Raw genomic sequence first — 72,089 nt, 5'->3', positions numbered from 1 at the left:
CACTGCACTAGGAAGCCTACGAGTATTTTATTTATTTAATAATTAACATAAACGAATTTTAATAAAATTATAAAATAAAATTACCGTCACAAAAAATTGTGCGTTGTATCTGGTCGCGCGGCAGAAGATGTTACACCTGTTCCGCGGTACACGCAGGGTGTCTAGCAACGCGGCGTACGCTGCTACCTGGATTCTGTTCAAATGCTCCCAAAATGAGATTCTTCTGTTGTTCGCGTAAGACGCGCGCGGTTCGAAAATCTGCGCGCGTATACGTGCACTGCACCTCGAGAATTTTTGCCTGCTATGCCGTAGAAAATTAATGTCAACGTAATTTCGATATGTGTACCGCATTTTGCTACTAAAAAATTGAGATAATCGATTGTGCTACTTTGGCAACGAAGTGTCCTGTAAATCTGTCGAATTTTGACTTACCGACAGATATTAGAACGTTATCTATGTTTAACAAAAGGCACTTTTTTACCGAAGCAGCACAGCCACTTATCTCGATTTTCAATTGTTTTTTCGTAAGGCACATGTGCTTCGACGAGCGAAGAAGCGATTGTGCGTGCACACTGTAAACAGTAGCAAAATGCGGTTTACGACTCGAGATTACGTCGATATGTTAATTTGCTACGGCATAGCGGGCGAAAATTCACGTGGTGCAGTGCGCGTATACGCGCGCAGATTTCCAAACCGTGCGCGTCCTACGCAAACGACGATATTGAGATGCGTCGCTCGTGCACGAGAGACAGGATTCGTGGCCCCGATAAGAAGAAACGTCGAAATTGGCGTTCGGCGGAACCTGAACCGGGAGAATCGTATTTTGCGATCTTTTGAGAACAATCCGAGTAACAGCGTACGCCGGGTTGCTAGAGCCCTGCATGTATCGCGGAACTTGGTGCACCGCGTTATAAGAGAAGATGGGTTGCACCCGTTTCATTACCGACGGGTGCAACAGCTTCTCCCGCGCGACCAGATACAACGTGCAATTTTTTGTAAAAGTAATTTTATTTTATAATTTTGTTAAAGTTATGTTTATGCTTAATTATTAAATAAATAAAATACTCGTAGGCTTCCTAGCACAGTGTCGACGGAACAATAATTTTTCAAGCCAGATTCTGTGGACAGAGGAAGCATTATTTACTTCCAATGGAGTATTTAATTCTCGGAATTTTTTATTATGGCATCACGAGAATCCACAAGCCGTTCGACCATGTGGATTTCAATATCGTTGGAAGTTGAACGTTTGGGCGGACGTAATAAGAAGCAAAGTGGTAAGTAATATTATTATTACATAAAAGTTTGTAAAAATTTTAATTTTTTTAACTTTTCAGATAGGTCCATATTTTCTGCCTGCGCGGTTAAATGGGGCGGAGTATTCCAAATTTTTGGAAGAAAAGTTAACCGGACTTCTAGAAAATCTTCCTCTAGAAGTACGGCAAACTCTAATCTTCCAACATGACGGTGCTCCTCCCCATTTCGCTCGATGTACGCGAAATATTTTGAATAACATATTTCCGAATAGATGGATGGGCCGAGGGGGGCCGATACATTGGCCGGCACGTTCCCCAGACTTAAATGTCTCGGACTTTTTTGTCTGGGGATACGTCAAAGCTCAAGTTGAGCACGTACGTGAGAGTACCATGAAGAAAGTTCGCGATGAAATCATAGCGGCCTTCTGTACAATCACGCCTGACATGGCGCACCGTGCGACGCAACAAATTGTTTGGAGAACCGAACTGTGCCTACAAGCACAAGAACGGCACTTCAAACAATTGTTGCGTTGAACGTTACGCCAAGTGGAGTAGGCCTATTGGGGACACCACGTTAAAAAAAACGCGCCAAGCTACACACCTCCGGGTGGTGAGAAAACGGTAGCATTTATATTACAGTAAGAGCGCGCGGTATTACGCGGTATATTAATTAATTTAATGTTGGGAACGGCGAGAAACGCAAAAATATTTAAATATTGTGACACGCCGCAGCTCTTTTATTCGAAATAGTTTTTGTTTGTCTTATCACGCGTTGTCGCCTTTCTTTGATTTTGATCCGTACCGGTTTATTAGGCGAGCCGATCGTAACCGCCTGTCTCGCCCCGCGCGCTTTCACTTTTCTTACCGATGATAGCGAACGCAAGGATTGGGGACTACCGATAGATAGAGCGTCTCCGCGCGGCGTGGGGGGCAGTAAGTTCCGCCCAAAAGACGTAATTTTCAATAATTATTATCTCGCTTAATATTGCTCGGAATAAAAAATGATAAAGGACTTTTCGTCTTAAAATGACAAGATTAACTTAGTTCCAAAGTTTGTCTACACGACTTTGGGACACCCTGTATAATTTTACGTTGCGTGTAATTAATTTTCGTAATAATTTTTTGACAAATAAATAATGTTTTGAGAAAGACGATTTAAAATTTCGTTTTCTGTCTTGAGAAAGATAATTTAAAATTTCGTTTTCTGTCTTGAGAATGACAATTTAAAATGTCGTTTTTTGTCTTGAGAAAGACAATTTAAAATTCCGTTTTCTGTCTTGAGAAAGACAATTTAAAATGTCGTTTTTTGTCTTGAGAAAGACAATTTAAAATTCCGTTTTCTGTCTTGAGAAAGACAATTTGAGCGGGATAGAGCATGAGAACGCCTCCCACCAAATTTTCCCCCGTCCTCTCGCTTCTCTCGGCGCTCCACGGCTCACGTACGCGCTCCGCGGTGTGGCCTGACGCACACCACGCTAGCTCACGCACGTTAGCTGCCGTCGCCGCAGTGCATCAGGCCATTATTGCCGGTCCTGACAGACGCGATCTGCGATTTCGATATTAACAATGCCGCATGATTTTGCCCGTTCGCCGTAGTTGTTCAGATATACAGGGTGTCCCAGATCAGTGGACAAAGCCAAATGATAGGTAGATCTAATCGAATTAAGAGAAAAAGTCCTTTACCATTTTGAAAAGTTCTGAATAGTTTCCGATGTTGTAACCCGACGCGTCATCGCAGGTGATTGACACACCGCGGGCGTCAATTTTTACGAAGACTCAGCAGATTGTCAAACTGTTGGAATCTGCTGAGCTTACGGTACAGTCTCGTCACCATTTACGACACCGCGCATTATCAGCAGGAGGCAGTAGAGCACTCGGCCACTTCCTTCTGCAATATCGCTGACAAGATATAAGTAAATAATATAAAATGCACGAGCTCCAAAGCTCGTGCAAGTCAGTGAATTACGAGATAACGACCCGTAGCTCTACGCAACAAGAAGTACTTTATACGCGACACGAGAAGAGAATAAAGATAACACGACTTTTATAAAATAAAAGAAATCTTTATTTAACAAAACCACCCATCGCCGAACAACGGTCCCGGAGGACGGATACCAATCACCGTTCCGGTGCAACACCAAAAAAAAAAAAAATTATGTACGCGTAAGAGCGACAAGAAAGCATGGGCTGAGTGAGCGCGCGATAGACAGCGGCGAGTATATCTTAAAGGCGATAGGCGGAGTCAGCGCGCGGCGAGCGAGACGAAGCGACAACGCGCGATGTCGCTTTATTTCGCTTGCGAGTCGTCGCATCGCCTCGCTCCCTACGCGCTAGTTTTGCCCATTCTCTTTAAGAAATACTCGCTGCTGTCTATTGCGCTTTTACTCAGCCCACGCTTCCATGTCGCTCTTACGCGTACATAAATTAATTTTTTTCTTGGAAACTATTTAGAATTTTTCAAAATGGTAAAGGACTTTTCGTCTTAATTCGATTAGATCTATCTATCATTTTCGGCTTTGTCTACTAATCTGGGACATTCTGTATACAGGGTGATTCAGAACAACTATAGTGTCCGTGAAGGAACATGTTGTTCAGATAATTTTGAGATTATTTTTTTTCTTCGAAAAATTTTTCCGAGGCTTTGTTTTCGAGTTATAAAATTTAATAATTAACTACTCACCGGACCGGCTACACATGGTAAGCAGGGACGGCGTAACTCAGACTCAGACGTGGAGAACCCGCGACGAAACCGCGACTCAGCTGACCTGTTACGCACGCTACACAAAATATTACAATTATCCTTTAATTAAGCATTTGTTAATTAATTAATAATAATTTCTTTCCATCAACATAAGAAATCTAATAATTCTCACTTGTAACGTCATTCGGTTTTTCTTCATTATTTATTTATTAAATAATAAAGAAAGCTAGAATGACGTTGCAAGTGAGAATTATTTGATTCTTTATGTAAATAAAAAGCAAGAAATGTATTAAAAAATTAACAGATTGTCGATGCACAAAAGACGTACGCACGCACACACACACACGCACACACACACGTTCGGGAACGATCGTCAAATTGAGATGTTATCGCGGCCGGATTTGTTGACGTGCAAACACGTTTCAACTTGTTTAAGCAAGTTTAAACTTATTTCTGCCCGTCTTAAAATTTTGTAAAAGTTAATTCGCGTGAACGAAAAGATGTTCGTCGAATAAATTATTCAGTTGCCCTGAGAAGGGCAAATTGTTCGATTGCCCTGAAAAAGACAGATTTTTTTCTTTAATTTTTTTAGATTTTTTTTTTATTTTTTTAGATTATTTTTTGTAATCTTTTTAAACTTTTAAAATACTTTTTAAAATATTTATTCTACCAAATTAATTGTAGAACGTTAACATTTTAATCATTTAAATAATTCTGAAAAAGATGTTCCTCGAATAAATTATGTGGTTGCCCTGAAAATGGCAGATTATTTTATTGCCCTGAAAAGGGCAGATAATCTCTGGTTTAGAGAAAGTGCTCGAAATGTTCGCCGTCCATCGAGATGCACGCTCTCATTCGCCTTAATAAATTTTCTTCGGTTCTTTGTAACATTTCTTCGTCGACGGACCAAATTGCATAATGCAACTTCTCGTACAATTCTTCCTCATTTTTTGGTAGCTGTCTGTAAATCAGACTTTTGCAGTGGCCCCATAAAAAAAAATCTAATGGAGTTCATCATTGGAATCAAAACCTCCGCGTAACGTACCCCCCGCGAAACGCGACATGATTTGCGCTTGGAGACGCAGTGGGGGGCGTCGGCCCCCGCAAAATTTGCATAAATATCGAGAGACAATGAGACTGTCAATCAATCCTTTCTGACTGATTTCGAGCATAGAAGCGGAAAAGATGGCTGCATACACGAATCAAGAATATTACGACATGTTTATGGTACTCGGCGAGTGCCATGGGCAATATTATGTTGCTGCAAAGAGATACGCAGAATTGTATCTGTATAAAAAATAAGTTCTAAATGTATAAAGCTCCCTTTCGCGAAACTTGTTTAAAACAATCGGTATTAATTCAATTAAGTTGGGACCTTTCTCTAAACACTGATTTAAGGAAGGCTCCCCCGCGCTATGTGCTGAAGCATCAAATACCGGCCTTATCTTCGTTGTGCCGTACGCTTTCACTACTGGACGATGAGGCAAATAGTGACTTAATTCAATATTATTTTCATCATCGAGTACCCTCTCGATTACTCCATCAGTCAACCATTGTTTAAATATCTTATCGTATTCGTCAAAAAGCTTTTGATTGTCTAATTTTACAAGACATTTATTTAATCTATTACGCGCGATCTCATAATTATTAGAAATAGGTGCATGATCATTTATCCACGGTAGCTTCACTTCATACCGTCCTTCGTCATTTATTTTAGTTGTTTCTAAAAGAAATTTACGCGTTTGCTCCTCTCTCAATGTTTGGCTAGCTTTTCCGATAGGATCCGAAATACCAATCACATCTAAACTCCACATATCCGTTATATTTGCCTCATGTACCATCAAAGTCGTGACCATTGACGCCGTGTCACTCCGACGCGATTCGCTTGGTAATTTGCCCATCACTGTCCATCCCAATCTTGTTTCAAACGCCGTTAAACCATTCTTTAAACTATATTTTCTACCGGTCAACAACTTTCCTGCTATATCCGCCCCGATCAGCACGTCGATCTCATTACTATTACCCCGAATATCTGATAAACAAATATTCTTTTTACGCAACTCGTCAATATGTTGGTCGTCTCTGATGCAAGGAATTGTATTACAAATAGTGTCTTGATCCATTACGTCAAAATTACACATGTATGTACGATCTATGTCTGTTAACCTTATTTTGAATACATCGTGCGTTTTACTTTCAGATTTGATTTCCCCAAACAATGAGTGCGACATCTTTTGTTTATTGAGTGACGTATAACCTAATTCTTTAGCTAGATCGGCGCGAATATAGGACCTTTGCGACGCTGTATCTATCACGGCTCTCACTACCCGCTCGCGCGACTGGGAGAATACTATTACTCGAAGTGTCTGCAAATACACCTTGTGTTCGCAAAACGTAGTTAAATTATTATCTACTTTATCATCTACCGTCGGCTTTACGTTTTCTTTATTTTCTTTCGCGTCATTCTTATGTACGACTTTGTCCGTTAGGTGAAAACACATAATCAAAGCGTGACGTCTCGCACACCAATCACACTTCACATTCATTCTACATTTATGTGAAACATGCCCTTGTTTTAAACAATTGAAACAAGCCCTCTCTTTCTTAAGTACATTTTTGCGTTCTTCTAAGGTTAACTTACGCGCGCTATCGCATACTATATTATCGTGACGCATATTACAAAAAACGCAATCTGTCTTTGTCTCTTTCGCGGTAAACAGAACACTCGCGCTGGCTTCTTCTTTGACGTCTTCTGGTTTGCTTTTCGCTTTCTTAATCTTGTTCGGCTCTGACAACAATGCAAAACCCGTAAGCGTCATGTCTGTCCTTTTCTCGTTCTCGACCTCCCGTTGCAAAAATCCAAGCAGATTGCTCAAACGGTCCGAAGTCTCTGGCTGCTCCTCTGCCCTCTGCCCGCTACGTTGCCAAGCTCGTAACGTCTCCTCCGGCAGCGACGACTCCACCAGCGGGTACAACATGGCGGCATATTTATGTGTCATCACGCCAAACGTTTCCAATGCTCGTATGTAACATTCGAGCTTATCATAAAGACTGTTCAATGCTAGCCTCTTGCCCCCTTTCAGAGCATTCTGCAACACCAAGCTCAGCAATTGCCTTACGTAATATTCCACCACGAGGTCGTCTCGGCCGAAACGATTCTTGAGACACGTCATCGTCTTTTCGTAATTCTCTCCCGTGGAGGGAAAGCTCCTTACCACCTCGTCGGCTCGGGACCCGGCCACCATAGCCTGGCGCAGATACTGGAATTTGTCCTCTCTGGTGATGGTCGTATCTTCATGTATTTTCTTAAACTGGCTCCAGAAAGGCAACCAATCCTTCACCATGCCGCCGAACTTTGGCAATTCCAGTCGAGGTAACTTCGCCGTTGTCTTGGCGCTAACCACTGGTGCGGGCCGTGCCACTTCCTCGGCGTTTGCCAAAATTCCCGCCATTTGCAGTTTTGCCGCAAGAAAATGGGTCTTATACCAATCGTCTTCTTCCATTTCCTTGTCCATGGCATCTTCATCCACGTCGGTTGCAAACAGTAGATTATTATGCGTGTCGTGCACTTTGTCTAGCTCTGCCATCTTGACTTCGAGTAATTGGAATGCTACCACCTTTTCTTCTCGCGAGGCGTCTTCTTCCCATCTCGCCGAAAGCGCGTGAAGGGAAGAAGATTGCATATGACTTAATTTCACGTAGTCACTCATAAACTCGATGTACGCTTGTCTAAAGCACGTATCGCGCGCGAGACTCTTTTCCAAGCAGTACAGTTGTCTCTCCGCAATGCCCCGTGAATTTCCCAGCTTCGACAACGCGCCCAATTTCACTAGAAGCCTTACGACGTATCATCCGTCGTCATCTACCGCCAAAGTTATGAAAAACTGTTTCACGCATACACTCTCGTCTACAGTGCCACGCACGGCACATGACTTTTTCTATCTCTCAGAATCACTCCAAGCTCTCATGGAGCTCCGCGTTGGTCCCGTCAAGTCGGCCACGCGCCGTCCAAACACACGGCGCAAAGTCCGCGCGCAAAGAATAGCATCAAAATTATACACGAAATGTCGCCCGTCCTCCCGATATCGCGCGTATGAATTAACGCCGACCTCGGTCGCTGCCGAGGGATTTCTGTGTGCGCCTGCGAACGTGATTTCCTGAAGTCCGAATTAATTACGTCAATAAAGCACACAAAATACACACGGGTTGATCGACCGCGCTCGAACTCGCCTCGAAAGCCTCATTAAAAGACAGACTGTCGGAATGTTACGGAGGTATTATCGCCGACCTTGAAGGTCCTGGATGGCCTCGCGACGGTAGGGCCTGGCTTGATCGAACACACGGTCGTCTCCCCGAGAAGCGACGGCGCTATTCCTAGCCATTCGCTTGTTGTGGCCACTTACGCACAGCTTCTTTGTTACTCTTCAACCAATACATTTTATACATTTTAATTTTTTTTCTCAATAACTGTTGAGAATTTTGCAAAATGGTACAGAACTTTTCTACTTGTCTCGATTAATTCTATCTATCCTTCCAGTACCTTTCGTTATGTCTGGGGCACCCTGTATAGGTACATTTCGCGGACCTTTACTCTGCTTACAATCTCTGTTATCCTACTATTACAAAACTTGCTACTGAGAAAGAAAAAGAAAGAGAAAGAGAGAGAGAGATGTGCCGCAATCATTTACGTCTTCTTCCTCATTCTCACCTAAGGACCTCCTTCTCCGGCGCATTTTGCATTCTTATTTCTTTCTTCTAATTCATACTCTCATTCAGCTTTCCTCTACAAAACACCTTTTATATATTATAAACATTTTAAATAAAAAAATTGTTTATTTTAATACACATTATGTTAATTAAAGAACACTTTACAATTTTATGTTAAGAATAAATTTAAGCGTTTTTTCTTAAACTATATTACCACGTGTTTGTATTTTTTATAAAAACTTATACCAAAACTAGAGTTAGGAACAGCTGGTTTTATTTCCCTTATTATACAATAATATAAGATACAATGTGTACCAAATTTAGTGAAACACTATGGAACAACCAAATATTTCCATAATTTTCTAAAACGTTTGCGTGTAATTTTTGTAGCATACGACATTCGTTAATTTTGTACACCGTATAATGCTACCATCGATGCGCGCGCCATGTGATGAAAGTCAGTGTTAATAGAGGAAAAATAGAGTTAGTTACAGTAAGAACGAATAAAGACTAACGTACTGCGTTTAAGACAAGAATTTATATTCAGTTAATTTCCCTACAATTCAGATGTGGGATCTAAAAACAAAGAATATCGAAAAGAAAAGTGACGCTTCGTGCTGCAACGAGTCATGACGCTTAGTGCTGCGACAATTAATGAGTTAAAATATTTGTCCGGCCAACAAATTTCGAGGTTAGATTGGCGGACAAGAAACGTTCACGTACGTATCGGTTAGAGATTATTCGTAAATGCGTCGGTATGGATCCGAATAAGTTAAAAGTCATGCAATTAAAAGACATACTCAAGAGGCATAATTTGGCGACAAGTGGTCGTAAAGATAAACTGATTCGACGTATGCAAGAATGTGACCCCTCGGGAGGTTGGGTGAACAAAGCATCGAGAGTTAAAGAGAGTACTAAAGAAGAATTGAGCTCGGAAGAAGAAGAGAACTGCATTGTAATCCATGAGACGTCAACTGTATACGAGAATGCCGAGGAGGAACCACGTGTGGAAAAAGATGAGGCTGGCATGGTACTACCAACGGTGGAAAATAATGGCGATACAATTGCAAATTAAGAGACCGGCAGGATATACAACACGCCTCGAAATTCAATAAGAAATCTCAATCAACGGGAGATGGATCTTCTGCGGAGAGAAAGAGATATTATGGAGCGGGAAATAAACTTGTTAAGAAGAGAAAATAATATGCTGAAATCCACATCTTCATCAAGTGTGTCGTCAAATTCATCTCGTTTATCTATTAATATTAGAAATATCGGTGAGCTGTTGCCCGAATACAATGGATCAGGAGCTGATTTTATCAGATGGAAAAATCAAGTGCTCTTATTAAAAAATACATACGGTTTGGACGAGAATGCAGTCAGGATTCTTATTGGATCTAAATTGAAAGGAAAGGCCTTCGATTGGTATCATTCAAGTGAAGATCATCTCAGTTTAAATGTAAATAGTTTGTTAACTTCTATGACATCCATGTTTGATCAACGTCCTGCTAAACTTGAATTAAGAAAAGAATTTGAGGCACGAGAATGGCAAAAAAATGAAACTTTTGATGATTATGTATATAATAAACTTATCTTGGGCAATCGTGTTCCCATGGATAGTGATGAATTGGTTGACTACCTTATTGAAGGTATCCCATCATATACAGAACCAGGCACGTATGCAACGCTTTGTATCGGTGGAGGATTTGTTACGAGGATTCAAGAAGATAAGTTTAGAACCGAACAAGAAATACTTTTTAGCATCAAAGATGATAAATTTTAAATCATCAAATGAATCAACAACTAACAAAATGATTCAAATAAAAAGCAAAGCAGATCAGGGAACGAAAACTGTATCAAGAGGAGTTGTAAAGTGTTATGAATGCAATCAAGTAGGCCATTATGCTCGGGACTGCCCATCGAAGAAGCGAACCAGCCAAAACGCTACTTATCAAGCAAAAGATAAGCATAATAGTAAGCAAATTAGCCATGTCAATACGGCGCCTGTTGTGGACGACAGCCATACATCTCAGACAGCAAACGATCAGACAGCGGATGAAGTGTGTACTCCTGATACTGACGGTGAAAAAGACACGTCTATCTACTTTATGGAAACGGACCTGAAGCTTCAAGATAAATTCCAGCGTCAAATTGAATTGTGTATAACGAAGAAACCACTAGCATCGGTGGCACGGCTTGATTCGGGGTGTCCAGTGAATTTCATCAAAGAACAACTGGTCTGCAAAATAGAATGGCAACCGGCTACTCCGGAATGGCAGCGATACTACGGCATCAATAAATCAAGAGTCCCGGTGTTAGGAGTGATAAAGTTGTGTACTGTAATGGACAGCGATTCGCATATATTAGAATTTGGCATAGTATCGGATAGTGTAATGTCTGTAAATGTGTTATTGGGACGCAATGCTCTAAATGAATTCGGATACAGGTTATCGAAAAGTCCTAAGTTTGATAAAGCTTCGTTAGAAATAATGAGTATAGAGTTAGATGACGAATCTGTAATAAATAAACTTAATATTAATCCGAATACCACAGTTACAGACAGATCATCATTTTATAAGTTGTTTACAGAATATTATGTTAATCCAGCTCGCCCAGATTTTCCGGAAGTAAAAATTGAAGCTCGTATTGCAATAAAAACTAATCAACCGGTTCAATTCGGTCCGCGGAGACTCTCATATTGCGATAAAAAAGCGATTAGCAAAATAATTGATAGTTTGATAAATAGAGAAATTATAAGAAAAAGTTCATCCGAGTATGCATCTCCCATAGTGTTAACGCGCAAGAAAAATGGAGAAATTCGAATGTGTGTAGATTTTAGGGAGCTGAACAAGAACATGGCTCGTGACAACTTTCCGTTACACCTTATTGAAGATCAATTGAAAAGATTGAGAGGAAAAAAATACTTTAGTGTAATGGATTTAAAAGACGGATTTTATCATGTTGCTATGGCCAAAGATTCAATTAAATTTACTTCTTTTGTAACTCCAATGGGACAGTTCGAATATTTAGTCATGCCGTTTGGCTTAAAGATAGGGCCTCCATGTTTTCAGCGTTTTATTTGTGAAGTATTTGCGGAATTGTTAAAAACAGAATGTGTTATTATTTATATGGATGACATTTTAGTGGCCGCGGAAAGTTTGTCAGAGCACTTGCGAATATTACGAGCCGTTTTTAGTATACTGGTGCGAAATAAACTTGAAATGCGTATCGATAAGTGTTTATTTTTATATAATAAAATTGATTATTTAGGATATCGTGTAACAACCGAAGGACTAAACCCGACCGCTAACGGTATTTCAGCGATTCAGAGCTTTCCGGAACCTCAAAATATTAAAGCAGTTCACAGTTTCATTGGGCTAGCTTCATATTTCCGAAAATTCATACCTGGCTTTTTAGTTATTGCTAAACCTTTGTATCAGCTATTAAAGAAAGATGCAGTTTTTGAGTTTAATGATCGTGAAAGAAATGCAATTAAAATTTTGAAGGCCAAACTTGTAGATGCTCCTGTTCTCGCTATTTATAATCCAAAGGCATATACAGAACTCCACTGTGACGCCAGCTCAATTGAGTTCGGAGCCGCCCTCTTGCAAAGACAGTCCAATGGTGCACTGCATCCCGTTTTTTATTTTACTAAACGTACTACTGAGCCTGAGTCAAGGTATCACAGTTTCGAGCTCGAAACTCTCGCGATTGTAAATGCCCTGCGTAGATTCAGGATTTATTTGCAGGGTATACCGTTTATCATTATATCAGATTGCAATGCGGTTACTCAGACACTTGAAAAGCGAGACATTAATGCATGAATAGCCCGATGGAGCATTGAAATGCAAAGCTTTAACTTTAAAATAAAGCATAGGCCTGGTACTCAAATGCGTCATGTAGATGCTTTAAGTCGCTCTTTCGAAATGCTTGTTGTAGAGGACAATCCATTTGAGTGGAATTTAACTGTTGTCAAAGTCGAGATGCTCGAATTCATGAAATCTTTAAGAAGTTAGAAAAATCGGATGATTCACATTACGAATTAAGGAATGGGTTGATATACAAGAAACACGGAGGCAACTTGCTCTTTTTAGTGCCTGAACAAGTGGAACAGCAAGTTCTTTTTCACTATCATAATGAACGGGGACATGTTGGAATATATAAAATGGTTAAAGCCTGTTGCACCGCAGCCGGTGTACGGGGTCCGTCCTTCGGGATCCGATGGGAAAGGGCGATAAAGTTTAAATAAAGAAATACACTTCGTTTTTATTTGATTCTGCGTTATAATTCCTTCGCTTTCCTCAATTTTTCCTTGGTTGGTTCGGTGCGCGTTCCGGCGTTGTCACGCGTCTTCGGCTCCGCGAGGTCTCCTCTTTCACGGCACGCGACCGAACTTGAATCACTACGCGGTATCGTTCTACTACACAGACTCTGACGTGACTGCCCGCCCGTGACGGTCCGCGGTTATTTAATAGTGACGCTGGGCCTTGGCGTCATCGGGTTGCAATGCCGAACTTCGGTTGTTCGGCAAATGCAACCTTAGCGATTTCGGCAATAAGTTCTCGCAATTGTTTCTCTCTTTTATTTCTTATTATTTAATTGTTTAAAGAGGTTTGCTGATATCGCATCCTCCGATGTTATTTTATTACGAGATCTTATGCCGAAATGCTTTGCGTCATGTTCCGTGTTGTAACGGGATTCGGGTTACAACAAGCCATTCAGAATACATATTGGTTTCCTAATATACGCGCTAAGTGTGAATCACACGTACGTCAGTGTTTGAAATGCTTCTTTTTTACGCCACTATCCTGTAAAATAGAAGGACGGCTGCATCCGATTGACAAGGGTAACCTTCCCTTTAACACAATATATGTGGATCATTTCGGTCCGGTCGACCCACGCGTGTCTGTTAAGAAGCACATTTTTCTTGTAATAGATGCGTTCACCAAATATATTCGTTTATATCCCGTTAAAACTACTAGCGCTAAAGAAACTATTAGATGTTTAATCGACTACTTTCAAAACTATAGTATTCCTAAGATTATTATATCAGATAGAGGAAGTTCATATACTTCAACCAAATTCAAAGATTTTTTAGAATCGCGTGATATACAACATGTCAAAATAGCCACTGGATCTTCACAAGCAAATGGACAGGTGGAGAGAATAAATAGAATTATTGCGCCAATGCTTGCTAAGCTCTCAGATCCAACAGACGGTAAACCATGGTATCGAATGCTTGCTCAAGTCGAACATGCTTATAATAATACAGTGCATCGTTCTACCGGAAAAACTCCTTCAGAGTTATTATTCGGAATCAATCAACGCGGTACGGTTGACGATAAACTTAAAACATTAGCCCGTCATGAATTTGAGCAGCCTGTACGTGATTTACCTGGTATTCGAAGCGAAGCGTCTCAACAAATTGTTAAAAATCAAATCGATCAGAAGCAACATTATGATGCTAAACGAAAAAATCCACGTATTTATAAGATAGGAGATCTGGTCATGGTCCGTAATTTTGATAGTACTCTCGGCGCCCCTCGAAAGTTGATTCCTTATTTTAAAGAGCCTTATGAGATAATTAAAATTCTTCGAAACGACTATTATATAGTTGCTGACCCTAAGGGCCTCCAAAATACCCAGCGTCCTTACCACGGTACCTGGCAATCATCAAACTTGCGTCCATGGTTAAATGAGCACCCCTGACTTCATTTCGTAATTTTAGAATTATTCTCGTTACTAAGTTTTGTTTAAGAATTTATTTAACAAATAAGTATTAATACTCTTTAGTTTGTATAGATTCATGATTGTTTATTTTCTTTGTTGTATTCCATCTACCGGCCTAACTCCTTAATTAGTTAATCATCAAAGATACTGTTTATTTATTTTATAATTTATTTTTTGTTATCTTATTCCGTACTGTTCGAGGGCAAACCTCTTTGTCAGAAATGGCCGATTGTAGCATACGACATTCGTTAATTTTGTACACCGTATAATGCTACCATCGATGCGCGCGCCATCTGATGAAAGTCAGTGTTAATAGAGGAAAAATAGAGTTAGTTACAGTAAGAACGAATAAAGACTAACGTACTGCGTTTAAGGCAAGAATTTATATTCAGTTAATTTCCCTACATTTTTTATTATTTTTACTTTGAAATATTGTTACAGTATTAATTTATAGATTATTATTATTTTGTGTAATATACAATAATATTCTACTTATTTTTAAATGTACACACCATTTCGTAGAAAAAAATCTTTTTTTTTTAATTCTCTATGAATTTGTGCAAATATACTGTTTTATCTGTCTTGTGACTTCCACGTGTTGCTCGTGCCTCACTTTTCAAAATCACTTTTCAACTGAATTATATACTGCTAAATGTGCAAAAAATTGACATCTTTTAAGTATACCATTACATCATTCAAACATCAGTTTAACCAACCCTAAGGTTTAAAACTCTCCAAAAATTTGGTTTGTTCCAAAAACTTTTTTGGTTTTCGGCCACTTTTTCGAAATTTGGCTGCACTATGCGTCGCTTGGTTAGCAGGTTGGACTTCCTCGCCCCGCGCGTCGCATGATCAACGTTTCTCTCTCTCAGTACAGCGTCCAGTTTAGGATTACCTTTCCCGTCGCTGACCTCGCCGCAAATTCTGCTCCTGTATCTGCACCTTTCTCATTGTCCTATAGATTAGAATTTGTATTCATTCTCTACTTATATTCTTAAGTTTTATTTATTATTGTTATTAACATTAAGTTTTAAAAACGCAGTTTATTACTTTGGAAATGGAAAATTATTATCAGCAAGCGCCAGAATATGAAAAACAAATTTTTCAACAATATATCGACAAATGCAAGCCATTTTATGGTATAACAAATTTATCTTAATAATTAAAATTATACTAATTAGTAACGAACTAATTATTATAGGTAGCATTTTATGTTGGTTGGCAATGACGGGAATCAGCGTTATATTGACACCTGTATTTTCATCACAGTCATTTCCGAGTGAGGTGGAGTATCCGTTTGATGTGCACCGTCAACCATTGAAAACTATAATTTATGCGCATCATGTGTTAATTGCTTATCAATGTGTGATACAAGTTAGCACCAATACATTTCCTGCTCTTTTACTTTGGTTTATAGCGGCTAGATTTGATATTTTATCTGTTCGGTTTCGTAAAATGACAAACATGAAAGAATTGAAAAAATATACCCGCGAACATATTTCATTGCTCAGGTATACATATAATATATATTTTTCTTTATCACAAACAATAATTAAAAGATATAATTATTACGTTAAATTAATTATATTTGTTTTAATAAATAAAATTTTATAGATATGCAAAAGAAGTAACACATGCAATTCGTTATGTGGCATTATTGTGTGTGACTTTTAGTACTGGTGCTGTGATATTCGGGTATCTTACTTTTATAAGTGTAAGTATGATATGCTTACCTCTATGTAAAATTTTAAAATAGAATATAATTTTTATTTTTACATGCAAAGTACAATTACAAACTTCTGCTTTACTTAGAATCATTTATCTTTTGTTACAGTTGCGTCGCAGCAAATTGTTTGTGCATTCTTAAAAGAGAGAGCGAGAGCGAGAGCGAGAGAGAGAGAGAGAGAGAGAGAGAGAGAGAGAGAGAGAGAGAGAGAGAGAGAGAGAGAGAGAGAGAGAGAGAGAGAGAGAGAGAGAGAGAGAGAGAGAGAGAGAGAGAGAGAGAGAGAGAGAGAGAGAGAGAGAGAGAGAGAGAGAGAGAGAGCGAGAGAGAGAGCGAGAGAGAGAGAGAGAGAGAGAGAGAGAGGGGGAAGGGAGAGGGGGGAAGGGAGGGGAGAGGGAGGGAGAGAAGAAAAGAGAGAGAGAGAAAATTATTCTTGCACTTGTATATTTATTTATTTATTTATCCACATCCGTTTCCTGGACTTCCGCTTCCGATTCATTTTCCTTTTTTTTTTGATTTTTTTATTAATACTTATTTCTTCTTAACCTCTCATCTTTCTTATCTCTCTTAATATCTTTAACTACGTTTGTTCTTTATCTCTCTCTCAGCACTTTATTTACCATTTCTTGTTATCTTCTTTACTCCTCCAGTTCAAGCATGTTTCCTATACATGTTTTCACGTTTCAGTGAAATTGGAGGTTTCTGAAGGGAAGCCGCGTTGAGAGACAGTGTTATGTCGACGTTTTGCAAACATTGCAGTTTGCCTCAAGGCAAAAGCTCCGATACCGAGCTTACTTGTTACTAAATTGTCCTTATACAGGATGTCTCCAATCAATGTATTATCTTGGGTGTTGGTAGAAATTGTACAGACAAATAGAAATGTACTAATCCCGAGCCCCTATCATCAAAAGACTTAGGTATAACCGACGAGGTTCTGCACGCGCGATGCAAAACCGCCGAATTTGTAGAAGTTTGCCGATCAGATCATCGAAGAATTTCCAATCAACCGCAAAAATTTTTGAACGTTACGGTTGCCACTCACAATTCAGCTGATTGCTAGTTTTTAACTTAGTAACAGTTAGATATATTAACGACGGCCCAAATGTCGCTCTCCAGCAGAACGCATTTGTATTACTCAAGGTACGCATTTTCCGTGTTTGTAATATCACGTAAAACACTTATTCTGTATGAAAGAAATGCGACAATAAAGAAGACACAAATAACTCTATAAATTTTACTTTATTTAAATTCTCCACCAACTTCATCGTCGGTTTGGAAAACGAATACCAAGCTCTTGCCACGGTGCTACAAAAGTCCTACATCATGTTGTAAAACTTTCAACCGTTACAGAGAAAAAAATTAAAGTTTTTAAATGTAAAAGCGACCAAAAAGTTGTGTGCTAAGTGAACGCGCGATAGACTTCAAGAAGTGTTAGTTAAGGAGTATTAGCAACGTTTTTGGAAGTTCAATCTTAAATTTGTTTAAAATACAATATTTTGTAGTGAATTAATTGTAAATAAATTATAAATAAAATACTTGTAGGGTTCTTGATACAGTGTTGGCGAACTCTATTATTTCATTAACAAATTTTATGACGCAACGAAGCTTTGTTTACGCCAAACAGCGTATTTATTAAAAAAAAACATTTTATTATGGACTCTGAAAATCCGCATGGCGTTTATCCGGGCGCTTTTCAGTTTTGTTTGAAAATAATTATATGAGCAGAAGTAATAAAAAATACAATCGTATTTTTTATGCGTAAAGACTTATTTAACATGTAATAAAAAAAATGTGTAATATTTATATTAAAAAAAAAGAAGGATGGAAAGGTGTTATATCAAGAAAAACACTGACGCACGGACTTTGATGTTTTTTTCGCCGTCGAGTCCCACAAGCAATTAAACTCTTACAATCCGGTGACTCCTTTTATTTATTGTGATCGCCCGAACATTGATCCCGAACCGAACCGCGAGTAGGTCGATGCCCTAGTATCGCTTACGTTTTTGTTGTCAATCGTTTCAAAAGACAAGAGAACGCATCTTATATGAAAATAATAAAATATATAATTTTAGCGAAGTTGCTAACCGTTAGAATTCGATTCCTACATATTTTTATTGGTAATTTTCAAATTGGGTCGTATTTTCTACCTACTCAACTTAATGGAAAAATTTATGCCAATTTTCTCCGAAACCAACTGTCGCTTCTTTTAGAAGACCTGCCGTATCGATTGCGACAGATTATAATCTTCCAGCAGGCCAGTGCTCCGCCACACTTTTTGCATCGCGCGCGAGACGTGTAAACAATAATTTCGCGAATAAATGGATGGGACGTTCAGTCACATTGCCAGTATGTTTTCCGAATCTGAACATGCTGGATAATTTTGTTTGGAGCTATATTAAAACCCAGATAGAAAATATATAATTGTACAGTGCACGAGATTCGTAATTTAATTGTAGCGGCCTTCAATACGATCACGCTTGACATGGCGCAAAGAGCAATGCAGCAAACTGTTTGAAGAGCCAAACTTTGCTTACAAACACAAGGGCGGCGCTTCGAACAATTTTTGTATTAAACTTTTACAGTGGATTAATGTTACCGGGAATACTACATTTAAAAAAACGCACCAAGTTATTTACCTTAATTAAGGTGGTGTGAAAACGATAACGTTTTTGTATCATAAAATTATATAATGATTACACAACTCGGAAGCTTGTCTTGTTCACAAATCGTAGCCTCACTTTGCTCGCGCGTTATCGCCTCGTCTCGCTCGCCGTGAGTTAACTCCGCCCATTCCCTTTACAATATTCTTCAGAGTTATCGCGCACTTATTCAACACGCAACTTTCTTGTCACTCTTACGCCTAAATATTTTAATTTTTTCTCAATAACGATTGAGAATTTTGCAAAATGGTGTATGACATTTCTGTTTGTCTCTATCATACCTACCTACCCCTAAAATATTTATACATTAATCGAAGATACCCTGTATATCTTTTTTTTTTCCTCCATGGTGAAGGGAGAGAAACTGTGTGTTTTGTCGACTAATTATGTTAATTGATCAACTGGTCAATTAAAGTCAGCTTAAAACGGAGAGACATTTCCGAACACATGTTTATATAAAAAAATTGTCTTATTTTACCTTGTAGAATATGCCCTGAATTTTTTACATCAATTCTGGAACACCATGTATAGTCTGCATAGATAATTTTATATTAACAATAGTATATAATTTTCTTATTTATTGTTTATGAAAAAAAATTGCTCGAAGTACTGGAACATTTGTTTCTTATATAATGCAATGTGTTATATTATGTATATTACATTATATTAATTCTTATAATTCAATATTATTTTTATATTACAGTATTATTATGTTATTTTTATGTTACTCTTTTTTAGTTACATTTTTATGTTATTATAATAAACGTTATATTCTTATATTTTCTTAATTTATGTGTAACAGCGTCAACCATGGTCAGTAAAATGGACATTTCTCATGATAGCTTTTTGTGGTTTCGTGGAACTTTATATGTATGCTTGGCCAGCTGACAATGTATTGAGCATGGTTAGTAAGTAATATAATACAAAATATGTAAATTTTAACTTCAACTATAGTTTTCACAAATTTTTGTTAGAGTACTGACATAGCTTCAGCGGCCTACGAATCATTGTGGTACAACGATGTAAACGATTTAAATACACAAAAGATTTTGGTATATGTCATACTAAGAAGTCAGCATCCAGTCACTGTATCAGTTCCATGTGCATTGCCAAATTTATCTATGAAGTATTATGCATCAGTAAGAATTTTTATTATTTTTTTTTCTGAAACTATTAATTAAATTTATTTTAGATATAATTACTATTTTACATTAAAATATTTAATATTTTGTCAGTATATATCGACAGTTTTTTCTTATATGGCATTTGTACGTATCATAATGGAGCAAGAATAGAAAGAAGATTAGCCTTAAAAAAAAAACATACAGATTATATTTTTTTGAAACATTTGTTACGTAGAACTGCACATTATAATTATATGATTACATAATAATGAAATTAAATAAAACACAGAAATAATATTATGATTTATAAATAACCTATAAAATTAATTATGTTTGCTTATAATGTTTCGTCCAGACCATAAATAATGACAAAGAGTGGATAGGTCTGGGTAAACTAACTATTATATGTCAAAGCTCGCGTTAAAAATCGTGCACTTGAAATTCCAATTACACTAAAAAAGCTCGGATAAGAGTCAATGTTTTGGGGACACATTATAACGTTTTATTTTAGCTTTGCGAACGGTGATCTCTAATTTTGAAAAAGCAATGCGTTATCGCTTATTGTATTTCGCGCCTCTTCCTCCAGATCAGCATGTAGTAACCTCGCATTATACCGATGTTGCCACATTTTTCAACATAAAAGAAAATGCGCGCGCATGTCCCCCTGCGTCGCGCGTTATCATGTCATTCTTTTTCGTTGTGCCGATCAAGCCACATGTAGGTGAAAATTTTCGACGTCCAAGATAGGAAAAAAGAGAAGCAGATCTTCTGATCGCGAAAATAAAGAGTTGTGGAAGCGTATTAAACGTCTGAAGAAAAAATTATCTCACCGCATAACGGAAAATACAGATAGTCGAAGTAAGTATTTTTTGCAGGTTAGGTGGTCGAAGCACGGAATCCATTGAATGCCATTACGGGGATCCTCATACGTCTTGGCTTGGTCTGCAACCAATAGCCAAAAAGAAAAAAAAGAATTCATAGATACAATACGGTCTGCAACCGTATATCGTATGCTACTATACACCCAAAAGTCTTTTGTATTAGTTAGTTTCTCTGCCAGTTCCCAATAAGAATACAAAGTAAAACGGCCTATTTTTCTCAGGTCTTCTCCGTAAACGCCAAATCGAAATATCTCAGTCATGTGAGAGTCTGTATTCATCACAGGAGAGTAATGATGATCTCCCACCTGCGCCGGTGCAACAATCTCTGCCAGATAAGTTGCCGAATAAAGATATAAATACAGAAACACTTGCAGTTGCAGAGAATCATCCTCAGGAAGACACACAATTATCAGAAGATGTCCTTCAAGTAATGGGTGAACGTGTGGCACCTGAGAGGATCCCTGCGTACCCAATTCATAAAGATTTAGTGCTCAGAATCGAGGATATTTTAAAAAATGGTCTGCCAGAGGAGGAAAGAAAACAAATAATTAAAAAATTTCCTCCTCCAAGTAATTGCTTATCCATAGATCCCCCTAAACTTAACCTTGAAATTAAAGCAAGCGTGAGGAGGCTATAGTCAACAGAGATTCTCGGATAGTCCAAAAGCAAGAAAGAGTAGCAGCAGCAATAGCAAGCTCAGTCAGTCTATTATCCACATTGTTAAAGCTAGACCTACAGGAAAAACTGTCTATGGTAGAGAAGTTAAGTAACATTATTAGAATCCTAGCGGATTTACAGCATAAGAAATCAACGACCAGAAGGACTTTAATAATAAAAAACATTAACCAATCCCAAAAAGAAACACTAACCTTGTATTTGCCAGACGAATGGTTATTCGGTTTCAAACTAGATGAAAAAATTAAATCTACAAAGACTTTGGAATTATACCAAAAAAATCTCAAACCGTCAAAATTTAATACATCTTTAGAACCTTCAAAAAACTGGAAGGGCCCGCTTCGACGCCAATACCCGTCACAGAACAAATACAAGTACTCCCACAAGACGTCGAGCAGGCAGAAATCGGGGAAGTCTCAAGAACAAAAACATCGAACCCCGTCAAGGAAGCCAACGTATCACAAGAAGTAGAGGTAAACGTGTTAGCCGGAAGGCTAAAATGTTTCCAAAAGAATTGGGTACATATTACCTCGGACAAAACTATTCTGAGTTGGCTAGACGGTTACAAGATTTCGTTTCATTCTACGGTAAAGCAAAGAAAAGTACCAAAAGAATCAAATTGGTCTCCTAAGGATCAATCTTTAATCTCAAAGAATTTAACTCAATTAGAGGAAAAAGGTGTCATTACGTAAAAAACCAACATGATCAGTTTATCTCAAAAATTTTCTTAGCGGAAAAACCGGACGGTTCTCACCGAGTCATTTTAAATCTAAAAAAATTGAATGAATTTGTAGTCACGAATCACTTTAAACTCGAAGATCAAAAGACAGTGCGTGATCTTCTGATACCAAATTGGTTCTTAGCGTCTATAGACTTAAAAGACGCTTACTATCTCGTCCCGATTAACGAATCACACAGGAAATATTTGAGATTTAAATTCCAAAACGTATTGTTTCAATTTAACTGCTTACCGTTCGAGCTTTGCTCTGCCCCTTATGCTTTTACTAAGCTCATGAAGCCAGTGATATCGCACCTACGTAGTCAAGGTTTCCTTTCAGTAAACTATTTGGACAATTTTATGCTATTTGGAGATTCATTTGAGACGTGTAATGATAATGTTCATGAAACCTCTAAACTATTAATTATGTTAGGTTTTATTATTAATGAACAGAAAAGCAGATTAATCCTATCACAGAATTTAAAATTTTTGGGCTTAATGTTTAACTCTCAAAATATGTCAGTATCTGTACCACACAAAAAACATTTCAAAATTAAATCCAAAATAGGAAAATTTATGTCTCAAATCTTGTAAAATTCAAGAGTTCTCATCTTTTATAGGCTCGCTAGAATCGTGTTGTCTAACATTGAAATATGGGCGTGTTCACATGAGATCATCTGAGAGAAAACGTTTTCTAGCTCTCATGAAAAGTAAAGATGACTATGAAGCTATTATGTCGTTAAAAGATTATTTACAAATAGATTTAATTTGGTGGTACGTGAATATTGACAGAGCATTTAACTTTATCCATAATTTTAAATCGAAAATCGAAATATATACTGATGCATCCCTTTCGGGTTGGGGCGCAGTATGTAATAATATAAGTACTCATGGTTCATGGAACATTGAAGAAAAAAATCTTCATATTAATTATCTAGAGTTGTTGGCTGTATTTTTTGGTCTCAAATGTTTCGCCAAAGATCTTTGTAGTTGCGACATTTTACTACGTGTAGACAACACTGCAGCTATAGCTTACGTGAATAAAAAAAACAATATACGATTTCAAAAATTGAATGATTTAGCGCGACAAATTTGGGATTGGCGCGAGGAGAGACAGTTATGGATTTTTGCCTCTTATATAAAATCTGAAAACAATATTGAAGCGGATATAGAGTCACAACGTTTAGAACCAGACACAGAATTCTCCTTATCAGGAAAGGCTTTTAATAAAATCAATCGCGAATTAGGCTCACCGGAAATAGATCTTTTTGCGATAAGAACTAATGCTAAATATATGAAATACATAGCATGGAAAAGAGATCCAGATGCGTGGGCAATAGATGCCTTTACAGTCAGTTGGAAAGAATTCTTCTTCTATGCCTATTCGCCTTTCTCCCTTATTCTTCGCATTTTAAAAAAGATAAGACAAGAAAAATCAAAAGGTATACTGGTAGTTCCGCACTGGCTAACTCAGGCATGGTTTCCAGCCTATATGAAATCGCTTATTTCTGATCCACTTTTTATTAAACCAAACTTACATTGTCTGTCGACACCAAGTAACCAACTTCATCCGTTGTGCGACAGGATTACTCTGGTAGCAGGAATTGTATCAGAAATGCCCTGATAAAAAGACATGTCCCTGCAGAATCAACGGATATCATGATTGCATCTCTAAGCGACTCATCCATAAGACAATATGACAGCAGTTTGCGAAAATGGTGAATATACAATGCGAGTAAAAAATGAGACCCTTTCAATTTGAACATAGAAATGTTGCTGAGTTTCCTCACAAGAGAGTACAAAAATGGAGCGGCCTACTCTTCACTGAACACAACACGATCAGCAATAGCGCTGATTTTAGGACCGGAAGTTGGAGAACATTCCAGACTTAAAAGATTTTTTTAAGGGTATTTCCAGGCTGTGTCCTCCTTGCCCAAAATACAAAGTTACCTGGGATCCAGAATTGGTTCTAACTCTTTTAAGAAAATGGGGTCCTACCAAAAAACCTTTCTCTAGAAAGATTGTCTTACAAGTTGGTCACGCTGTTAGCATTAATAACAGCTCAACGGATGCAATCACTTACGCTAATTGATATTAGAAACATTGTTCAAAGAAATAATACCTTATTAAGATTCCAGACAGAATAAAAACTTCTGCTCTAAACAGAGTGCAACCCACTCTTGTCATTCCAGAGTTTATAAGCGAGAAGATTCTTTGTCCTGTGTCAGTTTTACAGCACTATTTAGAAGAGACAAAAGAATTAAGAGGTACAGAAAATAGACTGTTCATTTCTTTTAGAAAACCGCACAAAGCAATATCCAAACAGACCATAAGTAGATGGATTAAATACGTACTATACTGCAGTGGCATAGACACTTCTTATTTTTCTGCATATAGAACGAGACATGCTTCTACCTCCCTAGCAAGTAGAGAAGATATCAATATTGACTCAATTTTAAAAGCTGCTGGTTGGACACAAAGATCTAACACTTTTGCAAGGTTTTACAAAAGAGATACTATAGGCGATAAGACGACCTTTGCACAAGCAATTTTAAGCAAACAAAGCAGATAATTAAAATTTTTATAATCTTCTTTTTTATAGCTATACCACTGTGTTAATAATTTCGTCTTAAAAAAATAAATAATTAAATAATAATAATAGTAATATTAAATAAATAATTAGAAACAGGATCCACTTCATAGTTTATTATGGAACAAAACTTCTTCAACCCAACAGTATGACTCTTTAAACAACTACATGCTGATCTGGAGGAAGAGGCGCGAAATGCAATTTATGGATTGAACGAACTTACCCGTAAGTGAAGTTCGATCCAGATTGTATGAGCGTCTCTTCCGAAAAGATCAGTCGCTCTCAAAAAGAAAAAAAATATATATATTTATACATATATAATAATAATTTATCCCATCGTCAAAATGTTGATTTTCGACTACCCTGCGTACTGTTGGATATTCTCTTTGAATGAATGACATGATGGCGCGCGACGCAGAGAGACATGCGCGCGCATTTTCTTTTATGTTGAAAATTGTGGCAACATCGGTATAACGCGAGGTTCCTACATGCTGATCTAGAGGAAGAGGCGCAAAATACAATCTGGATCGAACTTCACTTATGGGTAAGTTCGTTCAATCCATAAATTATCGGGAATAAAAGAATTTCTTAAGAAATAAAAATGATAATATATTTATAAATTTAGTTTCTGTTTGGACAAATCAGAATATAATATACAGAGTGTTTCAGCTCATGTGTAAAATCCTATACAGATAAGTAGGTCTTGGGGAGATAAGTAAAAAAGTTTTTTAACGTTTTAAAAAATTCTTAATAACTATTGTTTTTCTTATCTCCCCAAGACCTACCTATCTGTATAGGATTTTACACATGGGCTGAGATACCCTGTATAATAGTAATAAAAACCTCTCTTAGCATATATGCGAATTTACAATTGTGTGATTTTATGGAGCAGGTATTGTGCAGAAGTTTTTAAATTTACGCTATAAATGGCGGAGAGAAATCCCACAATTCGGAGAATACGATTCTTATGCTCTTTCGATTTAAGCCGAAAATCTCAAACCTCCGCACAAATCTAACTGCACTTTAACGCAAATGTATTAACGTAAAATACTATACACTAATCGCAAGATAACGCAAATAAATAAACGCGAAATACTAATTACTAATCGCAAATACGTCACACCCAGCACGATGTCTGCACGATTGCACACACAATGTTCCACACAAAAATTTGCCGCTAAACCGCCGCACCTATGAGTAAGACTATTGCGGCGGGTGACGCTTACGTAGCCTTCGACTGATTCGACGTGATCCCACGAAAATGACGACTCCTAATCCGTCGTCGGGTACTGTCCCTCGGCGACTGCGATCTTCAACCGTTGTCTGGTACAAACGGTATAATCGGGTGGCACGTGATCAGCCCGTGCCGGCCGTATGCGTTCTGCTTTTCCCAGTTGTGTTCTGCTTCCCGCCGTTATACCCGGACCAAGAGGAAACATTTTATTAGCATGGAGAGCTTCTTCGAAAAAGGAGATTTACGGGATCTTGTGCCACGAAGCACGATGGGAACGTAATAACTTACGGTCCTCGGTATCTATCGAACGGTAAAACACTCGAGAGAAAACGTCTTCTGGATGGATGGCCACGGCACTTCTTGTTCTCCACTTCCTTACGCCCGATCACTCTAAGCCTCAAGATAGTCCTTGCTGTTCACACTTTTACAACTCACGCTCTCACGACTCACACTCTCACAACAATGCACACGAGTGAAACGCAGCTTGGTACGCTGGTTGAGTTCTGAATCGCGCTGACCCGAAATATTACGTCACCCGATCGGTGTGCGGAATGTTACAACGTGTCGGTACATATGGGAAATCACTGATGAGTCGATAACGGTGTTGCATGCACGTTTCCGCCGCTGAGACTGCGCGGTATAAAAATTCCACAAGTCACAATAAAAAAAAATTGAGGAAAGTACGATTCAAGGACCATGAATAGAAGGGCGTGTTCGGGATGAAAAACGAAAAGAGTTTCTTCGTTTTCACTGAGGCTGTAATGATCTTTAAAAGAAGAAAGAAGAAAAGTTTAGTTACGCTGTGATTCTTGAGAAGAGTGCGGGTAGGAGGCTGTGATTTTATGCAGAAATGCAAAAAAAGACCAAACTAGTTTGAACGAGTGGCGGAGTATGAGAAGGAGAAAATTTACAATTGTTGTTGAAACAGGAAGGGCAAGAATTATTGGATATTTCAATAATTAATGAGTAGAATGACCGTACAGAAAAAAAAATCAAAGATTCGGGAAAGAAGTGATATGTTGTACGGGTAGTTGTTTGCAGTGGTTGGTCAATTGAATAACAAATATCACAATTTTTGCTATTGTAAATAGGTGCATGCAGGCACTTTGTTCCGGCGAACAACGACCAATCTGTCGGACCGACCATAGTCCGGCAAGAACAGGAGCGCGGTGCGCTTCAAACTTCTTTTAAGCACTCCAGTAATATAAACAGTGCCGCGAAATCACTGTACCACATACGACTAAGTCCTCGTGACGGACTTAGCCGAATAACGACGAATAGCGCCGAGTACAGAGCCCGCGTTGGATCTGTTGCCGTCGCGCAAGCCGCAGCAAGCGCTGCGGTGCTGACCTCCGTTATCCTGGGCATCCATGGGCTAGTACCTGTCTCCGATCTACCAGGTCCGACTCCGGTTCTCCGTTCGGTAAGATCCAGAAAAATCCAAAAGCCGCTTCAGTATAACAGTCGAGAGTTCTCGGCCTCTACTAAGAAGTTCTTAGTCGCAACTTGCCTTTTTTTCGCCAACTCTCACCACCGGGTACCATTAAAAGCTAAGGTAAGACGTGTGTGGCGAGGGCACGAGCCTCGCTACTAAAGGGCGACCACCGGCCCTGGACGGCACAAAGCCGTCTCCGAAAAATTCCGCGGGCGAACACCGACCCGAGTGGCGCTAGGTGCGCCCAAGATATTTTATCGGGCGATCACCGGCCCAACGATGGCGCGTGCCGCCGAGTTAAGAGTGGGATTTTTCACTCTTATTTCGGCGGCTATATAAGCCGAGCTCGCAGCTAAGCGAGAAGGTACTCGGATCAAGGTTGTCCGGATCTGATCTTCGACCTGAACACATCCTCCAGATCCTCAGGATTCAGGCGCTTCCAAAGCTTCTCTTATACTCTTCGACTCAGATGCTCCCGAGTCGAACTCAGGCGCTCCTGGTAAGTGCGCCACTGCCTTGAGTGCTCCCAAGGCAGAACATAACTTCAGGTTCTTGGGGATTTCGGGCGCTTCCGAAGCTCTGCCATCACCGCGACCGGATACCGCCGGCACACTCAAAGACTCCGGACCACCGAGATTCCCTAAACGGGCGCTCTTGTCTAAGTCCAGGATCTATCGTACGGCAGTCAGTGGTCGACACCGCCGCGATCGGGCGCTCCCAACAGCTGCTCCCCGGGTTGCCCCGGATGACCTCGGCTTCCCCGACGGGCGCTCCCGTCGGTTCAAGCTCTACGGAACGACGATCATACCTTGTCGCCTCGGCCACCGATAATCAGTCGGGCGCTCCCGACTGCCTCTTTAACACACTCAGTTGACCGCACCCTTTTTCCACGATCTCTGGTGTTGTTACTGCGTTTTCCTTCGAACGACCTGACCTGCGCGGCCCCTTTCGCGTACCGGTTCGTGTCCACACAAACCCTGGTGCCGGTAAGCCGAACTCCGGTAATTTTGCGATAACGGAAAATCGCTAACGTTACACGTGCTTCGTCTCCACCAATGGTTTTTGTTCAATCGATAACCACAGAGCTCTCAGCTGCTCGCCGGTTTTTCTTGAGTATGAAGTAACCCTCGGGATGAAGCGTACTCCGCCTCCGCCGAGAGTTCTCGGCGATAACCCGCACGTGCTCACGAATTCCCTGTAAACATTCTACGGGTGCATCATGTTGTAACCTGATCTCAGCAACAGGGAGTCATTGGACTTTGGGCGTATGCCGGGTTAACAACCGATGCCCAGCAGATCATCAGATTTTCGGAAATCTGCTGAGGAGTTAGCGCCTTGCATTTTTAATAAAGCAATGACCGAAAACGATCATTTATTAGAAGTACCGAGAAACCGTTGATTGTTGCATTTTCACCGTAGCAACAGTCGCGTATATAACCCGCGACCGGTCGACGTCCGCGGGTTAGTCGCAAGATCGAAAATAACGTGTCACGCTGCCCGTTACACGCCCGACTTAAACTAAGTGTGCAATAAAAGAAAAACTTTGACGATTAAATCTTCATCTTTATTTGAGACTTCCGTACACTTCCGCGAGTTTAACCTACAGTCCAGGAGAACGGACTCTTTGCACCGACCGCGGTGCAACAATTATATCGCCGCGACCGAATTAAAACTCCGTCGACGCGCTGAATAACTCTCGCATGCCGTCCTGAAGCGTACCAAACATCGCGCCGCGCACGAGTACCCCGCGTACCGTCACCGCGCTCGGAAAAACCAGTAAATACGAGCGATATGAAACTCGTGGCGGAAGCGGCTTGCGAGAAAACCACGCCGTTTTCTGTAAATATGCATTGTAAATAGAGATCCATAATAAACGCATTGTATATATTATCTAATTCATCGTCAATTGTTTCTTGTAACTCCTTCCGACACCTCGACCGGACTCCGCTTACGCAATACGCTGCCGCCCACCGCGACGGCACGCTGGACCGTGTCCGGCTGTACTAACAATAAGAACTGTGACGTGGCGGCTTTGGCTGCTTCGTCGCAGCTCCCCGCGGCCGTCACAAAACGCAATGGCGCTGGACGAGCCGCAATAGCGTAGAAAGCGGAAAGGGGTCGCGGGAATCTCCGAAGGGTTCTTATTTGGTTTTGAGGCGGTAATTAACGATCGCGTTGCTGGATTCTGTTGCTATCGTATGTTATCAGGATTACCGACTGTCCTTGCCGCGGGAGGAGCGAGAGGAGCGGACCATAGGCGAAGGCGCGAACTTCCGCAAGAGAGGGTGACCGGATACGGGCCTGGAATTGGAGGCCACCCATCCCGAGAGCCGTGGAGAAGGCTTGTCGCCTACACATTTCAACGCCAAAAACAACCTGCGGGGGAATTGTTGCGACAACGGACTATCCGAAACCCGCGCCAACCGGCTAGTACCGATAGGGCTCTGTGAGGGCAGCGGCTTCTGCGGGAAATCGGCAACGTAGCGCGGAAAAATCCGCGAGGCGCAAGAGTGGGGATACGTCGGGCCTCGTGCCGAAAATTCGCGCGGTCCTCGCTCTCTTCCGTGTAGACCGGCGTTATAGACGGACGATAAGCGAGAACTAGCGAGCGATAGCAAGAGTGAGTCGAGACGACAGGGGCGAGCGAGAGCGAGAGAGAGAGTGCGAGAGAGAGCGAGGACGACTTAAGGGTCAGGACGTGCTTATTCGGTGAGATCTTCCACCCGCATTGCGGAATTATTATATTGTACAGCCCTCTGCCTCCCGGGGAGACCGACGCAGATTTAGACGATACCCGGCCACGTAAAACGGGCACGCGGGCCCGTTAGATTATTTTGGTGGACCCTTGTCGCGAGGCAAGGACGTAACGTTAGAGAGTGGCAGCCGACGGGCGTCTAAAGGCCGGTGGTTGGAACCCGCGGGACACACCGGGACGGTTTGTTTGCGCTGGTTAATTCGATTATTTGTGAAGCTGTCGTACATCGCGTCCGCACGGAGAGCCTTCGGCAGCGGCCGAGGTCGGGAAAGAAATCACACGATCTCGTTTGCGACGGGCGATCTTTTGCGTACATTCTTTTGTGTTGTGGTGCCCCGCAGAGACACGCCGCGTGCACGGGAGACGCGTGGTCGGCACCAAAACAGTCAGGGCCGACGCGGGATAATTACGAAAACGCGAGCTCTAAATGAATTAATTGTTAGCGATTTTGTATGATTCATTCGACGACTCGATCAGTGTAATACCGCGGCACTCGATCGCGTCTATCTTCTTACTTTCATTATTCGATTTCATTCTTTTTTTTTATTATTTTTTTTTGTAATAAACGGCGTGTTTGTTCACTGGATTTTTGAGGTGTCGCGTAACATTTACTTTGTGTCGTAGTTTCCGTCTGTCCGAAAATTCCGCCTGTGATACCCCGCCACTCTCCGTTTGGATGAGTTAGCCCCCGCGCGTGACGGCAGTTTGAGTTTACCGTGAATTATTAAGAAGATAAAGAATTCGTGAATAGAATCGGCAAAGGCTGGGCCCGTGCCTGACGCCCAAAACTATTTCGTTATCGGATTACGCCGTCCCGCACCGGGATACGGCTGAGGTACTGCGACCCCTTCTCCCTCCCTACCCCTCGTGTCACAACGGTGCACGGATTTTCCGTCCGTGCACGGCCGTCTCTTTTTGTTCGCGACTCTCCTCCGCGAGGAGGAGAGAAAATATCGTGACAGAACACAGGATATTACGTTATTACATGGCAGTGGCAGTTTAAATTTGATATCGTCAACAAAGTGAGCTAATGGGCTTGGGTTTAATAGTTGTGTTACAAAAATTAATTTGGTCGTATTTATTAAAATTGACTGAACATTAAAAGGTACGGTAGGTGCTTCACGTCAAGTACAGGTGCAGTGTACTACCGAGCGTCTTTTATGCGAAACAACGTATTGAGAAATCTGTATATCTTCAGATCTCAATAACGACTGAACCAATCGCTTTCTAAATAGCTTTATCATATAGATTAGAGCCAAATTATGTAAAAAAAGTGTTTTTATTTTTCCGTTGCGTTGTCTACAAACGAAGATATCGTGATGTTAAAGTTTTTAATAAGAGTAAAAACAGATTAAGGGTAAACAAGAGTGACAGTAACAGCCTCTGGCGGTTGGTCATGAAGTACAAAATCGTTTTTTCTATTTTACGGCCAAAATACTGGATAAATGTTAATAAATTAACGATATTTGTGATTAAGAGGATTAATTACAGGGTGCTACAGAGCGATTTTTTAAAATTTACGTCGAAATAAAATTTTTAATAAAAGTGGAGAGAGGTGCATCTAGTAGAGAGCACAGGTGCAGTCAGCCGCAGTAGTAATTGATTTTGTTGCACCACAGCCGGTGCACAGGGTCCGTCCTTCGGGATCCGCGGGAAAAGGAGATAAGAGTTTACTTTTTTAAATATATAATCGTTTTAATTGAATTATTGTTACAATTTCTTTCAATCCTCCTGTCTTCTTTTTCGCTACCTTCAATGCGCGTTCCGGCGTTATCACGCAACCTCGGTTCCGCGAGGTCTCTTCTTTCACGGCACGCGACCGAACTCGAATTACTGCGCGGTATCGCTTTATTTCCCGACATGGACTTTTCCTTCTTGATTCAGACGTAACTGCCCGCCGGTGACGATCCGCGGTTATTTAATAATGACGCTGGGCCTTAACGTCATCAGGTTGCAATGCCGAAACTCGGTTGTTCGGAGCTCTATTAAGCTAGCAGAGCCATATTATCAGAACTCAAAGATTAATATATCATAATTTTTTGCTATTTTTTTGCTTTTTTTTGTTCCATATAAGAATTTTTTTGCTGCAACTTTAAAAAAATAACGCGTGGCTGAGTAGCTTAATATTAAGTTATTCAGCCACTCTTGACAACAACATATTTACACTATCAGAACACAAAAATTAATACATTTTATTTTTTTGCTATTTATTTGCCTTTCTTTGTTTTTAGTAAAAATTTTTTATTTTATTTTTTTTTTTTTAATTTTTTTAAGGCTGCAAATTTTGACAATACTTATGATTATAGTTTCAAAATCCTTTTGGAATTATTTGCTATTAAGATATTAAGGTCTTGAATTTTTTTCTTACGAATAAGTCGGTCAAAAAAGTAATATTTTATAAGAATAATAAAAGTAATATTTTGTAAAATTTTAATTATTTGACACTTTTATCCTATTTTGACCGATTTATTCGTAAGAAAAAAATTCAAGACCTTGCTATCTTAATAGCAAATAATTCCAAAAGGATTTTGATACTATAATCATAAGTATTGTCAAAATTTACAGCCTTAAAAAAATAAAAAAAAAATAAAATAAAATAAAAAATGTTTACTAAGAACAAAGAAAGACAAATAAATAGCAAAAAAATAAAATGTATTAATTTTTGTGTTCTGATAGTGTAAATATGTTGTTGTCAAGAGTGGCTGGATAACTTAAGGGAGTATTCTAGTGTAGAATTTTGAAAAAATCAAAAATTTTTTTTTTTTGATATTTCGAATATGTAGACATTCAAGAATATGCCATTAAAAAAAGGATTTTTCAAAATTCCTATTATTTAATAAGTTATAGCTGTTTTTGTGACGTTGCATCGGTTCCGGTCTTATTTGCATTAGTGAACAAAAGACGGTAAGCGTTCCCGGATCGTTACGGATTAATAACTCTCTTAAAATCTTTATTGTATAGTATTTCTCTGAAATTTATATTTAATTGAAAGCCATAGAAACGAGTTTTGCTGGAATATTCTCCTTTTAGTTTTATTTGAAGTTAGTTTTGAACCAACCTTCGTACTGAGTGGACGTGCTAAACCTTGACAACGTGTTCAAAATTTTTCAAGTGAAAATTATTTCGTAAATTGTGAATTGTGAATTTATTTATAGTGTCATGGATAAGAAATTTTCAAAATTTAGTTCTTCACGGCCATGCAGATCAAAAAAGAGAAAATTTTCCGGTAATCAATTTACTGCAGAAACAGAAACCAGTTTCACTAGTGCATCTGCAGCAAAGTTAAAACATTCGCAGGATGAGGAAGTTATTATTAATAACAATTACGGTTATTGTATTTTAGAATTTTTTTCTGTTTTTACCACGCTTTCAACATTGATCTTGTGTTCAACATGTAAGAAAGAAATAAAATTTAGTCGTGCAGCTGCTCGTGGATTAGGGTTCAAAATTGCTTTACAATGTGAGTGTGAGCAAGTAAGATATATTCAATCGCCCTTTATAAATTAAGCATTCGAAGTGAATCGTAGAATTGTAGCAGCTATGAGATTGCTAGGAGTTGAAAGAGAAGGTATAAACATATTTTGTAGTATAATGGACATTTGTCAAGGCTTGACCATTGGTACATATTACAGTTGCCTTGACAATTTATATACGGCCGCTTCAGCGGTTTACGATCTAGTTATTTCAAAAGCCGTAAGAGAAGAAAAGGAATTAATAGAAGAGTCTGATCCTCACGCTAATCCTAATCATTCGACTGTTTCGGGCGATGGCACGTGGAAAAAACGAGGCTTTAATTCTCTCTTTGGTGTTACTACGCTCGTCGGCAAGTACAGTAAAAAAGTTGTTGATACTGTAGTAAAATCAAGTTTTTGTCAAGGGTGTAATCTATGGAAACATAAAAAAAATAATGACATCGAAACTTATCAAGATTGGTACGAAAAGCATGAAAAAATCTGTACTATAAATCATAAAGGAAGCGCAGGAAAAATGGAGGTTGACGCGGTTATTGAAATGTTTGGGAGGTCAGAAATCAAGCATAATGCCAAATATGTCCGATATATCGGAGATGGTGATTCAAAAACTTTCAAAGGCATTCTTGATATAAACCCCTACGATGATAACCCGATAGTAGAAAAAAAGGAGTGTGTTGGGCATGTTCAAAAACGCATGGGTTCACGGTTACGTAAAGCAAAAAAAGAGAATAACGGTATTGGTGGCAGAGGCGATGGTAAACTCACTGATAAGCTAATCAATGAATTGTTTTTATATTATGGTTTAGCCATTCGTCGCAATCCAAATTCTGTTGAAGACATGAAGAGAGATGTGTGGGCAACTTATTATTATAAAATTTCAACCAACGAAAATCCTCAACACATGAATTGTTCGCCTAGTTGGTGCAAGTATCTAAAGGCAATAGAAGACGGCACTATTGATGAATTTGATCACGAAAATCCTCCTCTAAGTGACAACGTTTTACGAGTAATAAAACCAATCTACGAAAGTTTATCAGCTGATAGTTTATTGGAACGATGTTTGGGTTCTGAAACCCAAAATAATAACGAATCTTTAAACTCGTTAATATGGACGTTTGCTCCGAAGCACATTCACGCTGGACCAAAGACAGTTGAAATTGCCACTTCCTTCGCAGTTAGTATTTTTAATGAAGGTTTTATACCCATATTAAAAATGTTAGAAGTTATAGGAATCACGATTGGCCCAGATGCTAATGCTTTTGTAGCGCGACGAAACAATGCGCGTATCGAGCGCTCGAAACTCCGGACTTCAGAGGCTTCAAAAGAGGGTAGAACTGCTCGTCTTCACCAGAGAACATCAGAAAATGAGAATTTTGAAGTAGAGGAAGGTTTCCTATATAAAGCAGTTATTGCCGATTAAGAATATATAAGGATTCTGTACCATTATATAAAGAAAATTGCCGAAAACTTGTCTCAAAACTCGCGAACGCGTTTTTCTCGAAACTACTTTTTTTGAGCTGGCGGTAACGATATCTCGAGTTCTAATTAACCGATTTACTTCAAATTTGGAGAGGATGTTCTTTATACATCCCTTTCTAACTTGGACCTTGCCCAAAGCTATAACTTTTTATTTTGTATTTTTAAAAAATTCGAAATTGTTAAAAAAATATGAAAAAAAAAAATTTTTTTTTTAAACAGCCGCTATTTTATAAAAAAAATTTTTTTTTACTTGTTCAAGAGTCATGTGATAGCGACATCTATAATAATGAAAAATCCGTCTGTTTTTTATTTTTCAGATTACCAGAAGGGTTGAAATCATTTACGCCAAGGCACCCTCTTTTTTTTAGACCCCCCACTTTGACTGTTCATAATTTTGTAAATTTTAATTTTTTTTTTTGGTTAATTTTTTTATGTAATAATAAAACATCAATAAACAAATAATAAAAAAATGGATAGTAAAAATATTATTTGTTTCCTTTGTACAGCGCTTCAAAAACCGGGCAAAATTCATGCCTCTACACTAGAATACCCCCTTAATATTAAGCTACCCAGCCACGCGTTATTTTTTTAAGGTTGCAGCAAAAAAATTCTTATATGGAACAAAAAAAAGCAAAAAAATAGCAAAAAATTATTATATAACAATCTTTGAGTTCTGATAATATAGCTCTGCTAGCTGAATATAGCTCTCGGTGTCGCGTAGCCAAAATCCCTTGGCCGAGACGGAAATCACTCTACCCCGTGATCGGCGACGGTACGAAAGAATTTCAATTAGTTTGAATATCAGAGGCCGGTGGCCGAGGTTCCAAATTTCTCGGAAGAGACGGAATTTACTCTACCCCTAGTTGGCCGTGCCGGCGGTTCTGTAATTCGGAGTTCTGGTCGGAATGAGCCTCAGGATCTCCTGGTTGAGACAGATAGCTCTCTACCCTAATGTTGGCTCGAAGATCGGTTCAGGAGATGCTGCTCTGAAGCGAGCGGATCAAGAACGGTCCCGCTAAGCTACAGCATCGCCTTTTTATACCTAAAAAGCGATGACGCGGGGTTTCCGAGGCTCAACAGGGATGGTGACGATCCTGACGTGGCGCCGAGGTCCCGGTTGCGGTGCAGTCGAGAAACGACGAGCCTTAGCGTCGTTGGCACGTTCGGCGGCGTTTGGACGAATTCGGTTAAGCCCGCGCATGGACTTAGCCGCGGAACGGTGGTCGGTATCCTGCCGTTGTATTTCGCGTTTGTGAAAAGAATTAAAAATGTTTGGAGCGCATCACGCCCCGGGCACGCCGCCGGACGGTTTTATGTCCGGCGTCCGGCCGATGGTGTGGCCAGAACGATGCATTGCCGGGTGCACCGTTACACAGTGACTCAACAAGCAGTTTCACATCGGTTGAAATCTGTCTGTATGTAGTTTGTTTTGCGCTTTACGCCATCAGGCTTCACGCGCTCGTATAATGGTACGCACGCGGCCCCTCGTGATCTATGATCGAGAGAGGAGCTCGATATTCCTGTATTTTTTTGAGCGCTTACTTACTGTTGTCGCGACCGTTAAAAGCGTCCGCATCTAATGTAATTATCTCACAAATACAAGTCATTTTCAACAAAATCATTGGGAATAATTCAGAAACAAGAACATTGGGTTTTACCTAAACTGACGCCGAGAAACATTGAACGCTGATTTTGCACATGTGAAATACTGCTTGCCAGACAAAAACAAAAAGGTTTCCTGCACCGTATAGTCACTGGTGATGAAAAATGGATCTACTACGATAATCCAAAGAGAATGAAATCATGGGGATCACCTAGCCATGCTTCAACATCTACAGTTAAGCCAAATATTTATGAAAAAAACTTTTATTGTGTATTTGGTAGAATCAAGTTGGTGTGGTATATTACGAGTTGCTTAAACCGAATGAAACTATTACTGGGTCTATCTACCGAACACAATTAATAAGATTAAGTTGAACACTGAAGGAAAAGTGCGCCCACTATTACTCCAGACACGACAAAATTATTCTCCTGCACGATAATGTTCGTTCACATGTTGCGGCGCCTGTCAAGACTTATCTGCAATCACTTAATTAGGAAGTTTTACCCCATCCGCCATATTCGCCAGACATTGCTTTATCTAATTTCCATTTGTTTCGATCGATGGCGCATGGCTTGTCTGAACAGCACTTCACATCATATGAAGATACGAAAAATTGGATCGATTCGTAGATAAACTCAAAAAGTGAAGAATTGTTCCGACGCAGTATCCGTATGCTACCTAAAAGATGGCAAAAAGTAATATCAAACGACGGACAATACTTCGATTAAAACACAGGTTTTTTTGTAACAAATGCCCAATTTTTTATGAAAAACGGCGAAAATTTATTTGTACACCTAATACATTATAATTACATTGTAACTGTACAAAATATAGCATAATATTATTTTTTTTAATAAAAATTTTTATCATAATTTATATCTAAAACAAAACAGTCTTATTTCTTTTTATGAATAATCTGAATATTCCCCTCTATGAATGTGTTACGTCAAGAAGGTTAATTTTGTTTAATTAATTAGTTGGAAGGAATTCCTTGGAATGGGCTTTGCCGGTAGGGTAGGAAAGTGACGTACCACCGAATTTATGTGTGATTCGAAATTTGAATCTACACAATTTTACGCGTAGATTATTTTCGGATTTCAATTGAGCGCGTAAGTGGTTCTTTTTAGAGAAAGGAAATGAATCCTTATTCTCTGGGATAGAACCAGGCGTGATTGATCGCTTAGACAGGATAATTTAGGGTAATAATAAAATAATTAAGTCACGATTTGAATAACACAAAATTAACAATTTAATTCTAAATAGATGACTCTAATTACAAAAAAAAATAAAGAAAAATATAATCCATATAATGACAAATAAACAATTTAGAAAAATTCAATCAGTTCGTTTGAGATACAAAAATAATGTGAAAGTTTTTACGGAAAAAATTAAATAATAAGAAAAAGGTTGTAGGCGAATGAACAAGTATAAATTTAACATAACGGAGTTGAATATTCACATTATATACATGAGTGTAAGCGTGTGTGTGTGTGTGACTGTTTTAAATAATTAGTCCAGTGTGACTTCCTCGATCTCCACCACCCTCGCTGTGGATCTCGGGAAGATCAAATCTATCAGTCGCATCGGGGCCAGGAAAAGAAATTCCACCCCGGGATAATAGATGAAAAAGTGAGAATCAGGATCAGACCGAGCTGCCTGAATCCTGATCTCCTCTGGTTCGAAGTGGTCAGGGCCGATGGAGAAGGCCCTTTCCGGGACAGGATCTGTCCACGGAGTACAGGCCCTGCGGAGGAGCTCCAGGAGAGGATCTATAATCTCTCTTGGTTCTGGACGCTCCTCGAGGATCTCTATACTCGGGACCGGAGATGGAGGTTGATCGGGGAAGTCTACTCCTGGGAGAGAGATAGATTCATCTTTGCCCAGAGAGTCGGCTTCCTCAGGTTCGAAAGGAAAAGGAGGTGGTGAGAGAGGAGAGGAGCAGGCTCTTGGCTCACCTCCGGGAAACCGTGGCTCTAAGATGAGGGACGAATTCGGGGTATAAGAAGGAGTCGTGGGGCGGAATTGTTCCGATCCCGGCTCAGTGGACTGGCTTGAAAAATTGACTTCGCTGATAAGATTTGCAATAGAATTGTTCGGGGTCTCCTCTTCTTCCGGAAAATATCCGTGTTACGGCTCCGGATCGCCGTGGATAGGTGATGGTGGCGGAGGGCCCGGACGAGGAGACCAAGGTCTCTCTTCGTGGCGCGCGGGAGAGACGAATACCTCTTCGCTCGGTGCCGCCGCGAGCAGATATTGAATGAAGAAGCGGCGGACCAGCTCCCTCAAGTTTTTGATTTGCTTATTCCGTCGCGCCCGACTTTTCTTCAAGGTTTTCTTATTTAGAGATTCCACTAAAATTATTAATTGATTTTAATTTAATTTGAACAGAATTTTGGAAAAGTTAATAACAATGGAGTGAAGGAGATTCGTCACCGACGAATTCCGAAAGGCTCGACCCGCCCATGAGAGATTCCGCGTAATCTATCTTTGGCGAGAATCGCTTGCCGATTCTTTAGTCGTGAACAGTCGCCAAAGTTCCAGCAATATTTCGCGGCGTTAACCACAGAAAATCGCTAGTTTTTCGACAGCATGTCTCAGCCGGTGTTCGGGAGCAGATATTCTCACACATTTAACAGATCACGGGAACAATCAGAACAAAATCAAAACCGCGGAGCCTCGACTCGGAAATTTCTTTCTCTCAGACAACACTTGAAAACAATTAATTAAGATAAATACATTTAGTGGAATCGTGTTTTTCGCCCAGATACATATTAAATCGTTGGAACTTACTTTTAGGAGATCTTCAAACTGCTTCTTCGATAGATTCGGATTGGCTTGCACACTCAAAACACTCACGTGAGGTTTAAGTAAACTTATGCGGTTGTAGCTGAGATGCAAGAGAGCGTGCTCAGCCTGAGCACAAGATTTTATAAGCTCGGAAAAGGGGAGGACTCTTCCCGAATTTTCATTTTTCTGAAATTCTAATCTCTCATTTGCAGAGCTTATTCCTCCACTTTTCCTATCTCAAAATTATTGGGCATTCGCACTTCATCCCTTCTCTATTTCTTAAACTTTTAAGTTTTCGCTCTTAGTTTCTAAATTTTGGTGAGGAGTTCCCGAAATCCATTGGTTTTAAGGAAGTAATATGCCTACGAGGCACCCCCGCTTCAACGAGTTACCCCTTCCGAGCCTTCCAGAATTTTTCTATCATTTCCATCGAGAGATGGTAGGGTAACTTTTACTTTCCATACAACATATGGTTACCTGGCTTTATTACCTTTGCCTGCGCCACATACTCCGGTAATTTCGGGCCTCTCGCGCCCTTGGTTTTTCTAAAGCTCAGGATCTGTACGCAATTACATTTTAAGAAAAAAAGTTATTTTTCCTTTTCCTGTGACAGACAGGTTATCAAAGTTGAAATATTTATGAGCCCTTAAATTTTGATTTTTTGTGTTATGTCTAGACAAATTCTTTGTCTGACGTTCGTTGACGCCCGTTTGCAATTTGTTGCATGTTTTTTATGCTTTCACGCAACAAATTGTCCCGGAATATGTTGACGTCTGTTGAATTATCTTCTGAAAGGCTCTGAAGTTCCTTTTTTTTTTTATGTTACAATGGACTACGGTCTACCTTCCCCTTAACTAAAATTTTAATATACGTCGAAAAAAAAGAGACGCGGAGTCGGAGACGTAACAAATGTATTCGTATCAAAAATCGACTTGTCCACTGAATATAAAATAGTCACTTGCTGATCTAGAATCGATTATTGTACTTCGTATGTCGTCAATGTGTAACTATTGAGTAGTTGATAATTCCAAATCTATACTATACTTTTTTAAACCGTCTTTTTATTCTTCAAACATTACATAATTATGTAAAAAAAACTGAAGCCATTACTATAGAATTCGTTGTTTCTAGAAGCATGCATACTAATGTATGGAACACTCTCCAACGGTTTGCGTAAATGCCAAACGTACTCTCAACAGTTTTTCTAGCTCTTGAATGTCTGTAATTGTATATTTTTTGCTTTTCTGTTAAATTTATTCCAGAATATGGTTTCATTATTTGGGTACATAATGAAAATGCGGCGTCTGCAATTAAAAATCCAGGCAGAGATATATCACTTCCTTGAAGATATCCAAATAATGTAGGTAAATTAAGTGCATTGTTGCTTAAATTTTTTCCACGGTTTGAAGATTTAAGAATGCCTTCATCACTATTTCCTCCATAGATTCCTATGTTCATCAAACTAAATCTATATAAATTGTCTAATATGACCAGAAGAACAATACTAAATTGTTTCTTATAGTTGATAAACAAGCTTCGAGAATTAGAAGGACATCGCAATAATATGTGTTGTTGCACCGGAGCGGTGCACGGGGTCCGTCCTCCGAATTATCACACGTACAGGGTGTTGATTGTAGATAGTTATATATATTAAACGTTTCTCTTTTGGTTTAATATAGAGTATTACTTTTATTTCCCTTGCAGTATAATGCTTAAGTGTATCGGTGATAGAGTTACCAGTCGCTAGCTCGTACTTTCGAACTGACTTGCACGAGCTTCGGAGCTCGTGTATTTTATATTATTATTTTTGGTCTTGTCAGCAAAATAGCAGAAGGAAGTAGCCGCGTGCCCTACTGCCTTCTGCTGATAGCGCGTGATGACGAAAAGCTGACAAGACTGCTTTACGAAGCAGTAGGCTCAGCAGATTTTAACGGTTTGGCAATCTGCTGAGTCGTGTATAAAAATGTAGCGTGTAACGATGCCCCCGGAATAAGCATCGTTCCCGGAGAAGAACGCCCGAGACGACCATCCTCTCGGACAGGAAAGGGAGCGCGGGGGCTCCCGAAGAAACCGATCATCGGTGCGAGATATGTGAATTATAACGAGTACCGCGTAACGCGCAAAGTCCCGCGGAACGAACGTACCCGAGCGGCCCCGAGCTCATCCGATCGAGCGCGACGCGCACGGTACCGCGAAATACCGCGGCCGGCGCCACGTACCAGGATACCCCCGGACGTCGCCTTTTTCCAGATAAAAAGGCGAACTCGGAGAAGTCGCACACCGTTATCATTCCGTTCGCCTCACAGCGAACATCCGGACCGACCGACTCCTGGAGCAAGCAGAACAACGGGGTGGAGCGAACTCCGTCTCGGTCAGGAACTCCTGACGCTTGCACCGCATAGGAATCTTCCTACCAGCCGAACGCAAGTCTAGACTAGTAAGACCGACTCGTGGGGTGAAGCGCACTTCGCCTCCTTCGAGTGATCTCGATCCCGGATCTGCAGTCGGTTTGCCCAGGCGAAATATCCTTTCGCACCGTTGCACAAACCCGGGGTGGAGAGCTCTCCGCCTCGGCCGAGTACTCTCGGCTACTGCAACACCGAACAGGTGCTCCATCCTCCCCGCTATCCGAACACCGCATTTGCGTCGCGATCTAAGAGTTAGCTCGATCACCGCGTCTCGCGCCGCGTGCATCGATCAGGCCCCGCCCAGGCCCGCGACTCGGAGAAATATTCGCGCCGCTAGCCCCGCGATCCGTTAGGGCGTTGTCTAGGCGGATGCCGAAAACTTGTAACAGCCCGCCCGTCATAAATCCGCGTATCGATTACCGCCGTACCGATCCGGCGCATACACGCGCCAATTACCGCGTTATCGTAAACGTTCTGTTAGATTCGTGTTTGTCCGGCGACGTCTCAACCACGCGTTCGTCACAGTTGGTTTATTGTACATTATTTTATTAATTGAATAAATCTTCGATTAATTGTTACACACCACGTCTCGTGCATTTTCAGACCTATCTATTCTCTCGCGAATCCTGTCCGCCCGGCGAGCACGTCCGGGCACTCCGGCTTGTACGATATTCGCGGCCACGAATTACGGTCGTTTCAAGCGCATGCGGTGGTTAATGACCAGCGTGCCGTGGCGGGTTACAACAGTGTTTCTCATCAATAGCTCTAAAGCAGTTGGGCATATTTCAACGTTTCTAATAGCCATCAGCGATATTCTTCCATTGTTCTTCAGATGGACATGTTAAATATGTAGAACTTAATTTGTTTATGATGATTGGACATACATCTTTAATTAACTGTCACACTGTTGATTGTCCAGCTCGAAAAGAAAATGCAATGTTTGATGTTAAATTTCCTGTTACAAAATATCTAAAAAATGTTTAAATTATTCTAACTATTTTTATCCTGTTGTTCTGTTTGTTATTTTTTTATGACTAAATTAAATTTTTGTATATTACCTAAATACTATTAATAATCTTTGTTTAAAAGGAAGAGTCCATTTAGTTTTTTTTCATCAAGTAACGTCGTAACATAACCGATAATTTGTTAAAATGCTAAATATTTATCCTCGTATATTTAAAAAACATTTCTTCATCATTTCTTATTTCTCGAAAAAAGTTATCATATTCTCCTTGCTGTTTTCTCTGTTGGTTTATTGGCCTCACGAGCCATCTTCTATTTTGACACCTTTTGTGTAATTTTTTACGTTTTAGTTGCCTGTGTTGTACCGCAATGGTACTGTGGGGTCCGTTCTTCGGATATGTTGCAAATACGGGAATAAAATAGACTTAACAGATGCACTTGATTTTATTTAACTCGTTCCCTTTTTACAGCGATTAGTCTCACGCGAGTACAATGACGAATGCCCGTTCGGGCCGCGGTTGCCCATTAATATACCGTGCTGTTGCTAAGCCAAATTCTTAGCAATCAGCAATTCGCGGATGGCAACCGCGAATGTTCTAGAAGCATCGCGTCCCGGCCGAAAATGCCGAGTTACCTTGATCGGCGATATTCTGCCGATTTTGCTAAACTATCGCGCGTGTGCGAGGCTTCTACGTTATTCTCGAGCCTTCTGTTGCCAGGGACTCGGGATATAACATCCCTCCCCCCTAGGGGGAAAAAAAAAGTTGAGGATTTGTCTTTACTCAAACCTTTTTCTTTTACAAATTCCCTTCCCTTCGAGAAAAAAAGAAAAACGTTGAGGTTCTTATAACGCATGACTTCATACGTTTTTCTTTTTATATAATCGTAGCTTATAATCTACGTTTATTTTGGTATACAAACGTGAGAAATTATATTTTATTTTTATTACAACATTTCTTTCATATTACGGTTAAGGTGATAATGATTACAGTGAGTGTGGTTATAGTAGTACTTAATCCTACGGAATATAATATTGTTACGCCGGGAACGGGGTTAGCGAACGTCTCCGCGTTCGCGCTACTCGCTCACTCTTCTCACACTCTCTCACCCGCGGCACTCGGACTCCGCGAAAGAAAAGAGACGTTTTAAGAAAGTGAAACGATAACGATTTAATCAAACATTAACCAAATACAGAGTGACATCCGCACCGAATAGAGTCACGGGCAGAACTGTCATTTTAACCATTAATAATAATCTTCGTTTCCCTGGCAACGGGGAACCGAAACCTCGGAGCGAGCCGGCATCTTCATGCCGCTCCGTATACCGGGCGTAACACTGCCCCCCCCCTCTCCTCCAGATTGTCGCCCCGACAATCAGGGGGGGGGGCTTCCGTGGCTTCCTGTTTCATCTTGGACTCCTGCCCAAGTTCACGAACACCACGAAACAACGCGAAGATTCTCCTTCAGCGCGAAGATGCTTCCGTTCTTGTCTTTCAGCTCGCTCCCGCTGCTCCTCTTCTCGAAATTAAAATCTTTAAACAAGGGGGGGGGGCATAACTTTCTGTGGACCCTCCGACTCAAGGTCTCCCCAAGTTTCTGTTCCGGCATTAGCCCTTCGTCCCATGGAAAACCACAGATCAAAAACCATGGGAAGAACAGTCTTCTTAACGAAAAGTCTTCCTTCATCTCGAAATGGAGCGGAACACGTCTCTCCTGAAGAAAATTCTCCTTCCTCCCCGTCTAGTTAAACTCCTCCTCAAAAGAGAAAAAGAAGAAAAGCAGTATCTAAAAAATCAGTTTTTCCAAAAAAAAAACAAACACGGCCTCCAAAATCCATTTAATTTTTCCTTTCAAAATACGGAGCCAACCTATCCGCATGAACGACTTTTTTCCTATGCTTAGGCGACTTCTGAATACAGAATACCACCTCCCCTAACTTCTTCAAAATCAAGTAAGGTCCTTCCCAATTACTTTGTAATTTAGGAGTCTTACCTCTAACTCTACAAGGATTAAAAAACCAAACCTTCTGTCCCTCTCGGAATAAAATATCCCTAACATTCTTGTCATAAAATGCCTTAACACGAGAGGACTTAACCGCCATTTTCCTCCTGACTTGAGAATGGATTTCATCAAGCCTTTGTCTTAAACCCCTAACAAACTCTCCTTGAGAAGCTAAAAACTGAGAAGATTGAGGAGGCATTCCCCGCGTCAAATCTAACGGCAACCTTAAATCCCTGCCAAAACAAAGTTCCGCCGGAGAAACCTCAGTAACCTCATGCTTCGAAGACCTATAAGCTAACAAAAACATTGAAATCCAACGATCCCAATCCTTTTGATTTTCCGAAACAAATTTTGAAAGATATTCCAAAACTGTACGATGTTGTCGCTCCACCTGCCCATCCGATTGTGGATGTAAAGCAGTAGTCCTAGTTTTCCTAACCCCCAAAAAATTCAACAACTCTTTCAAAAGGCCGGACTCAAAATTTCGTCACTGATCCGTATGTATTTCCTCAGGAACTCCAAATCTCGAAATAATTTCTCTAACAAAAACCTCAGCTACCGTTTTTGCCCAAATATTCTTCACCGGAAATGCTTCCACCCATTTAGAAAAACAATCAACAATTACCAAAAGAAACCTATTTCCAGAAGAAGATATAGGAAAAGGACCAAGAACGTCCATCTGTAATCTCTGAAACGGAGATCCAACATTGTAAATTTGCAAAGGATATTTTCCTTTGCCGGAAGGTCCCTTCTTTGAACAACAAACCGAACACGAACGACACCAATCTTCTACATCTTGTTTACAAGAAACCCAATAAAAACGCTTTCGAATTCTATCTAGAGTCTTGTTGATCCCGAAATGCCCAACCGAAGGAGAATCATGGGCATCAGTCAGAACCTCTTTAACCCGTTTACGAGGAACCACTAACTGAAACAGCACCTTCCTCAAATTCGAAACTATCCACTTCTTATAAAGAACTCCGTTCTCTAAAACGAAAGAATCCCAATATGAATTAAGAACTCTTCCCGTTGTATCTGAAGAAGAAAATCCCGAACGGGAAAGACGTTCCCCAGACTCCTTCGCCTCTATTAAAACATTAAGACTCGGATCTTCCCGCTGATCCTTTTTCCAAAGATCTAACTCTTCTACTTGGAAGACTATTCGAGCCACAGTCTCACCTCCCTCGGAAAGACTTTTTTGCTCAACCTTAAAACAATACCGACAGTTTTCCGCTTCACAAAGCCGTCTCGATAAACCATCGGCATTCCCGTGAAAAGTCCCCTTCCTATAAGCAATTTCGAACTGAAATTGTTGTAACCTTTTTACCCAGCGAGCTAACTGACCCTCGAGTTCCTTAAAAGACAAGAGCCACCTTAAAGAAATATGATCCGTGCGAATTAAAAATTTCTCTCCTAAAAGAAAATGACGAAAAGATTTGACTGCATCAACGATGGCTAAAAGCTCGCGTCGAGTAACACAATAATTCCTTTCAGACTTTGATAAAACCCGACTGAAATACGCTATAACTTTCTCCTCATCCCCTTGCTTTTGTGAAAGAACAGCCCCGATTCCTATTCCAGAAGCGTCAGTATTTAAAATAAACTGACCTTCCTCCTTCGGGAACGCTAACACTGGAGGAGAAGTTAAGGCCCGCTTCAAGGATTCAATAGCCTTTTGACAATCATCCGTCCAAGAAAATTTCATCAAAGTTTCCGTCAAATAATGAAGTGGTTTTGCTATTGAAGAAAAACCTTTGACGAATCTCCGATAATACGAGCAAAAACCTAAGAAGCTTCTCAATTACTTCTTCGTATGAGGAACTGGCCAATCTATCACTGCTGCTACTTTCTCCTGATCAGTAGCTACCCCTTCTGAAGAAACCACATGACCTAAGTACTTAACTTTCCTACTGAAAAGAACACACTTCCCTGGATTGATTTTTAAATTAAATTTTCTTAAACGAAGAAACACTTCATTAAGATTCTCCATAAGTTCTTCGAAACTCTTTCCAAAAACTATTACATTATTTAAATATACAAAACAACTCTTAGAAAGAAGCCCTTCCAAAACCCTTTCCATAAACCGTTCAAAAGTTGCCGAAGCATTTGTGAGACCAAAAGGCATGACAGTGAATTGCCAAAGTCCTTTTCCTATGGAAAAAGCCGTTTTCTCCTTGTCTTTTGGATCCATCCTGATTTGCCAATACCCACTCTTAAGATCAAGAGTAGCAAACCAGGAATTCCCAGCCAAACGATCTAGAATATCATCTATCCTCGGAAGAGGAAAAGAATCTTTTACTGTGACCGCATTAACTTTCTTATAATCAACGCAGAATCTAATTGTCCCATCTTTCTTTTTGACTAAAACTGCTGGAGAAACCCAAGGACTTTGCGACTCCTCAATTACCCCACGGGTTTTCATATCTTCGATAATTCCATCAACCTCATCCCTCATTCGAAAAGGAATCCGACGAGGAACCTGTCTAATCGGAAGAGCGTCCGCTACATCAATCTTATGTTTCACTAATTCGCAATTCCCTGCAACTATTTCCTCCGAAAATGTCCCCTGGAATTCTCTAAAGAATAAAGAAGCTACATTCTTCTGCTCATCATTTAATTCTTTTAAGCTTTCTTCAAAAAGCTTCTGAGGAAAAGAAGAATTCACCTCGGAAGTCTGTTTGATTCTGGCCACCCTCAAAAAATTCCGACAAGAACTAAAAGCTTCATCAAAGATTTTGGAAAAACCAACCTTCCTCAGAAAATCTGCCCCGAGAAGGCAATCATCCGAAATCTCCGCTACAAACATGTTCATTTCAAGAGCAAACTTCCCTACCTCCATAGAAACTTTAGCTTCTCCTCTAATAGAAACATCTTCCCCTGTAGGATATCGAAATCTTAGCCCCTCTCTAAGCGATTGTAAACCTGAATTTCTTTTTCCGAAAAACCTAGAACTCAAAATGGTAATATCAGAGCCCGTGTCAACCCTGAAATTACATTTCCTACCATTAATCTTTCCTGCGAAACAAAAATCGCGTGAAGAATAGCCGATTCTCCTGGAAAATAACTCCCTCGGGGTCCCCTTTCCTTTAGCCGACCCCCCGAAGAAGTCGACTATTCCGAGTTTTCCTTACGGGTAGGGCACTGATTCTGGAAGTGTCCTGGCTTCTCACAAAGCCAACACTCTCCTCGAGCCCCCCCCTTCGTCTCCCGAGAAAACTTATTCCCTTTATTCTTTCTAGGATTCACCGAACTTTCCCCCTTTCTTTCGCTTTCCTTAACGTTCCTCCTGGACTTTTCCGAACGAAAAGAATTAAAATTTTTAAAAGAACTCGCGCGCCCCTGAAAACCTGACGCTCTCCTATCGAAAGATTCCCCGAAAATCGTTTTGATCACTTTCGATCTCTCGATCGCCTTTTTAAGTGAAGAGATCCCTTCTAGTTGCAGCGTTCTCCTAACCCTGCCATCTAACAACGCGGAAATAAACTATGCACAAGCGATCTTATCCCGCACTTCATAGGGACATTCAGGATAAGCTCACTGAGATAACTGCTCTAATTCCGTCCCAAAAGAAGCAAAATCCTCCCCTTCCTTCTGTCTCCGATTAGTAAAAAAAGAATAATAATTTTGAGAAGACCGCGGTTCCCCGAAACACAACTCAAGCTTTGCTCTAAGTTTCGCGTAGCTCATGCCCTCGGAATCCTGTAAAGTACAGAGAACCGAACGCGCTCTGCCCCGAAGGCAAGAAACAAGGGCAACAGTTCTCGCCTCTTGTCCTCACTGCTTCGCCCGAGCGATCAAATCAAATTGGGAGAAAAATTCCCGCAACGGAACGGAACCATCATACGTGTCTAGTTTTAAATTTAACCCGGACACGGAACGCGCGTCACCCTCAACCGGAGGGACATCCGGAACGAAACTCGCGCCCCCCTCCGCTGGAAGAACACCGGAGACGCGCGAAAAATTATTGGAGGGACTTAGCTGCAGGATTCGGCTCTGCAGCCTTGTGATCGCATCATCACGCAGACGAATCTCGGCCCGCAGACTCTCCTCCCTCTGCTCCTGCTCGACCCGCAGCTGACGCATCTCCTGACGGAGCGACTCAAACGCCGCCGCCTCCGCCGAAGCAGGATCCTCCTGACGGGATCGCCTCCTCTTCGCCGTATGCGTAGCCATCCCGGACGAGCCCCCAAAATGTTACGCCGGGAACGGGGTCAGCGAACGTCTCCGCGTTCGCGCTTCACACTCACTCTTCTCGCACTCTCTCACCCGCGGCACTCGGACTCCGCGAAAGAAAAGAGACGGTTTAAGAAAAAGGAACGATAAAGGTTTAATCAGACTTTAACCAAATACAGAGACATCCGCACCGAATTAAGTCACGGGCAGAACTGTCATTTCTTAACCATAATAAATAGTCTTCGTTCCCCTGGCAACGGGGAACCGAAACCTCGGAGCGAGCCGGCAGCTTCATGCTGCTCCGTATACCGGGCGTAACAATATAATGGAGATTAAAATTAGAGGAATATACATACGACATAATGCATAAAGCAGGTAAACGAAATACAAATGCCGACGCATTCAGCAGAAACCCGTCGAGTGAACCGAAATTAATCAGTATGAATTTGATCGCCAAAACACAAAAATATACGGAAATAAACAAAAAAATTATAAAAGAATATCACTACGCAACACTGGGAAGACACCAAGGAGTCACTCGAACAATAAACCAAATAAAATAAAACATAATTGGCAGGGATTAACCAGGATGTGGGAAAATACATCCAGAAATACGAAACATGCCAGAAAATTAAATTAAACCGCTAGATAAAAATACCGTTAACGAAAACGAATACACCAAAAATGACTTTTGATAACTACGGCCTTTATATTGCACGGCCACTCCCAATATTATGTGAAGGGAATAAATATATCTAAATATTTCGAGACGCTTTGACTAAATTTAGAAAAGCTATTTTTATTCAAAATCAAAAAGCGCTGACGATAGGAAAAACTTTAGTCACGAAAATCGTATTCGAGCACGGGATACTTAAAAAATTATTAACCGATCAGGGATCAAATTTTACAAGCAAAATGTTCAAACAAACGTGTAAACTATTCAGAATCGAAAAAATTTAAACGGCGGCCTACTAGCCCAAATTAATAGTGCACTCAAGAGATCACACAGAATGTTTGCAGAAAATTTGCGGCATTATTTAAAGGACGAATAGATTGATTGGGACAAGTGGATACGCGATGATTACATATAATACAACGCCCCATACCGTCACGGAATTTACGCTATTCGAATATTATCTACAACACTATTAGCCACACCGGAACAAACTTACTCGTACGGAGATTACGCGCAGGAACTTCGAAAGCGATTGCAAGCATCAAATTTCCTAACAGGGAAACACGCGAAAGAAAAAAAAATTTAAAGCGAAAATAAATTTCAATAAAAAAATAAACCCGAGATTGTTTAAAGTCGAGGATACCGTACTGTTACACGACAAATTAATACGCGGGAGCTAGTCGAAGAAACTTGACGCACAATGGGCAAAACCGTACGCGATATTTGAGAAACACGGAGACATCAATTATACGATATAGAAAAGGAAAAAATTATTACGGGTTCATGCAAACCGACTAAAGTTATTCATTGAACATTAAAGGAAAAGAAGAGAGTAAGAAGAACGGAAGAGAGAAGTATAATCAACCGAGTCAGTAAGGCAGCCAGTAAGCAAGATAAGAGTAACTTAAGACAGAAGTAACATAAATTGATAGGAGGATTAATAGCCAAGAGAACAAAGCAGTAGCATAACAAATCAAGGATACGGGGTTCAAAACCAACCAAGAGAAGAAGAATAAAAATAAGACTCACGGCCTCCAACACCTCCACGATGCGACCGCTTTGAGGGGTCTTGCGGATGCGTAAATCCTGCTTCTCCTTCCTAGTGATGATCGCCAGAAGTCGGTCCCACCAAAGGACCCGCAAATCGATGAGCCACCAGCGATTACGGTGGTGGCGACGTCAAAAGCGGCGACTACTGGTACGGCGGAATGTACACCGGCGATTGAGCAGGACTCGACGTCGGCAAATATGATGGTTCTATCGGTGAGAACGGAGGCAGATAAAAAGAACTCCGGCCAGTTAACAGCCGAAGTAGTTCCCTGCGCATCTGAAAAGGTTATCGGCAGAAACAGGGACTCCTAAGCGAGTCTCTCCGGCAAGGTAAACGCCGAGAACGACCAGGCCGATGCGACCTAAAGGTGTTGGCAGGGCCTACAAAATTCTGGTCGGTACACGCCCTGACACCGGGCACTGAAATGAAAATAAGACCTCGAGATTGTGTGCTTCAGGCATATGGCAGTAAAGACCGGCTCGGCACACCGATAACACGTCGATACACTGTTATTCACTAGAAACAGAAGAAAGCATTAACAAAATTACATCATACACAAAAAGAAAAGAAATAATAAATAAATATATTGTTACGTCCAGGCCGTTGATTATTAAAGATAGGAGGTAAGGATGAGGTAGGTCTGGGTAACTTGACCTTATAATCTCGAGATACACAGTAAATAGTGTACTCGAGATACCGTTCACACCAAAAGCTACGACAAGAGTCAATGTCCCGAGAGACAATGTGACGTCTTATCTAAGCTGCGTGATCGGTGGCCGCTAATTTTGATAAAGCGATACAAGTATCACCTATTATCAGGGATGGGGCCGGTGCGACTTACAACTAAAATAATTCGAGAAGGCAGAATTACAAAAAAAACAAACAAAATATATTTCTTAAAATTACAGTAAAATGCGTATACAAGTTTTAATTAATTATTATTCACAAGGATGACTTTAAGGAACAGGAGGAGAGAAAAATGTAGGCAGGTGTGATTCAGGGATAATAAAAGGAGTTTGATGTTCGGGATGATAGACAAAAATGACAGGATCGTTGTTGGAAAGGTTATATTCTGTTTTAAAAGCTGAAGGAGGGAAGGATTGAGGTTCAGGAGTTTCTTGAGGTGGGTGAGGGTATTTGTCGGCTACTTTGTCGAGGAAATGTCTGTAACTGGAATTAGGAAGAGATGCAAATGGAGAGGAAAAGGAATGAGAAAAACTCGGGAGAGGGACAGGATGAGGATTATTTGAAGCAAACGAGGGGAGTCGGTGAGGTGACGCGATCGGCGATGGCGAAAACGATGGGCCTTGGGCCTCGCAATAATCCGCGTACAATCGGAGCTCGGGATAACAGATTTTACAGTTGTAGCTTCCGCCGCATGGCATCGGAAGTTTTCTTTTTAACTCGGTAAGCAAATAGTTGTATTTCGACGTATTCTCGTCAGAATCAGCGGAAGTGCGTGGGCAAGTTCGGCTCACTATAAATGAGCGGATTGATTTAATAATTACTTCACGGAAAATTGAAAAAAAAATGAGAATCAGACTTACTACTTGGGCAGATTATTAAACAAACGAAGTTTAGCGTCAAACGTTCCTCTGGCGGAGCGGTGGATTCGTGATTCCGGTGGAAGTCCGGCGGATTTGAGCAGCTCGTGAATCGGCTGGTTAGAGCGGCGACGGATCGGTTGATTCTTCCTTCTGGTTTTTTTTTTTAAGCACTCACGAATCGCGGTTAAAGTAACGGCAGGTGTCAAGAGACTTTTTAGAATGTACAATGTTCCGCCCGCTCGCGCTTTTTATATGATTGAAAAGGGCGTTGTTTACGAGTGCCGTGCGCACCGCTTATCATAGGGCAGTCTGATTCATTTTTCCGAATTTTCCGTTGTTATGACTCTTTTCTTAAAAACAATCTACTTGACCTTTCATTTTATCGTTAGTCATCCTTGTGAATTAGAATGTTCTAGAAAGAAAGAAATTAAAAGGGCGTGGACGTAACAATATAAAAAAAATTTTTTACGCACTTGCGATCAAAAGGCTGCTCGAAACAAACTTGTTAATAAAGCACTTAGTAAATAAATTATAAAATATAACATTTACACTACAGAAAATTATGTCTGCCTTTAATCCAAGCTCTGGTCCTGAGCTGCGTCACCATAAAAACCCTCCCGTACAGATGACCTTAAGGAAACCAAACTAACAAAATAACATCAAAGAAAATACCTATTAACCAAAACAACACAAAAGAACTAACGCAACACCGCATGTGCCCCTCTCCGTCTCGTATCAACATCGTGTGCGCTTCTCCTCGTCAAGTATTAACGTCGTGTGCGCTTCTCCTCTCTCTGTTTCTCCTCTCTCTCGAGTCTAAATGGCACCGTTTGTGCTCTTGGTTTAATCGGCTTCTTGATAGGAAGCGGAAGGGACACTTCGCGCTCGTAAAGATCGGAAGGCCTTCGAGATTTTCTAGAACAAGATAAGTTATGTCGAGAAATAAAAAGAGGCTCTTAAGAGCAAAATAGAACCAAATCCTTGTATACATTTTAATAATAAAGATCACCGTGTAAATCGCTAGATAACTTTCTTATCGTTCACGAGCGAAAAACTGAACGACAAACGTTGAGCACGTTGCCGATCTTAACAAGACGCAGCTCTCAGGAGGGGGAGACAGCCAATCCTATCGTCTTTAGCGCAGGGCTGTAATTTCGCGTGGGTCCGGACGGATGTGTGACGGAATATACCGCTCGTCTTCGACAAACCTTATGTCGAATGACAGTTCTCTTAATCCACGGAAAGGACAAAAACTTTGGCTATAGGGCGTTTGTAACTGGAAGAAGCCGTCTGAAGTGAGACAACTCGGGTTAATTCGTCAATACCGGGGTGTAGTTTAGTCACACGAGCGAGTGGCCACTTTCTGGAGGGATATCGCTTGTCTACCATCAAGACCAGAGTATTTTCCCGTATATCATGAGAAGGGTGATGCCATTTAGAAATGGCTTGATACTGTTGTAAACATTCGGCAAACCAACGTTTCCAGAAGTAGTCTATTTTTTGACGTAGAGTTTGCCATTTATTTAATCGGGAAAATGGTTCTGATGATAAGTCTGGCTCTGGAATGATGGTTAAAGATTCGCCTGTCAAAAAATGGCCTGGTGTAAGAGCTGAATAAACGGTTGGATCTTGAGATAACGGGCACAAAGGCCGCGAGTTTAAGATTACTTCTATTTGTGTCGTGACGGTTGATAGCTTTTCGTAGAACAATGATGTGTTCTTTAGAACTCTGCGTAGGTGGAATTTTGTCGACTTAACAGCCGCTTTCCACTTACCACCAAAGTGAGGAGCTGATGGTGTGTTAAATATCTAATGAGTACCGTCATTAGCAAGAATATTAGCAATCTTGAGGATTTCTTCCAAAAATTCGTTGAATAGGCGTCTCAATTCCGCATCCGCTTCGATAAAATTAGTCCCGCAGTCACTTTGTATAGTAACGCATATACCTCTTCTTCCGCTGAATCGTTTGTAATCGGCGATAAAGGCGTCAGTCGTATAATCCGTTACACCTTCAATATGAATGGCAGAAGTCACTAGGCAGATAAAAATGGCTAAATAGCTCTTGTAACAGCGTGCCGCCCGCCCTCGCCAAATTTTCAATGTGACTGGACCAGCGTAGTCTAAACCTGAATTTTTTAATGGGCGTGCAGAAGTCACTCAGGTGGACGGGAGCTGTCCCATTAGTTGCTGTACTTGTGTTGCTCGATAACGAGCGCAGCGTACGCATTTGAGAATATGTGATCTCACAGGATTTCTGCCGCCTAAAATCCAATAGGTTAGACGTATAATACTTAATGTAATTTGCGTACCTCCGTGTAGTGACCTTTGATGTGCTTTGTCCACTATTAGAGATGTAAGGGGAGATTGACTCGGAAAAATGAGAGGGTGTTTGGCTTCAGAATCTATTGAAGCATTCTGAAGTCTGCTTCCTACTCGCAATAAACCTTCTCTATCTAAAAATGGAGTCAAATTTGTTAAATGGTTGGATTTCAATAACGTTTTTTTCCTTGCAATGAGCTTAATTTCAATAGCAAACCACTCAGCTTGAACGGCTTTTACCCAAAAATTGCGACTCTGATTTAATTCTGAAGTTGTGATAAGGTAAAGAAGTGGTGAAGACTGAACTTGTTTCTTCATAGCGGAGATAACTCGTCGACAGATAGAAGTAATTCGCAATAATTTATTCAACGAAGAGAACCTGTCTAATAAGTTCCAGTAAAAATGCGTCGGAATTGATATTACAAGTGCGTTTCCTGATCTCTCTTCTATATCGATGTTACCCGCTTGATGCGTTATAGGCGTGGTCAATAATTATATGGCTTCGCCAACCAGTCAAGACCTTTGACCAAAGTAAATACTGAATTAATTGGTCTAGACGCAGACCTCGATTAGCATTTTCTGCTAGATTTTACTTTTCTGGAACGAAATGCTGTAACGTAATCTGTTTTATCTCACGGTTTTCGGTGTCGGATTACCGACCTCATTATGTACCGACTCGCGAAAAATTTGGCGGTACCGACAATGTAACGAGCTATCGCGTCTGCGCGGTTGGCCTGGTAACGGGCCAGTTTGCGGGTCTCGTCGCAGTCGTATAGAGACCGAGGTACGTGGTACCGAATTCCGTCAGCGGGAAAGTGCATAACGAGGAAGGTGCAGAAGCTGCTGCCCGACAGGGAAGATTGCATCAATTTTCCGCCCGCATGAGAAGATTTATCTGGTTTGCCATCGAAGTCTCGCATCAATTTTCCGCCCATCGGGACCGACGACGACGAGACATAGCGACCGGTGAGCTGCCGTTCACGCGGCTATCACGTGCCGTACCGTGAGTGCCCGTTTCGTGACGGAGAGCCAGAAGTTGTCTCGGTACAGTAAAATTAATTATATTTTACGAACAGGTTCCAGTCAAAGGCTGGCAAAGTATTGGGCCGGATTTGTGAAGGTAAGCGGCGACGAACCGTAGGCCGCACGTAGCGATTACGTGACTGGCAGGCCGAACACGAGGTACCGGCACGAGGACCGCGACGACGCAGAATTTGGGGACGGCGATGACGGACACCGCCGAGCCGTGGGACTATACCGGGTGCATCCTGGTGCATTCTGCCACCGAGGGAGTTGCCGTTTACGATGTGCCGTGTTCACCGTATCGCGGGACGTCGCGTCGCAGCCAGCCATCACGAGAAGACAGCGTGCGGCGAGTATATACGAACGTTGCGCAGTGTGGAACCCTGGGGGTAAAGGGGGGTGTCTCGAGCCGAAATTCTTGTGTGCCACGGCACGTTCCGCGCGCGTGAGCGGAGGATTTCGGAATTTGTGTTTTTATATTGGCGTGCCACGAGGCTTATTCCTTGTATTACCGTGGCGTTCATACTTTGCCGTATTACGGCAGATTCTTTTGCGTGCGTTTAGAAATCAGTTGCATTGCGAAACAATGTAATGCGCGTGCATTTAGTAATTGCGTTGCGATAGGCAGGGCGAGCTTTTGAGTTATGGTTAGCACGTGTCGTTGTTTCTTGATCGTGTCGTCGTTTTTGTATGTCGTATTGTTTGTGTCGTGTAAAAGATATGCCGTGTCGTTTTAATATCCGTTGAGCAGCGGCGGCTAAGTTCGGTTCCGTATCGAACTACACTTTGTGCTAGATTATAGCCGGGGTAAAATTTCTTGGTTTTTATTTGTAAATCTTTTTTTCAATTCTCAAGTGTATATTTTCTTTTGCATATTTCATGCCTTGTATGAGTCGCGGATTGATCCCCGATTTCGATATCGTACAAAATTTATTGTAAAGAAATTTTTGGTTTTCTAATTTTTGTTTGTTTGCGAATTTAATAAATTTAGCACAATGCCAAGTGCTTTGGAGCAGCAATTCTTGGATGGCATCTACACGATTTTTGACGTATTTCTTCCAACGAGAAGGATGAGAGTTAATCCAGTTAAAGGTTACGGATGAATCCGTCCAACAGTGAATAAATAAAACTGAAATATCTAAGGCCTTCAGAGTTAATTTTAATAATCGTGCTAAAAGCAATGCGGCTTTAAGCTCTAGGCGAGGTACAATAATTCGTTTTATAAGGCACACCTTAGTCTTCAAACACACCAATTGAGTTGAAACGTTTCCATTATTGGTACAAATTTTTACGTAGATTACAGCAAACATAGCAAGCTGGGAGGCATCCGAAAATCCGTGTATCTCTAAGGAGCACCGTGATAGTATGTTTTGTAATTACCTAGGTATTCTTAAATGGTTTAGGTCTAAAAGTTGTTGACGAAATAGAAACCAACGATTCTGTAAATCAACGGGAATAGCGTCGTCCCAGCTTAAGTTTAACATCCAAAGCTCCTGTAGTATGACCTTGGCTTTAATTGTAATTGGTGAACTCAATCCTAGTGGATCATACAATCTCACTATGTCAGAAGCTATTGTTCGTTTTGTGAAGCTAGTGACACTTGATGATTTAACTGAGAAGTGAAACATATCTTTCGGGATTCCAATTAATATCTAGTAGTTTATAAAAGTCAGAATCGGTTTCTACTACAGGTGGTGAATCCTTCAGCTGAAAAGACAAGATCTCTGGGTGGTTACTTTTCCATTTTTGTAAAAGAATCCTGTCTCACAGAGATGGATTAGTTGTTGAATGGTTTCTCTCGCTTCTTGAATAGATTTAGATCCCCCGAAAATATCGTCATCGGAATGACTGCAAGAGGAAAGCGACTTCTTTCATCGGCGAAAAGTTGCTCTAAGGTTTTCAGGACAAGAAATGGTGCACAACTGACAAAAAAGGTTAGACAACCCGAAAATTCAAAAAAATATGATACTTTGTGTGCATGTAGAGTAGTTCATCCGTAACACAAAACTATTTTTTGTTTGTGCTAAATTTCACCTTAAAGGGGTGAAACCACCCCTTACAAATAGAAAAGTTATTTGCTTTTTTCGATATAACTCAAAAATTATTTAAGATATCAAAAAAAGTTTTATAGTAAAAACAATTATATTTTACTGCAGTAACAAAATTAGATAAAAAAAATTTTTTAACAAAATTGTTTATAAAATTACAAAAAAAAAAATTGTTTTCTTATTCTATTATTGCAGTTAAACGGAGGTGTTTCTACCATAAAACTTTTGTATAAAACTTTTTTTAATATCTTCAATAGTTTCCGAGTTGTATGGAGAAAAGTGAAAAACCTCTACATATGAAAATACTTTATTTCCGTAAGAATTATTTTTGAGCGCTAACTAAAAAATTTTTTATTTTTTTGTTACTCTATATGCGTAAAGCTTCTCATTATAAAAACAAAAACTTAATCAGGGTAATACGCTCAATAATAATAATAAGATTTCCATCAAAAAAAGTTAGAGAATCTTTAAATATTCAACATTGTGAAACTTTGTGTGCAATAATTCATCTTTAATATAAAACTTTTTTGTTCGTGCTTCAATTTGAGTGACTGATTATGAAATTGAAAGTAAATGTGAACTTTGCGCGATCTGTCAAATGACGAGAAATAACAATAAAAATGAAACGGAGTCAGGTTGTGTCGATATAACCTTGTCAAACTTTCCGATTTACTTGATGCGGATGTTTTCACTCTTATTTATCACATGAATAACACTATATTACATTATTGCAAACAAAAATGATATCAAGTTATTTAATAAAAATGAGTTTTATTGCGTCTCTTGATATGTATAAATATGTTGGAAATATTATTCCCAATTTCACTTAAGGCAGCTATCTGTTATTATTATATTGAAAAGTTTGTGATCTTTTCTGGATAGAATTTTCTTTAATATGACATCGTTCAATATTGCAAACGTAATTAATATGTTAGCAACGACATTTCAAATTGCAAGTATCACAAAAACATCATTAACTCCATTTGAAATTGAAATACATAATGAAATTCGTGACATTATACAAAAATGTCAAGATACACGTTCAATATCATCATTTGAACATGATTACATGCTTGATTTCGCTGATCCATCAGAACCGCACGATGTACAAATTGTAGAGTATATTACACCAGCAGAAAGAGAAGAAGACACATTAGAATCTGAAAAATGCATTATTGATGATGATGGTAAAACGATCGATTTTCATTACAAAGACAAGCTATTGAATTTTGGAAAAGCGGAAAAAAGACACGTCGAATTTTAAGTAGTGTACAAAACCGTTTTTGCAAAGTTAAATCGTTACAATAGCTACATAGATGGGAATCGAGAAAGGTGGAACAAATGCAGACAAATTTGCATTTATAACGGAATATGTACTGCAAAAGTTTGAAGAAGCTTGTGATAGAAAAACTATTATACATGATATGAATTTAAGATTATGGGCCTTGGAAGCAAAGGATCAAGTGGATTTACCTGAATTTAAGGCAAGTAAATGGTGGATTTGGAAATTTAAAAATGTACATAGAATTGTTTTCCGTAAGATATCAACATTCAGGACGCAAGGTACGCTTGAAAGTATAGAAAATCTACGAGATATCGCAGAATCGTTTGTTTCAAACGCAAAATCTAGCATTCCAATTATTGGAGTTGAAGAAATTTATAATGCAGATGAGAGTGGCTTCAACCTTGAAATACATTCTGGGCGAACATTGGCGAAAATAGGAATGAAAACAGTTGAAGCAACGGTTCAATCAGTATCTGCTACGACACACAGTTACACTATAATGCCGATTATTTCAGCAAGTAAAAATCTTCTTTTACCATTATACTTGGTTTTAAAGGAATCTACTGGAACATTTAGTCCAAAAGTGGAAAAATTTCTTTTCCGTCCAGTTAACATCTATATTCAAGCATCGAAATCAGGGAAACTTACATCCAAACATTTTAAAACTTGGTTTAGCGAAGTGTACCTACCGAATACTGTCGTAAAAGCATGTTACTACTTGACTCGTGGACGGGACACTGTCTAAGCCAGTTACAGCAATTGATTCCAAAAGAAAAAGAAGTACAATTTGCAACCATCCCAAAAAAGACGACGGGTATGATTCAACCTTTAGATGTGTTTGGATTCCGGATTTGGAAAAATTTTGTACGCACATTTTCAGATAATGTAATTTTCCAAGAGAGAGATGTCAATTTGCATTCCCGTAATGAAATAATAAAGTTGCAATCACTAACGCACAATCAGCTTTCTTCACCTAGGTTCAAAAATCTTTTCAAATATGCTTTGTTTACAAGCGGATATGTAGAAACGCATCCTGGAGAATTTCAAAATCCAGTGGATTTCTGTTACTTTAAAAATGAAAAACATATACCTAAATATAAAATTTGTGGAATGAATGCTTTTATACGATGTGCATGGTGTGGTAAATATTTCTGTTTTAAACATTTTTATGAAGAATACCATTATTGTACTAATTATAATCCGTAATTTTTAGCATATCTACCGTTTTACACTTGAACATTTCTTACAATGTATAATTACGAAACGTATGTACAAACAGTGAATGTAAACGTTTCAAGTACGTACAAATAATCTGTTTAAATAAATGAAAAACAATGCAAATTTATTGAAATTATAATTCAAACATTGTTACACTTTTATACAAATTTTCTCATTAATATTTTAAGAGTCAAGAATCAGAAACATTCGCATCAAGTTAATCGGAAAGTTTGACAAGATTATCGACACAACCTGACTCCGTTTCATTTTTATTGTTATTTCTCGTCATTTGACAGATCGCGCAAAGTTCGCATTTACTTTCAATTTCATAATTAGTCACTCAAATTGAAGCACGAACAAAAAAGTTTTATATTAAAGATGAATTATTGCACACAAAGTTTCACAATGTTGAATATTTAAAGATTCTCTAACTTTTTTTGATGGAAATCTTATTATTATTATTGAGCGTATTACCCTGATTAAATTTTTGTTTTTATAATGAGAAGCATTACACATATAGAGTAACAAATAAATTAAAAAATTTTTAGCTGCAGCTTAAAAATAATTCTTACGGAAATAAAGTTTTATATGTAGAGGTTTTTCACTTTCCTCCATACAACTCGGAAACTATTGAAGATATCAAAAAAAGTTTTATACAAAAGTTTTATGGTAGAAACACCTCCGTTTAACTGCAATAATAGAATTAAAAAAAAATTTTTTTTTTGTAATTTTAAAAACAATTTTGTTAAAAAATATTTTTTATCTAATTCTGTTACTGCAGTAAAATATAGTTGTTTTTACTGTAAAACTTTTGTATAAAACTTTTTTTTCATATCTTAAATAGTTTTCGAGTTATATCAAAAAAAGCAAATAACCTTCCTATTTGTAAAGTATGGTTTCACCCCTTTAAAGTGAAATTTAGCACAAACAAAAAATAGTTTTGTGTTACGGATGAACTACTCTACATGCACACAAAGTTTCATATTTTTTTGATTTTCCGGGTTGCCTAACCTTCTTTGTAAGTCAAAAGTTATTTGGGAAGATTTAGTAAATTTAAGAAAAATATATCAAGCTTTAAAATGGCTGACAGAACTTAACTTTTTATATTCTGGCATCGTATTGCCTGATACTCATAATCAATTAAATTTAGGAATTTTTAATAATGTGAAATTTTATGTTGAAGAAACAGAAAATTATACAGAAGCTTTATTTAATAAAGAATGTAAATTGTTAAATGATTTAAATTTACGAACGCAAGAGATGAAAAATTGTCTAAAAAATAAATTACCTCAACACAAGGTTGTGTTAACTCAAAAAGATGACAGTGGCAGTTACTACGAGCAATATTCTATATGTCCATTATACAGGGTGTCCCAGATCAGTGAACAGGGCCGAAAATGATAGGTAGATTTAATCGAATTAAAACGAAAAGTCCTGTATTATTTTGAAAAATTCTCAATAGTTTTCAAGAAAAAAATTAATTTATGTACGCGTAAGAGCGACGAGAAAGCGTGGACTGAGTGAGCGCGACAGACGACGGTGCCATTTCTAGTCATTCGCCTGTCGCGCTCACTCACGCGCAGCTTTCTTGTCGCTTTTACGCTTATACATTTTATATATTTTAATTTTTTTCTCGAAAACTATTAAAAATTTTTCAAAATGGTAAAAGACTTTTTGTTATAATTCGATTAAATCTACCTATCATTTACGGCATCGTCCACTGATCTGGGACACCCTGTATAAAAAAAAGAAAATAAAACTGCTACTGCTTTATATCAAATGTTAAAAATTCAAAATGTTCCTTTGGATAATTGTGAAAAGAATTTGGATTTGATGTGTTTTCCAGATTTATATCCATTTGGTAAAAATGGTCAATATGATGAAGAAAGGCCGATCAAACTTCAAGAGCATGAATATATTAAATGTCGTTTGACGTTCACGTATCCACAATTTAGATTGAATCAACAGTACTTATTTTATTTGTTACATAAGGCAAATATTCGTCAATTAAATCGTGGAATTTATCATAAAATGAATATAATTGATTCACGAAGCCGTTATACGGCTGCTGAATATTTAGGAGCTATGTTGAAAGAATTGTTGGAGTCTAATTTAAATGCTATATTCTCAGCACTTCAAAATACAGAGCAATATTGGCGTTGACCGAGAAGCGATTTAGATTGTATGACACGACATTATGAACCTGCAACATGGTTCTTAACGTTAAGTCCTAGTGAATGGTTATGGGACGATTTAGGTGAATATATTCGCGAAGTTAATGGATGGCAAAATTGTTCATTGAGTACCAGTGTACTTGTTGCTAAAGATCCTATATCAACATCCAGATTTGTGGATAATAAATTTCGAGCAATGATAGATTTTATTTGTTCTAAAGATTTTCCGATCGGAGAAGTAACGCACTATTTTTGGCGACGAGAATATCAAAGTAGAGGTATACAACATTTCCATTTATTAATTTGGATAAAAAATGCGCCAATTTTTGGAGAATCTTCTGTAGAAGAAGTTTCAAAATTTATTTTACAATACATTAGTTGCAAGAAGCCAGATAAAAATATTGCACCATTATTGTACAGTCGTGTTGATAAGCATCATCGACACAGACATAATGATTACTGTCTACGTTCAAAAAAATTAGGACGAAAAGTTGTTTGTAGGTGTCGTTTCGGATTTCCACGACCTGTTACTAAAATATTGTATATGAGAAATGTAGCAACTGCAATAGCAGGTAGAAAGCAATTGAAACATAAAAGTAGATTGTATGATCTTCCTCGAACGAAAGATGAAGTTGATATTAATGATTATAATCTTGTAGGAAAAAGTGACCAATTTCAGAGTTGCACATTCCTTGTTGCTTTTAGCCGTCTGAAAGCTGCACATATCGAGCCGTGTGTATGAGCCTCCTTCTCTCTGGTCGTCACTTTTTTATAATCAAGTTTGGCGCCTACTTGGTTAATTTTTGCAATTGTTTGTATGGACGTTTTCGTGTGTGGATCGTTTTGACTTATTGCATCGAATTATTTATTTGCGGAGACATTTCATTCATTGGTAAAACAATTCAGTTATAGGCTAAAGAGCTTAGGCTCTCGAATTCGTTCTTTAGGCTGGCAAGCCGCGGTTGCAAATAACGTCAGGTTCTCGCATAAAAGGGTCGCCATTTTAGGCGTCGCCTGGACACATTACAAAAGGCGCAGTGGCTGATACTGCACGGCCTCCGTAGATGAGGTATTTATTTCAGAGAAAATCCATTATTACGATCTCAAAGGATATTAAATAGCCAGCCAGGATTGTAAATTTACGCCAACGAGAGAGAAGAAGAATAATTAAACGATTGTTATTTTATTAAAAAAGATCGGAATTAAGAATCCTGAAGAACGTAAGTTTTGAATTAATTTACTCTCTGAGAGTTATGGCATAGATTCAAGTAGCATTAACTTTTGTTAATGTTGATATACGTTGGTTACATTATTTGATCGTTGTACGAGTCAGAGCGCCGAAAACTCGGATAGTAAAAATTAACTATTATTTTGTAAAAACAGAGGAAGCGAAAACATATATAATTATTTGAATTAAAGGATCGCTTTCTTTTTGTAAAAATTGCCTACCTACTTTATTAATTAAATAAATCCCGTGCTCCTTACTGCATGGGAAGGACATATGGATATACAATTTATTGGTGAAAAGTAGACATTGTTAACATGGTATATTACTAAGTATGTAAATAAAGCAGGGAAAAGTGAATTGTCTGACTTCAATCTTGAGAATTGTAAGAATAATAAAAGTAAATCATTGACCAGTGTTCTTTGGAATTATGGTTTATGATTTTTAACTAATAGAGAATGTGGAGCTCTTGAAGCTGCAGATACATTGTTAAGTATTCCTTTATATGGAACAGATTGTAATACAACTATTAAATGGTTGAACGTTAATCGTATACGACAGAAAGAATTAAAAAGTCGTAAAAAGATTGAAGCTCTAAATGAAGAATCCACAGATTTATTTTGTCCGGCTTTAGTAGATGATTATTATCCAAATAGAGTGAAAAAATTGGAATCAGTGTATCTTTACGAGTTCGCACAGTGGTATGATGTCACGACAACTGAGCCAAAGAATAATTTAATTGAATATTATAAAATAGACAGCAGTCATTTTCTTAATCGAAGACAACGTGCATGTCTTATTAATCACTATAAATACAATGTTGAAACACAGCCCGAAGATTATTTCTTTTCTTTACATCTTATGTTTAAACCATGGCGAAATTTAAACGATCTTAAAGATAATTTTGACACTTATGCGGAAGCATTTGTGTTCGCGCAAGAGCGTGGTTTTGAGGGAATAGATAACAAACACCAAATTAACAAAAGTGATGCCAAACTTTATTTAAAGTTGTTTGTACAACGCACAAGTCGCGCGCGGACTTATGCAAAAGAAATGCTCAAGCGAGAGCGATTATGAAGCGTTGGAGAATCCGGAATGAGCGGTAAGCACGCGTTCTGAATTGCGACTGACTTCGTTCAGACTGTCGCTAAGCAGGCTCGCTTAGGCCTTTGTTTCTTAAGACAAAGGAGTTCGAGTTTCGGGCTTTACCGTGGTATCTATAAAAGATAGAGCACGCACTGATCGCAAGTGTCAAAGTAATTGAGAGCCTGTTTAGCGACAGTCAAGACGATAACCCGAACTGTTGCAGGCTAGCTCAGGTTTTTATATGCGATGAAAATAAGAAGGTTTATGCCCTTTCTTTATTTTCTAAACAATTTGAAAAAGCAAAATTACATCTTACAGAGGCATTGCAATATCACGAAAAAGTACAAGAATTGCAAAAAGCATTTGAAAATGCAAAACAGTTGGTTCAGCAAACTGATGAAGAATTACAACAAAAGAATGTGTCTCAGGATAATCCTGATAATCCAATCGGCATTCAAAATGTAGAAGTTGGTGAAGCGATGGAAGATTTTAAAAATCTTGGTGAAAAAACAGATAAGAATATTAATGTTTCTGAAATGATAGCAAAATAAAATGCTAATCAACTAAGAGTATTTGATAGAGTCACTGATACTGTAAGGTCGAATGCTTTGATATTACGCTTATATGTCAGTGGAGAAGATGGAACTGGTAAAAGTTTCTTAATTAAAACAATTAAATGTTGGATTAAACAGAATCTCAACAAAGATACCGCTTTAGCAGCACCTACTGGTATAGCAGCGTTTTATATTGATGGTTTGACAGTTCATAGATTACTTCAATTACCTGTTGAACGTGATCAGTCTCCAAAGTACAAACCATTGTCTATTCATGTGTTAAAAGTTTTACGACTTGAACTCAAAAATGTTGTTTTCTTTATAATTGATAAAGTGTCAATGATATCTAATTTGACTTTAATGTATATACATCTTCGATTAACTAAAATATTTGATACAAATGACGTTGAAGATGGTTGGTTTGGTCGAAAACACTTTTTTTTATTTGGCGACTTACTTCAATTACCTCCTGTACGTGAAGATTACATTTTTTTGCAATTGTCAAATGACAAATTTAACAAATGCGTTGGTTTATTAACTGCTATTAATTTGTGGACTATGTTATTTCATTACGATGAATTAATTATTAATATGCGTCAGTAAGAAGACGATACTTATAGGCAATTGTTGTCGAAAATTTGTAATGGTTCATTAACAAAGTCTGATTATGCCGTACTTAAAAATAGAAAAATATCTTTCAAAGTTAATTCTTTGGAATTCAGATTAAAGGAATTATGTGATTTTATTAATAATTGTTCATCGGATATTGTTTGTCTATTGCCCACACGTCATATGTGTGACACTCTTAATAAAGCTATGTTAAGTCGCATTGAATTGAAAGAGATATTACTAATTGCTGAAGATACAATTGACTGTACTTCATATTTAAAAAAAAAAGTATTAAAAGTATTATCGAATAATGACGATAATAGTTCTAAAACTGCTGGACTTTCAAAAGAAATTGTAATTAAAATTGGAGCAAAAATTATAATAAGGCGTAATATTGATGCTACTTTAAGTCTGGTGAACGGTACAATAGCTACAGTAGTTTTAATTGTACGAGATATATCTACCGATTGTGTGGAAAAAATCAAATTACTTTTATCTTCAGAATTAGCATATTTGATTGAAAGAGTGAACGTCAAATTTGAAGTGGTGGATAAAGCATTTGTTGTAAGAAAACAATTTTTACTGTGTTTGAGTTATGGAATAACTATTTATAAAAGTCAAGGATTGAGTTTACAGAGTGCTGTTATTGACCTAGGCAATTGTATATTTAATTTCGGTCAAACTTATGTAGCATTATCTCGAGTAACATCTTTGAAAGGATTGCATTTGATTAACTTTGATCCTTCAGCAGTGACAGCTGACTAAAAAGCTATTAACGAGTATAATCGGTTAAGATATAAATACAAACCAGCCGTAGAAATAATTTCTATTTAAAAAGAACGTCATTTCAAAGTGAAAGATATTTCATGGGTATTGTCGAAACTGGTCAAAGCCGTTCAAAGGAATAGTCAGCAAAATCAAATGTTACAAATAAATACCATTTGGGTTTTACGTGGTTTTCAAAATACAGATAATGTTTCATGTTACGCTAATACAGTTGTACAATGTCTATTACATTTAAATGCTATTAGAAAGTAATTGCTTAATTGTAAAAAATCAAATATTTTACGTATGTTAATGCATCGATATGAATATGGAATGAGTAATTTAAATACATATAATGTTCGACAAGATTTAGGAGAATCGTTTTCAATGAACGATAAACTAAATGCATTAAAGTTTCTAACAATTTTGTGTACAGTGACCGGCAATAATGGCCTATCTCACTGCGGCGACGGCGGCTACCGCGCGTGAGGTGAGGTGGTGTACGTGAGGCCTCACCGCGGATTGCGTAGGTGAGGCAAGGATCACCGAAAGGAGCGAAAGGACGAGGAAAAATTTGGAGAGAGGCATTTTCATGTTCTGTTCTGTTCGCGACCGTGCGTGTGAGAGAGAAAGCATGTGTGAACGCTAAGAAATTATTATAGGCGCACCTTCGTTCTCCCGCTTGCACACGTTCGTGTTTATACGGGCGCACAAGGATAGAAGTATATCGCAAGAGTACGCTATTAATTCTAGCGTATACTTTAAGACATTTCGCGACTTTTAACAATCGAAATTAAATTATACGTAATGTAAAAATATATATTTATAATATAAGTAACACGAGTATTTAATTTCGATTGTTAAAAGTCGCGAAATGTCTTAAAGTATACGCTAGAATTAATAGCGTACTCTTGCGATATACTTCTATCCTTGTGCGCCCGTATATACACGAACGTGTGCAAGCGAGAGAACGAAGGTGCGCCTATAATAATTTCTTAGCGTTCACTCATGCTTTCTCTCTCGCACGCACGGTCGCAAACAGAACAGAACATGAAAATTCTTCCCTCCAAATTTTCTCTTTCGCTCCTTTCGGCGTTCCTTGCCTCACGTACGCGATCCGCGTTGAGGCTTCACGCACACCACCCTACCTCACGCACAATAGCCGCCGTCGCCGCAGTGAGACAAGCCATTATTGCCGGTCACTGTACACAAAATTGTTAGAAACTTTAATGTATTTAGTTTTTCGTTTATTGAAAATGTTACGTCTGGAGCCGTTTCTTGTATAATCGTTCTCTCAGTAAGCACAGTTTTAATAACTCTGACCAGAAGCTAAGGTCCACGTGCACGGAGACGATTAGTCAACGAAGGCGTCACTAATCAAAAAATTGGGGGGAAAAAAATCTATTCCCGTACCCCGTGAGATAACCCGTACGGTAGCCGAAAACGTACAGCTCATTTCGGCTAATAATACAGTCGTAAAACCTAAATTGGTCTTACCATGATATCGCCTTGAGCAGTACGGTTTTGACTAATCAACGGAAAGTCGTAAAACAAGACAAAGACTCCCACAGCCGTTGACACTTAGAAAAGCCCCCCTGGATAGTAAGGATACGAACACTATGACCTCCGTTTTCAATTTTATTACTTAGATAAAATAGAGATGCCGACTCTATAATAGAAAATATTAAGATGTACGATGGGCAGATGCGCCGAAATAAACAAACGTTTCGCAACGATCATCAAAGGAAATAATATGTATAATCGCGCCTGGCAACAGCTAAGAAGCTTCAAGGCAATCGGTGTAATAAAAACTCCGAAAAATGACTCAGAATTGGAGCATAATCAGGAAATAGGGAGATGAGACAATACTCCCACCCTTCAACTTTCCTACTATATAAGGCCCGCGATTTTAGGGCGAAGACACTACCGAATTAAGACCCAACGTATACATATCGTTACCCTGCCCGATTTCCTCGCGAACGAACAAGTGGTCCATGCAGAACGTCTGGATCAGGGACTCGACGCCCTCACCAACCTATTCAAACCGAAAATACGAAGCCATTGTCAAGCCTACGCCGCTCACTCCTGAGGAAGCAGCAACAAAGATCGCTAGACTGCAACTTGCAACCAGCAGAAGTGAGTTGAAGATTAGATCTTAAAGATCGAAAACACTTAAAAAATCGTAAATTATAGTGTCGTATCCCATGAATCTGACGCAACAGCAAACCGCTGAGATCCTGCGACCTCCTCCATCCGGAACATCAACACATCTTAATTCAACCCCTTCGCGTCTATTAACAAATTCTATCACTTATACAACACCAGATATTACTCAATCGACATCCCGATGTGAATCCGTTCCCCTACCTTCTCAATCTAGCGAAAGAACGCTAATTTACCCTCAGTTTGAAATAGATTCGCATCTATTCCCTTCGAATTCCCAACTTCCTTCAAAGCCTGAAACATACCATCCGTTCTCAGATTTAAATTTTTCTACTTCAATAGCCCGTCCACCTACTGTTATTCCTCACCCTGAAGAAAACTCCGCTTCCTACCCTCCGAATAATAATCCACCAACTTCCCGTTTGTGCGAATCTGAAAACTACCAATATCCGTCCAACCAAAAATTTTACAATTGCGAATCTCATTTACCATGCTGTGGCTATCATATGTGTGGTTATCAAAGCGCAAGGAATTCCGAATTTCGTCCATTAATTCCTTGCTCGCCATGCTTATTTCCAATCGAGCAGCCTGAAAGAAATTGTCTTTGGCCAGACTCTCACCATTTTCATTATAACAGAACAGAGATAACCATATGTAAAAATACTCATATATCGAAAAAATGTACACTCGCGAACATTCACAAACACTTGTGTGTAAAAAGACGGGTTTCAATTACTCGAAATCTGTATATTTAGTTCACGTACAAAAAAGTGTTTTGAAACGCGCGACAGTGTCGCAAAAACTTGAACGTGCCACACGCGATTTACTCAAGACACCTGTCTCACAGTACTCGACGCGTCGAGCGATTGACAAACCGAAACTATAACGGGGAATCCGCACGCTGTTTTAGAGTCGACTGTGCGGCACGGAAAAATGTTGCTCCTTTTATACCGCGAAGCGTTCTCGCATTTTCTGGAAAGTGCCGGCGCCGGAAATACGTCACGGTGAAACGATCTAGATCGTTCCAGACGAATTTTTACCGGCATAACGATGAAAAATAGAATTTAATTCGAGGTGACTCGATATACACCAAGGCGCGCCGAAAATATTGATGCCGCGGCTGGCGACGAAACCAGCTGTTCGGCACGCGAGCGCGGCGTGATCAAGACGGCACCGGCTCGCTACGCTGTGACAGCGAAGGTATTTTCTTTTTCTGAACAACTTGCAATAGTTAATTTAAAACAAAGGATGAATTTAATTGTAACAATTATCTAAGCAATAGTTATCGTGAAATTGTAAAACCGTTTTAATAAACCAATATCATTTTTCAACACAATCATGCTCTGGTTTTTATTTACTTAAGACTAGCGCCGTCCTGTCCCTATAAATAAGATTAAATTCTTTTATTAAAAAGGGGCCATAGGCCGCACGCGTTTCGAAAGGAGTGTCATAGCGCCTATTAAAGGCGTTGACCCCGGACTCGAAACCTCAGCTCGTGCGCCTCCGCAGCAGCGGTACCGTCCCTTCTTTTAGCGGCGAATAAAAGATTTTGCCCCGTTGCATTGTTAGCTTTCCAATTTCCAGCTTTCGGACGTAACAGAGTAAAATTACAATTTTTGGAGGCTTGTCCGGGATGATATGCGCAGTTTTCTGCAATGAATACCAAAGCTAAATCAGATAAAAGCGTAATAGACGAACTTTACAAAACTGCTTTAGAAGATCAAGGAAGAACACGTACACAAACACGCAGAACATCATCTCCTACTAAACCAGTATCGATTAATCCTGCTCCTAATACAAGTCTCATTTCCGAAGATTATTCCGACGCTCACACTGTAAACGTTTCCAAAAACGAATCAATTATTACCGGAAATTTTATAGTTGATGACACAATTATCAGTGAACCAAATACGAAACCTAAAGTACCCACTGTTCGATTCAGTAAGGTAACCCTTGGAAATTCGGGTAGTATCCATACCTCGCCTAACCCCATCAGTCGAACAAAAAGATTCAATTATGGTTAACACTAATCCCTTCGCCACGCTTAAATATGCAGTAGATGCAGTTCCTTTTTTCGACGGTCAAAATATTCCATTGAGTTATTTTATCGAAGAGTGTTTAGAAGCAAAAAATATGCTTCCTGCCGAAGCCGAACCACAATTTACAAAAATAATCCGAACAAGAATTGTGGGGGAAACCCGGCGTACAATACATGACAAAGATTTTGATAGAGTCTCTCAATTAATAAAATTCTTACAGCAAGTTTACGGACCGGCCAAAAATATTTATCAATTGCAGGGAGAACTAAGCCGTATTTATCAGAAAAATACGAAAACTGTAGTTACATATGCCAATCGATTAAAATATTTAGGCAAACAAATTTTAGAAGCTCATAAAAGTGCCGGGAATAGAAACCCTAATATTAAAACATCTTTAGAAAGAGACATGTGTAAGTGTTTTATTAGGGGATTGAAACCGGAAATTGAACAAAAAGTAATGAGAAATTTGGACGTGCATGAAACAGTAAAAGAGCTATTCAATTTGAAAGAGATTTACAGCAAATATCTAATTTACGGCAAGAAAGTAATTTTATTATTAAAAAACCCGTTAATGCTGACCACCTAAAAGAAATTTGTCAAATTTGCCGAAAATCGGGCCATACATCCGTAAATTGTCGAAATTTATCATTGCAAGCACCCATAACTGAAATTTTAATGTGCCAAATTTGTAAGAAACGCGGCTACAGTGCAGAAAAATGTCGATTTAAAAATCCAGAAATTAAAAGACCCGTTAATCTAATCCAAGAAAAAATGATAACTTGTCAACTGTGCTCACAGATTGGGCATAATGCTAAGAATTGCCGTGTTAATAATAATTTTAAAGATAATAATTATTCGACTAAATCTACTTTAATCTGTCAATGGTGCGACAAAGCAGGACATTCAGCCCAAAATTGTTGGAAAAAACAGAACGAAACCGGATTTGCAGATAATAAATCGCGAATTATATGCCGAAATTGTAACAATTATGGTCACATAGCAAAAGATTGTCGAACTAAATTTGAAAAATCCACGTCCAAAGACTCGCTATTCTGTCGCTACTGTAAAAAGGATGGGCATCTCCTTGAAAACTGTGAATTGAGAGCCTCTAATAATCAACGTAGACAGAATAATAACTCGGAAAACTCAGTAGGACCGCCGAAAACAGACATAGAACCGAATCGGGAGTCGACGTCGCCCCCCTCGACTTCTCAACAGAAGCTATAAATAACGCC

The 72,089-nt window shown here is 39.3% G+C and overlaps 3 protein-coding genes and 2 pseudogenes across 3 annotated transcripts; 4 read left to right on the top strand and 1 right to left on the bottom strand.

The window, feature by feature from the left end:
* Positions 1 to 5,207: 5,207 nt before the first annotated feature.
* On the bottom strand, positions 5,208 to 7,541 carry LOC139102804 (uncharacterized). The gene has a single exon (XM_070656949.1). It carries the CDS (start codon positions 7,539 to 7,541, stop codon positions 5,208 to 5,210), a length of 2,334 nt encoding a protein of 777 aa, XP_070513050.1.
* An 8,048-nt stretch (positions 7,542 to 15,589) lies between these two features.
* On the top strand, positions 15,590 to 21,680 carry LOC139102397 (odorant receptor 4-like). Its single transcript, XM_070656259.1, has 5 exons — positions 15,590 to 15,902; positions 16,006 to 16,105; positions 19,577 to 19,678; positions 19,749 to 19,913; positions 20,010 to 21,680. Exons 1-5 carry the CDS (start codon positions 15,616 to 15,618, stop codon positions 20,067 to 20,069), a joined length of 714 nt encoding a protein of 237 aa, XP_070512360.1. The 5' UTR covers positions 15,590 to 15,615; the 3' UTR covers positions 20,070 to 21,680.
* Positions 21,681 to 33,249: 11,569 nt separating this feature from the next.
* On the top strand, positions 33,250 to 35,102 carry LOC139102394 (uncharacterized; annotated as a pseudogene).
* Positions 35,103 to 58,171: 23,069 nt separating this feature from the next.
* On the top strand, positions 58,172 to 60,379 carry LOC139102702 (uncharacterized; annotated as a pseudogene).
* A 4,969-nt stretch (positions 60,380 to 65,348) lies between these two features.
* On the top strand, positions 65,349 to 66,652 carry LOC139102803 (ATP-dependent DNA helicase pif1-like). The gene is made up of 3 exons (XM_070656948.1): positions 65,349 to 65,372; positions 65,417 to 65,640; positions 65,899 to 66,652. Exons 1-3 carry the CDS (start codon positions 65,349 to 65,351, stop codon positions 66,650 to 66,652), a joined length of 1,002 nt encoding a protein of 333 aa, XP_070513049.1.
* Positions 66,653 to 72,089: the final 5,437 nt, after the last annotated feature.

This window comes from Cardiocondyla obscurior, linkage group LG05, assembly GCF_019399895.1.
Source record: "Cardiocondyla obscurior isolate alpha-2009 linkage group LG05, Cobs3.1, whole genome shotgun sequence".
Lineage (NCBI taxonomy): Eukaryota > Metazoa > Arthropoda > Insecta > Hymenoptera > Formicidae > Cardiocondyla > Cardiocondyla obscurior.
Note: the sequence above shows the minus strand (reverse complement) of the source record. Positions and strands in the feature narration are given on the sequence as shown.

Coding starts and splice junctions, on each gene's coding strand:
- LOC139102804 (XM_070656949.1), bottom strand. CDS start 7,541: ATGGCAGAGCTAGACAAAGTGCACGACACGCATAATAATCTACTGTTT.
- LOC139102397 (XM_070656259.1), top strand. CDS start 15,616: ATGACGGGAATCAGCGTTATATTGACACCTGTATTTTCATCACAGTCA. Junction 15,903..16,005: donor GAACATATTTCATTGCTCAG/GTATACATATAA, acceptor AAAATTTTATAG/ATATGCAAAAGAAGTAACAC. Junction 19,914..20,009: donor CTATGAAGTATTATGCATCA/GTAAGAATTTTT, acceptor ATATTTTGTCAG/TATATATCGACAGTTTTTTC.
- LOC139102803 (XM_070656948.1), top strand. CDS start 65,349: ATGTCAGTGGAGAAGATGGAACTG. Junction 65,373..65,416: donor CAGTGGAGAAGATGGAACTG/GTAAAAGTTTCT, acceptor TGGATTAAACAG/AATCTCAACAAAGATACCGC. Junction 65,641..65,898: donor ATATCTAATTTGACTTTAAT/GTATATACATCT, acceptor CGATACTTATAG/GCAATTGTTGTCGAAAATTT.